The sequence below is a fragment of the Porites lutea genome, chromosome 12, assembly GCF_958299795.1.
Source record: "Porites lutea chromosome 12, jaPorLute2.1, whole genome shotgun sequence".
In the NCBI taxonomy this organism is placed as follows: Eukaryota; Metazoa; Cnidaria; class Anthozoa; order Scleractinia; family Poritidae; genus Porites; species Porites lutea.
Window position 1 is genome coordinate 18,111,212 of NC_133212.1, and position 51,197 is coordinate 18,162,408.

Below are 51,197 nucleotides of genomic sequence, written 5' to 3' on the forward strand. Positions count from 1 at the left end.
GCTTTCGTCGAGGAAACTGGGCACTAAATTCAGTGTTCCTGCTAAGAACTATAAACAAGCCAACTTAACGTGAAATTAAATAGAATATGATACAACTCTACCATGCCAATAAAAAATACCTTAACATGTTTTACAAAAGATAATGATTACAAAAAACACGATCATACAAAGAGATCATAGACATATTCCGAGTTGCTTCAAACCTCTTTTTAAAACAAGAGTGAGTACGGTGGAACAGTTTCGCACTTGACCTCAGTTGGAAAGCGAGGGTTCTGGAAACCACAAGGACATGGCCCATTCAAAATGCTTTACATTTATCGTGTAACTCATTTTACAATTTAAACTCGGATATCCACACATGATTTCTCCAGTTTCATCTCCAAACATTTCACAAGGAATTAGTCGAGAGAATTTGACAAAAGATCAAAGAATATTTCTTAAGATGATTATAGTTAAATTCTCGTAACCTTTCTTTTAATGATGTGTGAATATTGTGAGGAGAAAATTGATTTTGATCCTTTTTAAGACTTAGAGGGTTAACGCTTATTATTCATAAGAGAAATTGTGCTAAAACAAATATATACATTACAATAATTCTGGGCTACGATTCAACTATCTTTACGGGTAAAACACGCGGAGAAACAGGACACTGTCTCTCGCGTGATTCGTGTTAAAAGATGTAATGATCGCAGTCTGCTAAAAAATTCTGGTAAACAATAGAATTGTTCTATTTTAAGTTAAAATAAAGTACACCCTGAATAAGGGTGATCTTTTAATTGCGTTTACAAGAGTTTTAAATAAATATGTTGTGGAAAAATAACCTGGGAGAATTGCTTTTTTCCCCCGGAAAAACGGTTTGGTATTCACAAAAACTATTATTGTACACAAGATATTTTCGATCCTTATTCCATGCAAAACTTTACTATCTTTGGTTTGGTAAATAATTGTTCGTTATAATATTGTTTTAATGGCGTATTACCTACAGAATACGTCTTAAATTTGGCATATTAAATGATGATGTATGCTCAAGTGCTTTCTAGACTCCATAGCAAGCATAAACCTCAACCCCGAAATACACTTGAACACAGGCCAGAGCGTTTTTCCGAGTGATATTGTGCCGACTGGCTTATCTTTAGGTTGGATCTTGGTTGGATTTCACGTTTACGTCCTTTGAGCAGTTATCAAGCGAGAAAACTATTAAATAAGTAGCTATTCTCTCCCTATCTAACGACGGGAGCTGAAAGTTGGTGATAATAAATTGATAGACGATCTTTTGTAAACGATCACGTCAACGATCACGTCAACGATCACGTCACCGCCAGCGATGCGTATGCGTCCAACGCTACAAAGGCTGAGTGGACCTTTCATCTTTGACCGGCATTTTTTTGTACTGTATGCTTCTGTAGAAACTAATGGCTCTCCGCGATAGAATCGCCGGCCCATTCTCGCAAACGCGAACAAGTCTCGGAAAATGGAGGTCTATCCGAAGGGCTTTCTTCCCAACACTCCCGCATCAACCCGAACATCCGAGCGGGGCAATCATCGGGGCAAGAGAGCAATTGCAGACTCCTAATCTGCTCAATGGCTTCTTGATTGGAATACCCGGCATAGGGATGGCAGCCGTAGGTATAAAGTTCCCAGAGGAGGACCCCGTATGACCAGACATCCGTTTGGTGCGTAAAATGCAATGAGTTGAGTGCTTCCGGGGCCATCCATCGCACCGGAAGTAGTGCACTGCTGTGAACCCAAGAGTAATCCCTGGGGTATTTGTAACTCCCGATGCCAAGGTTAGAAATCTTCACGATGTTGTCTTCGGTGACGTAACAGTTCCGGGCGGCGAGATCTCGGTGAACGAACTTATGTTCCACTAAAAAGTCCATTCCAGAAGCGATCTGCAAAGCGAAGTCCAATAGAACATTGTATTCGCTGAGATCGCATGGTATTGTTCCAGACAGCTTGGAGGCGTTATCCAATAAGAAGCGATTAAGATCAATATCAGTATAGTACTCAAAGATCATGAATCGGGGTTCTTCGCCAGTTGACACGCCAATAAGGCACAAGATATTGATATCTTGAAGATTTGCCAGTATAGTAGTCTCCTTTTTAAAGTTCTCGATTGCAGCTGGCGGCACATCGCTTTTGAGCCGCTTAATGGCGATCTCTACACCAGACATTTCAGAGTCCATTTTAATCAAGGAGCCTTTACAGACTTTAGCGAATCCTCCTTCACCAAGAGCCTCAAGAAACATGACTTTTCCATGATTTACCTCGGCGTTATTCTGCAAAAGTTCAACGGAAAATTATTTTAATCGCATCATCCTATGATTTTACGCTTGGTTACTAGTCATTGTTTTAGCAAGTCAGTCCTCACTGCGCCCCTTCGTTCTTATCTCTTCAACTGGCTTCGAGAAAATGACCACCGTTACCTGAAGAGGTTAAGTCACACTATTGCTATCTTTCCAAAAGCTAAATCTTATCTTCGCATCAATTGAGTTCCAAGAAAAGGCCCAGCTTTGTACTTTAAGACTATCATTAGCCATTGAGGATGTTTCTTGTGGTTTGTTGAAAGGCATAGCAAGAAAACAGGCTATTATGGGGAGTGCCCCGGGGGGTTGTTCACTGGAATGGTATCCAGTAGATTGCAAAACAGTCCGTATTTTTGCGCACTCAAGTACGCGCGAGCAGTCACACAAAGGGTCTGGAGGGAGACTGGGGAGAGACACTAAAAATAAATTTCCTCTCGCCTCAAGCGTGAGGATCGCGCGCTTCGCGCGTGTGAGAAAACTCTTAAGCTACACTAAACCGATTTTGAGAAAAGAACCGACTGTTTTGCAGTCTAGGTATCCAGGAAAGGTCTATAACAGAGCAAAAAGGGGACAAACTTTTGAGCCTATAGCTTAAAGAATACATGAGAAAGAAAAAATTAATTTAAAAAATAGGGCAATCTCTTATGTTGGCGCCCAAAATCGTGAGCCTTCATGGAGAAGATGATTTTTTTTTATTTGATTTCATTTTCAGAGTTTGGATACTTTAATTTCTTATATTTCCATTGTAACTAGTAAGTTAATCGGGAGTCAAGTAACTGAAAAAAGACCCTAACCTGATTGAACACACAAGACTTGATTTCAGTGATGCTTTGCTTCAAATCAAAGCTAGGCTGCTGCAATGTACTCTGGGTACTTTTAGAGATAGAACCGGAAGAGGCTTGGTCACCTTGCGGAAGTGCGCCCTTCCTGTGTTGTACCTTGAGGTACACGATGATTGACAGAAAGGCCACAATAAGGACTGCCATGATAGCGGAAATGACGTAGATGGTTCGCGCGACTGGTCGCCCTTGCGGCTGTTGCCTTCCGGTTTTTCCTGGCTCGCCTAAACATAAGAAAATAATCTACCGTTAAAAGCTGGTTCCATTGGAAACACTTAATTTTATGTTCCATAAAATCTTACACAAACCGTTTCGCGAGGGTCCAACCATTGAGTAACTTACTATACAACACGACGAAGATTTTAGGATTTTAGTAGATTCAACATCAAACAAAGTAGCAGTCAACCTTCGCAGCCGAGTATCAGTTTAATATTATCGATATATAAGCCACACTATCCTTAATTCCTTGTTTCGCTCTGTAAGGTTTCGCGCGAAATGTCAGCTTTTCAAATTTCCTTCGTTCCTTTCCTTCCACACTCATAACATGGGCAGAATTATTCGTCTCACTCACCAATCTCCGCGCACTTCTCGATGTCACAAAATTCTTTTTCATCGCCCACTCCAACATAACACCACGGACTAGCGCGGACACCACCCGGGTTACGGCAGTAGTTATGCACTGGTGGGTCCATTTCAGGCCACAGACGGCAGAGTCCCCCAGATGAGCTCACATTCGCCCGCCCAAAGTACATTTCGCCAGTACCGTTGTAGCAAGACTGGTCTAAAGGAAAGAGAGAGATTCAGTTGGTTTAGAGAGAGGCGTTTTCTTAAACCTTTCACCCCCCCCCCCCCCCCCCCCCCCCGCCCCATACTGAACGATGAAGTCTTGTAGGGTGGTCCTAACTTTTGAACCCCTGGACAAAATTCCGCCGTGTGACCATTCAAATGAAACCTCTTCAGCAGTACTTTCACATGGTACTATTTATTTAGTATGAAGTACTAACTTTTGAATCTGTTGATGAAATCCTATGGTATTACCATTCAAATGAAACCTCTTCAGAACAGAAATAAGACGCGAACCATTTATACGAGCTGTTCTCGTCTTAGATAAGACATGCTCGTATAAATAGTACAGTTCGCGTCTTATTTAAGACGCGTCTTGTGTAAGACGCGTCTTATTTTTCCCCGTATAAATGGCCCTAATGTGTGGGGCATGAGGAGTTTATTACCCTGCGAGCAAGTTGACTAGTTGGTTTACGCGACAAGCAAGCCACGCGAACGACTTCGTAAACGTTAAAAGCCATGAAAGAGAAAAACCTCTGTTTGCAGGGTAGGAGTTTATAAGAGAGAAGACTATAAAAGAAGTGTTTATTGGAGTGAGATTGTCTGGGACAACTGTCGGTGATACAATGGATAAAGAGACATGTAACTAGCATGTAATTCAACGATATCAAGGGACACGACAGAAATTCCTACAGAATTCACTATCATTATTTTGCTTCATGGAGGTTTTTTTTGTTGTTTTGAATAGGCTTCGGCCGTGTGAGACCCATGAATCGAAATGATGCTTTTTTTAAGGTAGTACAATGGAAAACACAAGAGCACAAAAGTCTCTAATTTTTACGAATTCGCAGCTGTCTGACACAGCCGCGTCTTTTACAAAAGGCACAAACACAACTTGTACACGTGCTTTCTACTGACCTTTGACTTCTGGGCGCGGAGTTAGAGTATTAGATGGAGAAGATGTCCGTGTCTTTAGTCCTAAAGATTAAACGGAACATGACTCAGAATCAGAAAATTTGACTCCTGGTGTTAACATGGTTAAGTATAAACTCTTGGAAAGCAGACTCTGACCCTTCCAGTGAAATCTGCAGCGCAGTACTTTCTTGGTAAAATATTCCTGGCCACGATAGAGTTCAATAAATGGAGGCTACACCGTATTTAGACTTCTACTTCTGTGAATCTGCAGTGTAAAATAGTCTCCCAGTGCTACTTGGGTCGTATGAACAGATCGTTGGCGAATGTTGCAACAAAAAGACTTACGAGTTAAATGTTAACTGCAGTCCTGGTTTTCAATGTGATAAGACAAAATATACCCAATACCCAACGTCACTTTTGGTTTACAGCATTACATTTGAGGATTCTCCTCAATAAATTTGGACCGGTTTATCGCCGCGTCGGCAGGGCTCAAAATAGGGACTTTCCGAGGAAAGGGGGAAACAAGAACGTCAAAAAACAACAACTTTGCACGTGCATCACGGTTTTTTTCACATTTCGTTGTCGTTTTTTCACGACTACGACATGAAAAAACCTGATTTAACGTTTTATGGGGATCCAAACAACCGACGACGAAATTTTATTTCTCTTTCTGAACTTGGACATGGTTCTTAGGAATTCAACTCCAGGAGGGTTCGCCTACATTTGACAAAGTAAGTGGTTATGAATAGTCGCGATAAAGGCTAAAAGAACGTAAATTCACTCTTTAAGCGACGTTTTCGCTGCTGTCACGTCTTCGGATCTTGAAGTCCCTTCGGCAGCTCAACGGACAATTTGCCACTTAAGAAACATGAGGAAACTGGGTCGAGTTAACTTTCGCAAAGACTTCTGGGCCTGTTATTATTGTTACTCACGAAAAAATTGTTGTGAGAACTAATAAAGATATCAGCTCATGAAAAATGCTTTGATCTTCAAAGAAATTCTCACACCTAATTCTTTAAGGAAATGTATTAATATGGGTCTGGAGAATTTGTATTTGGATACAAAGATTACCTACCTGGGATGCCAATCGATTTACAGTAGGAATGATCTTTGCTACCATTCTTGGGCAGAGCTGAACAGTCGGGTAAAACTTTATTAAAAGTTGGGTCAAATGCTGCAAACTGTAGCTCAACCAAGCAAACGTCCTTGAACAATGCATTGCAGTCTTCGCGACATAACCGCGGTTTAGCATCCCGCGTCAGTGGATCACAGGTGGGGAAGATGTGAAAACACATCCCAGGTATGCCATATTTCGTACAGCTGTAAATTAATACGGAAATAATTGAAAGCTTAAAGGAGCTGTGTCACGAAATTCAGCCAAATTAGAAAATTACAAAATGCCCATTAAATTAAGAGAAACATAAAAATAACCGCTTAAAACTTTAAAGGAAGGTTAAAATAAGATAACAGAAACAACAGATGCCACGGATGGGCAAAACTGAAGAAGATTGAAAGGGATTGAAATTATGGTTTTTCAAAAACTGTTCAGCCTAACAGTTTTTCAAAGTTGATCCCTGCTGCTTGCAACTTCAAAAATAATGCTCAGGAAACATATTTTTTTGTCACGGATCTCTGATTTTGTCATTTACATGTAATTTCTTTGCTTACCTTAAGTTCCATAGCGATTGAGGGCGAGTAATTGGCAAAATTAAACAAAATGAACTGGACTGCCGTGACACAGTCCCTTTAATAAACCACGACGACAGTTTGTCAAAATTCACTTGAGTTGTTTTTAACGTTGGGTAGAAGGTTTGTTAATTATAATGCTTGGAAGACACATCTGTTTGACTCGAAGCTGTGGTTTTGTCATTCACAAGTATTATTTCGTAAGTTTCATAGCGAATAAGGACGTGTAGCTGGCATTATTATTCATTCAAAATATTTCTCCGTTTCTGATTGGCTAAAATCACACGCATAATTCAACATAACCAGCTACTCTTGATCACACTTGGAAGAATTTTGCAACATCGAACTGATGACGTCAATCGTGCAGCAAAATTGCCAGATTATTGGACTGTTAACCGAGAAGACTTGGGGACGAGGTTGAGTTGTTTTCGTGGTGAGTACAAAAACGGTGCAACATTTCACTTGTTTCACGAGCACGAGATGGGCGAACTATGGGCTAAAAACATAACAAGAACAGCAGGAAGACAACTCGACGGATGACATCTGCTACTTGGAGAATATTTGCGGGGCTGAACAACCCTAAACTTGCCGATTAACAAGCACTATCAAAGACGAACTTAACATCGATGAAGGTAAGCATGTTTTAGCTTGTTTTTAAACTAGGAATTATTTTAAATGAATAAGAAAAAAATATTGAATTTTGCTTTCGTATCATCTGCAGAATTATGAAGATCTCGGAGGGTGTTTTCGGCCGAGGCGGATAACACCCTCCGAGATCTCCATAATTCTTGAGATGAGACTCAGCCTCATTCAATAATTGTTTTAACAATAACTAAAAGTATTAACCGCAAAATGACCTACAATGGAGGACACAAATCCTTGGAACGGTTATGGAAAACCTTCCTTCCACATCCTTAACTTATCAAATATTCAGATGTAGCATAATGTACACTTCTCTAACCACTTGGATGCCGCGACTGGCCCTCCCCTCCCCCCTTAAACAATGTTGGGATGAAGAAACACTTTTAGGACAGGGTAAAGTGTACAGGGGTGCACAAACTACAACATTGCTTAGGGGAGAGGGGCAAAGGGGGAAAAATTAAGGCAGATCGTGTTAATTGTCCTAAGAATTTTGTCCTCCATTGTAGACAGCCGTGACGCAACCTCTTAAACACACGATATAAAACTTTTCATTCTGTTAACCCTTTTACTGGACTTTCAGAGTGAATGATGTAGTCTTGCAAGGTGGTTCTCACTTTTGGGTGTGTGGGCGAAAATCCTATGGTGTTACCATTGAAATGAAACCTCTTCAGCCGTACTCTCACATGGTGCTATTCATTTAGTATGTAGTCTTCAACTTTTGAGCCTGTTAACAAAACCTCATGGTTTTACCATTTTAAGTGAAACCTCTCTGTAAAGCCCATACAGGTTTCTAACTTTTGAGTCCTCCAAGGAGAAATCCACCCTTTGTTGAGGAGGTCCACTTTGTAGTGGACCCCGTGTCCTAACGTTGAGCTTCCTTGAATGTACTTCGTACATGCTTATCAATACACAAATATATAAAATATATGGCGCGGCCACGTAAAATGGTATTATTATTGGGTTTTTTTTTTCATGAATTTGAATTTGACCTCTTGAAATAAAAAGAAAACATCTTTGGAGATAGACTTTCTAGAAGTCTTTTACTTTTTTTCCAGTTTGGTTATGCCATTTGACCGCGCGACGCTGCGCGACCTCATGAAAACTCGCTTCACTCGCTTTTAAGAACTTATTATGAGAGGTCAGGTTGTAGCAAGTCTAGTTAGGGGAAGGAAAAACTGTAACATACTTCTCAGAGAACTGATCGGCCGGTTTTATGAAGCTTAGAGCCTCTCCCAGTTTCCTTTCTATGAGCTGCTGTTGTCCGGGGAACTCAACCCAAACGCTTTCGTTGCCAATGAACTCTGCGCATGCGTTGCCTCGGTAGGGTTCGCACAAGCCATACGAAGAAAGTGTTCTATAACAAAGGAACAGATATAAATTGCAACGTTTCGAAACGTTTCTGATTTCTCTGATTTTGTATAAATTGAAGAGAACTAGCCTGCGAACGGCAGACGTTTCTCCTTGCTCATAGCCGCTGAAGGACGTTTCGCGAGGAGAAACGTCTGCTACTCAGCGACAGAAATTCCATACTGATGACGCAAAATCTGTCCGGAATCCGGTCAGAAGCGCTGATTGGTCGACTGAGTAGTTTCATTGTTTTAGTTATTGTTTATTAATGACAGACAAAAGACAAAAGGCCGCAAAGGTCAAATGTAAACGCGATGAATCTCTAACAAAACAATCAATATTTGTGGAATATAGTCTCCTCTAAAAGAAGCATTTGAGTTTTGTTGGAGCTCGTTCGCAGATCAACACAACACTTTACCAAAATCGACCAGGAGAAACGTAAAATTGAACAAATTTGCATTTGGAACCCCATGACTACCGGATTTGTTATGTAAACATTCATTTACGTCATCAGCATGGAATTTCTGTCGATGAGTCGCAGACGTTCCTTCTCGTGAAACGTCCCTCAGCGGCGATGGGCGAGGAGAGACGTCTGCCGTTCGCAGGCTAGAAGAGAACCTCAGGAAAATATTGCTACATCGTTGATGTACTGTAGGGACAATGTTGGGATAGCGCTAATACCGTATTGAGACATTGTCAAGACAGTATTGTTAAGACAGTATTGAGACGATATCGAGACAGTATTGTGACAATTTTAAGACAGTATGGAAACAACTGAGCTGAGACAGTGTTAAGACAAGGACGAAACAATATTGCGACGATATCACGGTGTTGAGTGTTGACAATGTTGAGACAGTGTGGAGACAATGTTGACACTAAGACTCCATTCAAATCAGTGCAGTGTTACATACTACCGCTCAGTAGCTTTTCCTGGTAGTTGTCTTCTGTTTAAAGTACAGTGACGTCGTAAGAGGTTCGAATCCAAAACCCGAATTATAAGTACTTTAGGTGTAATAACAATATTAAGGTGAAAACTTACCCTGTAGTTTCTTTAATAACAGGTGTAACTGTAACGACATAAAAAAAAAGATCGCATTTCATTACCCTAGCAGTTAAAAGGTGTTTCACACGTAATGTAACGTTTTCAGGCTCTACAAGGCTAATGGATGAACCCCGTAGCGTGACAATAGGAACTAAGAAAAACTTTCCCTGGTACTGTTTAATATGCTGTACACGGCGATTCTAACTTCTGTTCTGGGTTTGTTGATGAAATCCTATGATCTGACTAATCACGATGTGAATAGCCTGTGACTATTTTAGCTGAAATCGTTTTAACGTTTGCATGACCAGCACCTTACCACTATTGATCGCTTCGGCTTCACCGAAGCCAAACCGCAAAACGGAATCCTTACCTTCTGTGGTCGATTCGCTGATTTTTGCTAAAGAAAATAAAGAAAACATAATAATTAGTAATTATTGGATAAGGTTGAGCATGATCTACAGTGACAGGCGGTCCTTCTTCCCTAAAACGCCTGATCGCAGGTTACATCTACAAATATTAATAAATTTCGCCAAAATGTTTCCCAGATTTAAGATAGACCAGGGTTAGTACAAATTTTGAACTCAGATATGAGAGCTTAAAAAGCCAATTCAGTTGAATTCTCTTTGCCTACAATTTGATGATTGGATATGCTAAAAAAATAGAGAAAATTATCTGAGAGAGTGCTTTTGGTAAAAAGAAAAAGAAACCCGGGTTAAAATTTAACCCCGGGTTAGCGCTAAGCCGCATTTGAACAACTTGGCCCAGATTATTTTCGATTTTCATATTGACTTATTAAGTGAATTTCTTCTAAAGCCGACGTCAATTTCGTAGTAAATGAGGCGATTTAAACATTGTCGGGAGAAAAAAATTAAAACCTTACTTGTGGTAGTCTGAGTGCGCTCAGGTGGGTCCAACTTATTTATTTTCAACTGCGCCTGCGCGGTAACCATTCCTCCAGGACCTTCCACTTCACACCGATAAACCCCAGCATCCCCTACCCTGGCTCTTCGGATCTTCAGCCTTGATCCCCAACGGAAATTTGATATCTTGAAATTCTTATGGTCTCGAATACGTTGCTGGTCTTTGTACCACGTGATGTTGGTCTTCAAATTTTTGGAGCTGAGTCTACATTTAAAGATGACAGGTTTCGTTTCGAACATGGTGATATCATCCAAGGATACTTTAAATTTTGGTCGCTTTTCTGCAAACAAACGAACAAAGAAATGTGATACGCTATAGAGTGCTAAAGTGATGACGTCATAAAAATGAAATTTCTGAAATTATGGGATTTGTCAGGATATTCTGAAAGAACAATGTCCAAGAGGCCTACTTACCAAAAATGAGCATTTCGGGGCAAATTGTCTCGGAGATCATAGCCCAGTTATGCTTGGAAAACTCCATACAAACCCTTCTAAACTTTTTTTGGGTCGACCCAAAAAACAATTAGAAGGGTTTGTATGGAGTTTTCCGAGTATAATCGGGCTACGATCTCAAGAGACAATTTGCCCCGAAATGTTCATTTTTGGCAAGTAGGCCTCTTGGACATTGTTCTTTCAGAATATCCTGACAAATCCCATAATTTCAGAAATTTCATTTTTATGACGTCACACTTTAGTACTCTATTCTCGGTTTGCAACAACGTGATATGGCGGCCACGTTGATGGTCAATACAACAAAAATTATTTGAAAAAATTTAAATGAAAATGGAGTTTACTTCCCAGATGACACTACAGAAACGATTTTGTTCTTGACCACCGAAATGGCTGCTAAGACGTTACGTGCAAACCAGCAATAAGCTTCTTTTTCAAAGTGCACAACCATCCGTTTTAAAATGTGCTTACTTTGACCCTTTCTCCCCTACTGGACCCCCCCTTTCCCCCCGGAAAAAATGTCAAAGAATGACCAAAGAACTTAAGCTACAGTAAAACGGGCAACAAGAAACTTGCAACTTGTTTTGCAACTCTGCTGCGACACGAGCTGAATAGAGATTTCCCCATAAGAAACAGAGATTTTCCCACAAGAACTAGACTTCACCATAAGGAATAGAGATTTCCCCATAAGAAACAGAGATTCCTTAACACCCAAAACCGCGTTCTCTGTCCTCTACCCTTGTCGAATTCCCTACTTCAGAAGCTACAAGGGGAATGGGTTTAAGCTTTTGCGCAACGATTTCTGGGATTGTTTGGGTGGACAGGCGTGAGTTTTGATTGGTTGGTGGTATTTTATCTCCCCTTCGAATTAACAATTAGTTCATGCTTCAGCTGTGCGTATGTCGACATGTTGAGCACGCGGGAAGTTTGGAGAGCACGAAGGAGGCGTAAGAGTTGCTCGACGCGCACCCCTTTAAATGAAAATTCCAGGGTGGGGGGGCCCTAAAGCAAAATTGCCCTCCTTTTGGGTGGAAGAGGGGGGGGTATGGATATTTTCTGGAACTACACATCAAAACCCAGTAAATACAAAACGTGCACTGCCATATCTTGTTTCAGAGCGCTTTTTCTTTTTCGGTTACAATCCCTCCTCGAATATACGCGTACGCCCCTTCGTTTATAAGCCTTCCAAAACCCCCTTATGAAGATGAATAAGACCAGGGTATTAACCGGGTGGTTTACCGTATTCACAGTCTACATACCTGGCGGAACAACTCGGATACACGTGTTATAACCAGGGGCCCCCTCGGATGGCATGCTAGAACAATCTGGCAGAAGATGTTGAATTTTTTCGAAGTTTCTCGCTCGTTCAAACTCTACTCGACAGAAATTATTCTGTAGAATCATACAATCATCTCGACAAAACCTCCTCGGCTTTGGGGCAGTGTAGGGAAGATCACAAGGCGGAAATACGTAGTTGCACAATGTAGGAAGCACGTAGTCTTTGCATTCGGGTGACACAAACTTTTTCAACAGCCCATACTGAAGCTCCACTTTTCCAGACAGGCTTGCTTGGCTTCCGCGTTCTAAATTGACATATATCTGCTGACCTTTGAGATAAGGTTCGCATAGTTCTCCAGCAGAGTACGGCTTACAGAATCTGGAAACGAGAAATGAAAGAATCAAAGAGATGGGAAAGCGTTTTATGCAATACATCAAAAACTAGAGTATTCGCAATTTGCACATCCCCATAATACACCTTCTTTGCATCCCAAAACTTTGCCTAACCTTTGTTTATGGTTTCCTCTGGGTGTTACAGTGGTCCCAAGAGAAATTGAAGACAATGCTTATGCAAACTTTTGGGGGAACCCAAGATGTATCGCGGGAGTTGTACAAATGGCGAATTGCAAAACAAGTGAAAGCAACTTTTTTTGTGTTATATATGAAACGCCAGTTATTAGTGGGCTTACGCAAAGGAAGGCTAAACATTTGTGTGTATGATAGGCTATTACTTGCGTAAACTACAAGGTTTGCCGTCCTCTTTCTTCTGCCGTTCCCTTGTGCAAGTTCACTTATTACCGTAAAATTCCGAAAATAAGCCCAGGGGCTTATATTTTTCAAAGGCCCTTTTTGAGGGGCTTATTTTTGGAGGGGCTTATGTACGGAGGGAAATTTGCGTTTCAAAATCGATTGAACTAGCTTGTAGTGGGAAGAAGATTTCCCATTTTTTGCTTTGTTTTACTTTGTATTCGAGGGCAAATTCCAATTGCAAGCCCCCCCCCCCCGGGGGGGGGGGGCTTATATTCGGAGGGGCGACTTAACGGAGGGTTTTTGCGTTACGAGCTTGGGGGGCTTATATTTGGAGGGGCTTATACATGGGGGTGCTTATTTTCTGAATTTTACGGTATAACATATCAAACCTAGCAAGGGGACCCCTTTTTTCGATGGTAGGATCACCTTCCTAGCCGGGGCACCTTCCCTCCAAATAAACACTTTGGGTCGCCCAGCAGGGTCAACACGGTCAAGGCGACACGGTTCTCACCTCTTGGCACGGGCAAAGGGGTCAACCTGTTCCCCAATATAAACGTTCGCTAAAGCTGACTCGGATGGAAGGGTCACGCTTTTTTCCACGTCAACTTTTCTCCATATAAATGATGCCTATTAAGTACGCTTAAGTGCAATAATACGATTTGATACTGACAAATCTTTCGACAATGGCAAGACTTTATCAAAAACAGGAGTAAATGTATCTGTTGTAGTTCAATTCTATCCTTGATTGAAATTTTATTTCCCTCTGTTTTAGGGTGCGGTAATCTATGACAATGAATTTAAAACAAAGTGAAATTAAATTTAAACCAAGGATAAAATTAAACCACTACATATCCACCGGGACTTAAGAAGTGGCCATCGTGGTATCGTTGCGTGGAGGGGCTGCTGGTGACCTCATTCTGCATTCTACGTTGCGTTTAGAGTACAAAAACGGGAAAACAAACAACTTATGAAAATGATAATCGTTGATAACTACTGATACAAATAGTAGAGCAAGAATTTAAAAAACTTTAATTTCGAATTATAAATAACTATTTGCATGTTTTATTATGGATTAAAACAAGATAACAAAGAAATATGACGCCGCCTCTCCTAAAGTCACGCGGATTACGTATTCACATTTAAGTTAACAAGATGTAAGATAACGTTTGCGGTGCGACAAAATCTTTATCCGAGTAGCTTCTGGGACGGATTACGTTGTTAAATTGGACACACAAAACACAACACAGGCTTAAGTTGAGGATACACTTAACTTCATAACTTGTTTACAGGTGCTCCAGTGGCCAAATCAGACTAAACAATAATTCTAACAACAACCCCGCCGAAAGAAGATTTGTCGTTTGGAAAACAGAAACATATGAATTTGCTACTAAAAGAAATGTAGATAATCTCAAGAGGCATCCACGAACATCTTAGCTCGAGAAATAACATAAGTGATACACTGGCAGCTACCTCAGCTTGATCGCAAATACTGCCCACTTGGCCGAGACAGAATCTTTCATAGCGCTCGAGCTTTTCAAAATTTTGAAAAACCAATGTTAATCAGTGTTTGTTAAAACATGTTTTGAGGCACAGCAGTATTTTGTTGGAGTTGCACTGATTATTCCAGAATCTTTATCGCTCGGGGTAATCGTCCATAATTATTCAATGCTACAAGGTTGTTAACCCAAGATAACACACTTATTTTCTGCCCAAACGGAAATTAAGTCCATGTTCTTTAGAAATCTAATAACAAAGGCGACAGTTCACCCAAACGGTACAAAAGAAAGTTTCGCAAGTTTATCCCAGATTGGCTGTTAAAGCAAAGAAATTGCGGATACTCTGGAATTTCATACAAGCTGTTCTCTGTTAATTCCGAGACTTCGGTAGATGCTCAAGTCTGTCCCGGCCTGATTAACACAAAGATAAACAAGAAAGAGGAGCTTCACTTCGGGAAGTTCTTGAGGCACGAACCAGCTCTCATAATCTGCTTATGGATGTTGTTTTGGAGCCGCTGTGGAACACTTTTGATAGCATTAAAGCATACAGTGGAACGCCGTTAATGGGACCACCGTTGGGCCATAAAATCCTGGTCGTAATAACGAGGTGGTCGCATTAACGGGGTCTTCAAAATAATAAAATGACTCAATGGTTTTTACGTTTGGGTTGAAAGAATATGGCCGTAATAACGAGGTGGTCTTATAAACGGGGTGGTCGTAAGGCGGGGTTCCACTGTACTACCAAATTCACTGGGAAGTTTTGCATAGCTGTATTCTTCAGAGGGCAAAAAAGACTTCATAATACCAAGTCTGCTTAAAACAAAGATAAACACACAACAGGGGCTTCCCTCCAGGAAGTTCTTGAGGCACGAACCAGCTTATAATCCGTTTATGATTGCTATTTAAGAACCGCTGTAGCATACTTTTGATAGCAATGAGGTATACTCAAAATTTACGGAGACGTTTTGCTTCGCTTTATTCTTCAAAGCAACGAAAGAATTCCCCCATATGACCAAAACAAGAAACATCATGTTGGTGAACAGAAAACGTGGTATTCTCTTCATAAATAGACTGCGAGCAGTATCTCTTTTTCTTCAGATTTAGTAAGGGGAGTGCACGCGCGCGCGAACCATTTTTTTTTTTCATTCGTAAGATTTTCTTGATTTTTAAACATTATCAAAAAATTTTGGTACACAAATAAAAGGATCGCTGGACAGAAATTTCTACAATGTCAGTTTCCTATACATAAACATACAAATAATTTGTTAGTATGAAAGTAAGTGACAAAACTTTCCCGTTCCACGTTCTGTTCCTACAAAACAAGATGGTCAAATCTTACGCCTACGGAATAGAAATCGTTAATAATTTCGTAATACATAAGTGTTTCTTCCCCTTTGTAATACACTGACATGATGGCCTCGTACGTAAGCGTTTGCACCAGATCAAATCAAAGCTACAGGGCGAAGATTTCAAGTGTTTCTTTTTCAGAATTTATAATTCTTCCCAAAGTCAGTGCAAATCTTACAGAAAAATAACAAAATGCCACTTAGAGTTTGCACCGTTACAGACACAGAACCCAAACGTAACAAACAATGCCTTTCGATTTAGTATGAGAAATATGCAGCGTTACTGTGACGTTACATAAAGGCCTGAGTCAAAACCGAGTCTCTGATAACACGCAATGACAATTAAAAATTCTCTTTCCAATTTAGAATATCGTAAACTTCCGATTATAGGTCAAGTCCCTCACCAACTATAACCCCTCCCCCCCTTCCCATCAAAAACTACATCCGGTTATAAGTTCTCCAGATTTAAACCCCCAATCTAGCTTGTATTGAAATGAACTCAACTTTTTAAAACGTTGCGAAGTCTAAGAAAGTGATCAAATTCCAAATGGATTGTGATCAGCACTGTTATATAGCTTGTTTTCGAGAACACTTTTTTTCAGTCCAGTTATGACCTCCCCTCCCCCCGCCCCCTGCGCCGAACACACCCCGCCCCCGGTTATAAGCACTTCTAAAAACCCTTTAGGAAGTTGTATAAGCCTAGAGCTTATAAACGGTACTTCCGTATCCGTCACCTGGCGACTAAAAAATATATTTTGTAATGTCATTAACTGTGGTGACGAACTTTATTTACCTCCAAAGGGTACGTGCTGTTATTTTGCAGGTCATTAACGTTTTTTTTATTGCTTTTAATCGCATCATGTACTCACTCTCAAACTTAAACCACATATCGTCATGTCAAGTTCTTCTTTCCTCCGAAATGAATCACATTCTTGCACGACAAATTCTTCGCTGCGGCTGTTTTTCAAATCAAAGTTTGGGATAGATGAATCCTTTAAGAGAACGTTTAATCTTAAATATTGAGCTTCGAAAGAAAGCCTGATTCAGTTCCTGAATCAGTTGATTTCAAGTCTAAGTGCAAAGTTGTGGAGATGCGTTAACAGATAGAAGTTCTATTCCTCGTACGAAGCAACAACTGCTCACAACCTAACTTACATCTTTTGTGGCTATTTCGTTTACCGGAAGATGGATGCTTCGCGTTGGCGACAGTAAATTTCTTGGCAGCAATTTTAATTTTTACACTGCTCTTTACATCTCACGGCTTCCGGATTAACAAACCTTTAGTTGAAGTTATGAACATAAAAAGGATTATGTCTCTGTTGTTCTGTGGATGGTTAGATAGGATTAAAAGTACATTTGGCCACATGACAGAGCAACATAGTTTCACGATGATAGATCATAACTTTTCACTTTCAAATACTAAAAATAGGAAATGTCGTTTCGAAAGATACAGAGAAGCAGGCGGCACGGCAAAAAAACCTGATGCAAGTGTTGTTATTTCATGTGCCCGCACCTCAAGATTTTACTTACCGACCGAACCAACCTGAACCATGATAAAACAATGCAGAACCATAGAAACTGCTCAGTAGCCTTGATAAGTTTCATTGCAAAACTACTTTATTTCTAGGGATTAAACATTAACACCACTTGGACAATGGTCCTTCGAGAAATCAGGGCAGGTCATGCGAATTCATTACGGATTTAATCTAGAGACTCGAAAGGTTACAGCCCCTTTTCACATTAGAGCGTAATAAACTACACAAGTACGCGAGAGTACTGCTGAATTATCATCCACAATCGCCAGTGTTCGAACATACTACACAACGAAAGAAACTCTCAGTAGCTTTCACCAGGGAGTTAACAGTGTGCACTCGAAAGTTAGAACTATTTTGCACAGCGCAATAAACAGTACTCGTAAAGAAAAGTACATGTACTTTCTTTGTCTTCAAGATAAATATTGTGGAGAAAGTCGAATAACAGCTGTAAATCAAGTCTGAACTAGAAGGCGGTGAAAGCGGAAAGCAAAGCGCGAGAAAGTAGTTGGAAAGGAAAAAAAATCATGGACTGACGATTGCTGCTAATCTCAAAGCAATTTAGTTCCGTACCGAGTGACAATGTGCTCTGCAATTTCTCCTTAGCAGTAATTTGACACCATTCAGAGGAAGTTCATAAGTACCTTTGTTAGCTTAAAAGCTCCTAACATGAATGTGGACACTATGTTCTTTTACGTTTTTCTCTTTTCCGTTCGTTTTAATCGGAGTTGAAGCAAACAGATCTTCCCACGAGAACTGGTCAATGTCTTTACTTGTTTTGTCGCAGTTACGTTAAAATCGCAGGGTTTCATCTTTAAATGCATTAAATCCGTTTCTGTCATGATAACCTTTTCCCCTTTCGTTTGCTCATAAATTCGAAGTCTCTCACTACACAAAACTGTAATGGTACTTCTTACTGTGGTAGTGTTTATTTAGATTTACAAGCGATACAAGATGGTTTTGACTTCTCAGTCTGTCGACGAAGTCCTGATGACCAGGTAACTTGAGGCAAAAATGTACGAAACAGAACGTTCTGTGGCATATTTTAGAAACTTTTCATTACAATGTACAGTCTTGTGACCATTCAGAGAGAATTTACTGAACAGAACTTTCCTGAGGTACTGTTTATAATGCTGTGCAAGGTGGTTCTAATTTTCGTCTGTGGATGAAGTCCTAAATTTTCACCATACAAATGAGGGCGAGCCATTCTTAATGCTAAACAGGAATCAGGGCGCGTATCCGTCAGGACAAACTAAAAAGGCCGCCATTCTCGGGAAAAGGCCTTTGTAAAGAGTTGGTTTGATTGCACTTCATTAATTATTTTCTAGAAACCTTGTACGTGATTTTGCATCGCTACCGCATTTAGCAGCCTTTTGTGGGTTTCGGCCAAGGGCAATTATTTCGTCCCAAAACACATTAAGACAAAATATGATTAATGAAAACTACTGAGCCATGCCTTGATGTAGTGTTGTTTTGATGCACTGTGAAAGTCAAAAAGCGTGGCCACTGAAAATTTTATTGAGGAGGACCTTAGTACACAACAGCGTTGCATCTGCTTCAATTGAAATGAAAGCTACTGAGCAAAAATCGTCATACTGCACAAGAAGGTCATCTTAATGAACTCATTTCCACATCTGTTAACGCGGGAAAGTGAAATCATTTAAAAGAAAGATGAACTTGGCATTTCCTTTTCTTGCGGTAATGTCAGCTTGTCGCTCTTCCTTTTACAAAATAAAAAATACCCTTCAAAAGGAATGACTACCGGCCCCAATATCTTGCGAGTTTGAACGCCCTTCTGCGAATCGTCGTCGCGCGCGTTAATGGTTTCCACGCGGAATACATGCTTTCCTACGTGACTAGGGTGCTTATCGGCGACTTTGTCGTGGTAAATCTTATGGTGTTCTGGCGGAACACTGGGAGAGATGGCTTATTTTCCCTTTGTTGTTTCCCTCCCAAACGATTTATCGCACCCCACATTTCCTGCCAACGACCACTGAAAAACAGGACTTATTTTTGAGTCCGATAGTTGACCCAGGGAGGGGTTTAATTTCTTTAGGGGAAGAACTCTTCATCTGTGGCAGCTGCAGTTATCAAGGGTAACTACCATGGTTCAATTTTATACCTTTGGCGCTTATTACCAGAGGCGGACCCAGGGAAGGGGCCCTGGATCCGCTTTTTTGGAGACCCCCCCCCCCCCCCACCCACACCCTTACTCCCCTTATCCCAAAGTCTGAATCCGGCACTGGTAGAACTTCAAATGGATTGTCAAAATCTCCTCCACAACAGCATACAAATTTTTCCGAATTTCTTTTCTACCATCAGAGGAATTGCTGGAAACTACCATTCCCGTTTTATTGGTTAACTCTTTTAATCCCTAACATCCACATACAAATTCTTAAAACTGACCTCCATACATTTCTTTATAATTTGACAGAATTTATTAAAAGATCAAAGCACTTTTTATTCAGTGATCATTTTTTTGATTCTCATAACCTTTTCTCTTCAAAATATCGTTAGCAGAAAATTGATGATGGTCACTTTTTGTAAATTGGAATGTCACAACTAAACTACATGTATATGCATATGCCTTTCTGTCCACCTCAAAAGGTACTGCTTTAGCACAGATGTATTTTAAAAAAATGTTTTAAGGGTAGAGAAACAAAACTACACTAATTTTGATCATTGTGAACAAGAATTTAGCTTTTTAAGATTGTGTATGTACAAGTTCTAGCCAATGCTGTGCAGAGAAAATCAACATCACCACATGTCCCCCAATCATAAATGTATCTTAAATGGTTCATTACAGAGCGAGCAAACCAACTTGCTTTGATAAAAACGAATTGATCATGTTTAAAACTGTTCTTTAAAGTGCTTCGAAATTTTCAGTGATTTTACATTAGAAAAAAAACAAATACTAAACATAAGTGGGTACAATATAATGTATGGCCAGGACCCTGGTAGAGAGGCACTGAAGGGACAAACCTACCACCCCTTGGAGAAGCACAATACAAAACAGTGCGTAACATAACCCCATTCAAACATCACAGTCCTTTGGTACTTTAATATGCCTGGGGTATGCAGTGGTTTACAATTTACAGGGAGGCAGAAGATCCAAGTAGAAAGATATGTCAGATGTTATAAAGCGAAGAAATAAACGTATTTAATTGCATCATAATTTAAAACAGGAAAAAATTAATTTCGGTTTCGTTCGATTTTTTACAGACTTAACTATACCAGCCTCGATACTGGACTCATGATAATAGAGCCAAGAAATAGACACAACATCAGTGAAAATGGATTTGTTTTTCTTTTTTTTTCCTTATAATAATTTAATTATATTGGCTTTGGGCAAATGAATCAAGGCCGGGATGCCTTAAATATATATGTGTGCATAAGGTAGCAATTACTTTCAGTCGCTGATTAGGGAAAAAGTGATGCATTTCTTAGCTTTTTGGGATAATCTTTATTCCGCTTTGCAGTTTTCCAAGAGGTCTACAAAAGTGGCCATTTTCAAACTTTAAAATAAATTCTAGCTGGTTAGTTTTAAAATGAGATAGAGTAAAACTATTTTAAAAACTTCACAAGAATGAACAAAATAACAATGAGCAAAAATAATTAATCTTAATCAGGAAGTTAAAAATCATTAGTCTTTCTAATGACATGTGTATCTGATTTTTCGGCAGGACGCCTTATAAATGTTTTACAGTTGTTAATCCATAAAGAATTCTTTTATCACACCGCGTTGGTAGATACTGAAAGAACTGACAAAGAAAAAAAAAAGAAAACCATTCAAGTAACGACGTACTTTTGTTGTACCTTGACATTATTATAGATCAAGAAGAAGACAAAGCGTTTTATCTCTTGTTCTGATAAAAATTATCTGGTACAGTTTGTGTGGCGCTTTTTTCATTATACAACATATCAAATAACTTACAGATCCCAACTAAAATTTGAAACAAATTTTTTTCCAAAATTTACCGACCTCAAAAAACGTGGAACATATATTTCCTACGCGATAAGAAGATCATTTCAAAAGCCCTTAGCACACAGGATTTTCAAAAGAAGTAAAAAAGAGGTCATTGTTGAATTTTTTTCTAGTGCTGTGCTGTTTGTACAGCATTAAATCTCCAAGCAGAGCTAAACTCAACAAAATAGATCTTTAAATAACCATTTTAGAAAAGTTTAAACATCTTCGCTCTCAACTCAAAAACAAACAAACGCTTGTTATCGAAACAGACCCAAATGGCATTTTAATATTATTTGCATAGCAAACTGAGTTCTAAAGTGGTTTCTGTCAGTTTGTTTAGGCTGGAATCCTCAATCGATCGATGAAGACAGCAGACAAATACTTGAAAATTTACGGACTTCTCCGAGCGAAACTTAACTTACATTGAAAGATTTTATTTCAGTGCCACTATCAAGTTCTTTTCGTTTCTCGATTGTTCCTCATTTTCACTTAAATGCCATGAAGAGCACATGTTCTGTCCAATATGTGAGATACTTGATTCTTCCGTGTAAGTGACTTTAAGAGCACGTGGAGTGAAAGATTTATGAAGGAATAAATTACAGCACAAGTGAAATAGACATATTTGAAAACACTGCGGCAATGAGTCAATTTCAGAAGCCTCAAACTATATAATTTTCATCAAAAGCGGTATCTTTACAAGTTATCAAACAGACTTTCCCAAAGAAAGGGTAATTACCAAAGTATTTGACCTCATGAGCGGCGAAAAGGCTCCGAAAAATTGCGGAAAAACTACGAAAACATTTGTTAGTTTCTTCTGGAAAATGACCAATTGCTATACAAAAACATGACAGAATATATTCTATAACTGCAGTTGATAAAATCCTGTTGAAATTGAATAAAGATCTGTTCGTTTATTAAATGCTTCTACACGGCGGTAAATCACAATGGAGTGAACAAAAAGCCACAATTAACTATTGTGTAGAAAATTAAATCCACACTTGAGTCAATTGTGATTTTTGCAATGAACTTGATGCACGAGAAAAGATGGATGAAGCGATATGAGTTTCTCGCAAACTGATGGTGGTCCCGCTAAATATAGCCATATCGAGAAAAACAGATAAACACGCAGTTTGACACCAGAAGTCATCGTTTCAATAATTCCAGACAGAAAGCAGCTACGCTCGCCGCATTTTGACCTTGTTTGCATCAAATTGCAATGAAAATGTGTTCATTCGTTTAAGGAAGAAAGCGGCAGTAAAATAATGAGAAAACAATGACGGCGAGAGCGGCGATTTCACAAACAAAGAAAGACTGTGTCAAAAATTTGATAAATAGAGAAAGTTGAATGAAAACCAATCGTGTTTGACACGAAAGAAAGTTTATTGACAGCCAAACAGCGAGGAGGGCATTGATCAGAAAAAATAGGCTTACAAGAACATCTGGAGATGTCCTTTCATAAAACCCCTGCTCCGATCACGACTTGATTACCAGAAAGTAATCCAAAGCACTCCTTGAGATTCATTCATCTTGCAAGTCATGTTGTCTAGAAAGGTTTAGAATTACGCGATATATCAGCCCGCCAGAAGTTGCCGATTAACCGGATAAGTTCAGCTTTGAAACTCACTGCTCTTGAAATACAAAGTGTGCAAGAATAAGTTATTTACCTTCGAGCTTTTCTTCCTCCATGCTTTCTACTCTCCTTCCTTGATTTCTTTCTCGCGGTGGCTGTCAGAGACGAAATGAACATATCATTAATCACCCAGCATATAGCTCTATGAATTCTGTTGCTACTGCTGACGTATGACAAGCTCACTGCTTGTCTCAAACCTCGAAGAGGAATTTGGTACATAAGCTACAAATTTCTCAAAAATGGCGAATTTGAAATAACCAGATATCACACAAATAAACTCCAGAGAGCCATGGATATATTAATCTCCTAAATATATTACAATTCTGGTGCATAGAGAAAAATAGTCTAGAGAGAAATGAAATAATAGTCGCTCAGTTTACAGAGGGTTTAAGTGATCAAAACTGAAATCGCAGCCTTTGGAAAGGAGCTGAGAAAAACCAAAGATGGTAACTTTGGGTATTTGAAGCGAATTGCCTTCTCTTCCATGTTTTGTTATCTAAAACCGTCCCTCTAGTTGTAGGTAAACAACGCAAACAGACAACATGACCGAATAAATCCGTACGGGGACAACATGGTTGATATTTCGCCTACCTGGTGCGTAATGTAACTCTGCAGCCAGAAACACACACAGCAAGATCACCGCTAACTTCATCGAATCTCCTGGACGAACCTGGGAGAAAACAGATTCGCAGTTATTTCAGCATTAGTGAACAATCGTTTTCCATTTCTGACAATAGTGTTGTTCGGCCTGATCATTCACAGAAAAGATCTCTTGGCAGCATGCGTGACGTCACGAGATGCTCTCTCCCGGACTCTTGTGTGATTACAATTGGTCAACAAATAATTGAATTAGATCGTATTTCATGGATTACAGGGCTGGAATCTAGACTATGCAGAAAGCATACGGTTTCAATTTAAGGCTCGAGAAAAAAAACGATGCATCAAAGCTCATAAAGCCTTGTAATTTCAATAAATTCGAGTGGAAAATACAATGTGTTACTGTAGGAGTTTTTTTTGAGCCGGGGTTGATTGAAGTTCTGCGTTATACAAACACTCGTGTAATTGAAGCACCGTACCTAAGCGACTATCTCTTACACCCCAAAACTCATTAAGATAAGAGAATGCTCAAAGTTGATTATTCTTAAATATTAAACAGAAATGGCCAAACTCACTTTCAAAGTGACTCCAAGAGATAAAAGTTCACTAGAATTCCTCTTTCAAGTCAAAGCGTGTTTCTTAGACTGGTAACCTTTCAGTAAGGGCCAGTAATAAAACGATATCTTCTCCGGGATTAACACGCCAAAAGTGACAGTTCACCACCAGTCTTTCATCGCCTCAGTGCTTAATTGTTTTAATTGTCGTTTATTCGCAAACCAACTCGTACCTAAAATCAGTTTAGTGGTGGGGATCCTTGAAAAACTGATTTAGCATTTTATAGACCTTAAGATGTCAGAGTGCCAAAACGTATCTCAGAGCCTCATTTTAGTCAACTCGTTCTTCCTTCAGATACACAGCTCTTTAATGCGAAAAACGTTCAGCATCCCTAGCCAATTTAAGGACCATAGCTAAAAAAAATGTCACAAATGCCAGAACCTACTGAACACACCCCATAGTTGTCTACAGGAAACAAATAACGATTGAAATTTCATCCCATTCCTAGTTTCTTTCACCACAAAAGTGGCTGGAGCCTCCTTTTATATATTTTTAATCGAAAAATCATCCACACAAAAGGAAAACATTTGCACTGGGTTAATTGTGTTTTGAGTTTGGCCAATAGTGTAGTTGTTTTAACGTTGGCATGGTCTAAAGTGCGCTAAATTAGACTGAGAGATTTTAGAGTAGACTCTTTGCTTGGGTTTTCTAAAGAAGACGTGGGATGAGCTTTATTATAGCAACAGATGTTATCGTGGGCCGGATTTACGCAAGGGAATGCAATTTGATTTTTTTTATTTAGCCTGAGGAGTTACGCAGTTTTTGGCGTAGCGTCCTATCTTAATGCGACAAGTTTACAAACAAACAATATAAGTGCTTATGGAGTTGTCAAGTGACTAACGCACCCGATATAAGCTTAAATGGCATTTGTGTCACAAATCAATAAGAATACTGACCAACGTCGACAAAATTCAAGACGTAAAGTATACACTAAAACCGTAGGTTTATGCTGCTAATGTGCCAACCAAATAGTCGACCTTTCTTGTATTTGTAACCTCAAGCATAGTTTTTGTAGAGGTCACCATGTATTAAACTTTAGAATCTCATTCTTTGCGTGGCTACATTAGAAAAATGTGTGAGTGCGACTATTTTATGAAATCCAAAGCAGTGATTCAGTGCTTGTCAGTTGTCCAGCATAGTAATATTCTTAATATTGGAGGTGGGTTTTTTTTTTTTTTTTGCTTTTCTGAAGGAGAGAATCATGGAATTCACTAAAAAGATCTAAAAAGTTGACTGAAGTGGCGATTTAAAAAAAACAGGGGCACCCATCGAGAATATAGTACAAAACCACTTAAACATAGCATTGTTAAATGTATTTTAGTATTTAAAAGGCAGATATAGGCATATTTTTATCCACTAAAAATTTTTCATCTGTTCGGAGAGGGAGTCCTAGCTGAAAGTCTAGTGATCCGAAAATTATAGGGATCAAAACTTACCGCATATCAAAAATTTCAGCCAGAAAAAGGCTCCCGAAAATTCTAGGTGACCTTCTTAGGGTAAAAATCCGTTAATCCGTTTTTTAGATGTTCGAAAAGCCTAGGAGAGGCAGGCAAGCAAGATATTTTACAAAAAATGTTCCGAAAATTCTAGATCTCAAATCATCTTCCCAACAGATATTTTCTGAAAATTGACGTTGGGTGCCCCTGATAAAAGCCAGTATAGACCAAAACTCGAGTTATTTATTCCTAGTGGTACCACTTCCTGGTTTATAATTGTTTTGTGGGTGGAATGCTAGAATTTCAAGATCATCTTACAATAGCTCCATCAATTAGTTTAGAGTAGCTAGTCTACTAAGATTATTCTGTCAGAGAAGCAAGGTCTTTCACTTTATAGAGAGGTTAACCATCACGTTTACGTCAAACGGCAAACGCGAATTTGTTCCACGTGACCAAGTTTTCTCTTTACTTCTCGTTTACTGTTCATTACCTTCTACACCTAAATTAGTATTTTCAAGCATTTTTTTTTTATCCATAAGAAATGTTTAGAGCCGCTCCTTTCTATTTTGAGAAATTCTCAACTTGAATATGACGTTTGCCGTTTGCCGTATACGTGAAACTTTTAACTCTCTTATCTCTGTCATACATCAATAGACAAGGGAAGAGTGAAAAAACAATTGCTTTTTCAAATGAGTTTACAATCATTTCTCCTCCCCCGTGAGTAAAAAGGGATAGGTAGTGAACGAATGCACTGGCTGATAGGGGAATGCGGAGCATGGTCCATGCAGCCTACTATTTTGAAACCACCGAAAGCATACTAGCCGAGTGCCTGCTGGCTTAGGAAGACATCCCCTGGTGAGACTAATTAACGAGCTGTGAATTGTCACTTTGCTGCAAGCAATCGCTGCTCGCGATCACCCTACGTACGGAGAAGAAAAACGTCCCTCTCGAAGTTTCGAAGGGCGCCGTCGCAATCTCAGGCTATTTCAAGCGTTTGCCGAAAGTGTTTGTTACTTGTATTGGCGATGACTGCAAGCATCAATCAATCAATCCAGTCTGGCAAGGAAAGATTCTGATAGCGTGCTAGGTTTATAAGCATATTCATTATTAATATTTATTTATATATATTATTATTATTGTTATTATTAATATTATTAATATTATTATCATTATCATTATTATTATTATTATTATTATTATTATTATTATTATTATTAGTGCGTAAGAAGGAAAAATATCTGAACTTGGTCAACAAAATGAGTATAAATTACAGATGTGTGAGATTTGTAAATCTCTCCATAAGTTCCCTTGGCGTTTTCTCTGATGAATGCTCCACGTTCTTAGACATGGTGAATGACATTGGCATTGACAAAAAGCAGCAACTTTATACAATCAAGAAAATGATAAATATAGCCATTAGAGCAACATATTACATCTTTTGTTGTGGAAATAGGAACTGGGATAGCCCAGACTTAATGCAATTTTGATTTCTCTTTTTTTTCTTTTTTTTTTTTTGACTTTGTTTTTGTTTTTGTTTTTTTTTTTTTGAATAACCCAATCTCAAGCAGCATTTGTAAATTGCCTATACGTAGCGAGATTTACAATTGTACATTCAAAAACACAAATAAAGTTTCCATCATCATTATTAAATCATTAGTGCTGTTATTTCTAACCATCATGTTGCATTTTTAAGCAAACTACTTCAGCTTTTAGTGAGGGAGTTTTCATGAAAAACAAATTTCTCACTTGATTTAAGTTCCCTCCGAGTAGAGCTTTCTTTCTGGTATGGCTTTAAGCATTTACAAATTCGTTCGCGTGGCTTGTCAGTCGCGTAGTTGGAAAACTAACTGGCGACTGACAGCGACGCAAAAAACTTCGTAAATACTGAAAGCCATGCCAGAAAGAAACTTCTGCCTTGAGAGTAAACGTCATAAACGTTTACACGATATACCAACGATATCCAATATATCAACTACGTGCTCAGACAGCATATAAACAGTTCTTAAGACACCAGGAAGACTTTCTTAAGCCTATGTGATCCTTGCTAATTATCCTTTTTATAGCCGTGCTGGAGACAGTATATAGCGTAAAGATTGTCTTTCAATTTTCTTATTAGTTTGTTTAACTTAATGCCTTCACATCCTTAAGAATTATAACAATGTAGCATATGTAATAATCGAATGAATTAGGATAAAAACATTGAGCAAAAAACCCTGTATGACGACAAAATTGTATAAACAGAATAAAATAACACCAAAAAACTCTTCGCGAGTGGAAAAGTGTGAGAAAAAAATAAGCAATGAAGCATGAAGGAAAATAATTAGGGTTAACAAAGGTTTCAGGAGTTTAAAAGCATTGTAACAATTTTAGGATGATAAACATGTTTACACTAAAGATTGATCGGACTTACACGCATTTTATTTTTTAAGGATCAGTTTAGCAATTACGGAATTTTAATGAAAACATTGTTCTAGAAGCTTATTCAGTGACTGTTTATGTTGAGTCTGCAGATGGACTAAGCCAATGTTCCCTCAATTTTTTTTTAAGCTGCAGTTAATTTTTTTTATTACGAATGTAACAAGGTCATGGGTCCATGTTTAAGTCACTGCATTGAACCTTGTTGAAAACAGAAAATGAGAAAACTGAAAATGAAGATAGGTTTATCCAGGTAAACGTGAGTAATTGGTGACTCCCTTAAACAAATCAGTTTTTTAAACTTCAATTGGCTTGACTCTCGTTTTAAAGTTTAGGGGGCGTATTTCAGAAGAGTGTCAATTTAAGACAGGGCCCTTAAAACCACTTGTGATCGAAAAACAATAACTGGAGAGAATACAATGCAAAAGCGGCCTTTTTAAAACAAGGCTGCTTAAGATTATGTTGTCGAATAGAAAAGCCCTTTGCTTGGGTATATTATGTTAGAAACATTTCACCTAATAAACACCATAATTGTCCACTTAATTTAAAAAAATCAATATTTGTTTGGTGTAAACAGCTACAAATAGATTTGCTAACAACATTTTTGAGACGTTTTGGGGTGACGATCTGAGCTGGTGTTTTTTCAAGCAAGACAGGGACAAGAGATTTGTTCAGTATTGAAAAGTGTGTCTCATTGTTCGTTTTTCGCTTGTTTTAGTTTTTCTCTTATGAATTATTGCTTTGACGAAGAAAAAGGAGATCTTCCGAATTTCCATCGAAAGTACAGATTTTGGAATCGCTGGCAAGGGACTTTAATAGAGCAGTACAAGCTGGTATCGATTTGAAATCCTACAATTGTATATGTTACCTTCATTTTAAGAGAGTGATACCAGTTACTATGAAAAGTACTCTCCCTAGTGGCCCTCTAAAAACAAAATTAATAATAAGAAATTACAACGATTATGATAAAAAGCCTATGTACAAATAGTGATTGCAATAAAAGATCTTAAAAATTCTAAAGATTTAAAAAATTGAGAGATGTTAAAAACGAATATTGGTAAAAAAGGGAATCCATTTACAATGGTATTAAAAAAAACACGGACATTTTAAAAATAAGAATAACTTTTTAACTTTAATATTGTCCACCGTATATTTTGAGGCGGCCTTATTAGTCAGTGTAGTCTTCATCAAGCTAAAGGAGGTGGTTGGTTCTAAGTTAAGATCATTTATTCTTTGATGGGGGGATAGAAGAATGTTCTCCTCATTGCTTCGGTTCTAGGCATTGGTAAGCAGTTTAATGTTTAATTTGTTCTTATAGAATGCTTGTGCTCAAACCGAACTTTTTTTGTACCGTATTAAACGAGTAATGTAAGACCTTTTTTCCTGAGGGACAAAGCAAAGTGTCTCTTATAATAAGTTGTTCGTATTAAGCGGGTATCAATAAAGTGGGAAATTGGGGGATGACTCATTCGCTCATTGAGCACTTACAACTAAGCATGGCGATTAATTCTGTAAAACATGATAGCTATATTTTGAGTTGGATCGATTACGCTGAAGTATCTATATTAGTGCAACATACCGACCTCAGAAAGATACGCCTATCCAATACAACCCTTAACTGAAGATCACTATGTCCGTAGAGAGCTGTTCAAACAATTTTGTCGCGACACATGCAAAGAACTGGATAAAGACGGGCATCAAATCTGTTTTGCTCATAGTGTTCCAAACATTGATGGGTCAGGACAGAAACAGTGCAATTCCGCGGATAATCCGGGGCAATCCCGGTCGAGGTGATTCACGGATGTTTCCAAGGCGAGCACCCGGGGGGGGGGAGGGGCGGGCGCTACTTAGCAACGTTTTAAAAGGGGACGTTCCGCGCCGAGGTCCAACCACTTACCCCTTTATGTACCACTTTGGACAAAAAAAGGGAGAAGAAAGGTACACCTTTTCGTATAACTTCATTGAAAAATGGTGTTCCTTTCACATACTTGCTAAAAGCAAGTCTTCTTTTCATTATATCTCAGGTAGCAATCAATAAATTGAAATATATAATTAAAGGCCGTTGAAATACCTAAATGACAGATTTCTCAATTTCAACCCTGTCTAAAAGAGACTCGGGTGGGGCTTTACCATGTAGGCCATAAAGATCTACCTCCCCCCCCCCCCCTCTCGGGCGCGCCCACAACAGAATAGAGAATTAATTGAGCCCGATTACAATTGTAAGTCAGACATAAAATCAAGAAATTTTCTACTAATGAAGAAAATTAAAAGACATGCAATACGTTCTGTCCTCTTGTATTTCGACAACTCGTGTGAAGGATAATTTATCAAATCCTAAAACGGATATCCAACACAAAATAGCAAGACTCATAATTTGCTTCTGACGTCTTACATGGATCTGTCACCGATTATCGATATTAACAACAACAACAATAATTTATCAAGGTATCTCCATTTACATACGTGGCATTACCTACTCTAATTCATTTTTGAAATTACATGATTGTGTCTTTGATTCATTATTTCAAAAACAAAAACAGCAACTGATTTACAAACAAATGGATCAATATTGTTAAATAGGAACAAAATGTTCGATCTTTCATCTAAGTCTTTAAAAAAGTTATATTTTTCAGTGATTTCATTAAATAATTTGTCGCGAAGCTTGTCATAGAGAATGCGATAAAACATAGCATGACATTCATTTTCAACTACGTTAGCTTGACATAGAGAACAAATTCTTAAATGTTTGGAAGTCTTAAGGACAGTGTATCTCACTGTTTCATTACGAAGTTGGTGATTAGCCAGACGGAATTTATTAAGAGCAATGATCTGTGCATCTAGAAATTCCATGTGCGGCTAAAAGTAGAATTTAATAAGGAAACAGACTTTACAACACGATAAGGCTTCGCGCTTGCGCACTAAAATTATGCTAATGATCAACTAAATAACTTAATGGCACTATCAGCAGTTCAGGCGAAATTTTTATGTACAAAGAAATAAGTTTTATTTGACCATGCCATTACAGAGACCTCTTTAATTTCTTTTCTGTCATTTAATAGTAATTTACTTTTCTATTTTTGTCTGTTTTGCCTGTTTGTTTTTACTGTAAATTCGATTTGGATCATGTCTGGGTAAATATTGGCTTAATTAAATTTTTTTTACATATTCATTCTCGCGAGTTCCTTAAGATGTTTGGGATCCATTTCTTAATTCACTGAACTCGTTTTTCGTTTTTAAAAAGCATTTGAATAACAACTTGTAACAGCCACTGAATAAGTGATTAGTTTTTTGGAAGACAATATATCAAGACAAAGTTTTTTGACTAAAGCGAAGGTTGCGGTAGACGTGGAACAGTTACCATGAGTTGTTCTGAAACATGAAACGTGCCGGATTAAACGCGCGTGCAAGATTTTGTTGTGCCATTTGTTCAACAAATGTTCAGCAATTAAAGGAGCTGTGTCACGAAATTCAGCCAAATTAGGAAATTACAAAATGCCCGTTAAATTAAGAGAAACATAAAAATAACCGCTTAAAACTTTAAAGGAAGGTTAAAATAACATAAGAGAAACAACAGATGCCACGGATGGGCAAAACTGAAGAAGATTGAAACGGACTGAAATTAGGGTTTTTGAAAATTCAAAAATAATGCTCAGGAGACATATTTGTTTGTCTCGGATCTCTGATTTTGTCATTTACATGTAATTTCTTTGCTTACTTTAAGTTCCATAGCGCGTGAGGGCGAGTAATTGGCAAAATTAAACAAAATGAACTGGACTGCGTGACACAGCCCCTTCAATCACTTTCAAATTGCTCATTTAACAAACTGCATCATTATGGGCAACATGGGAGTCGCAAATGCCTAGGAGAAGTTGGGAGGGGGCGGGGGGGGGGGGGGGGGCGTAAACTGGAAGGCGTATTGTAAGGTTCTTGAATGTTGAAGACCATTCAACATGTCAAAATTGAAGTGTCTCTTAATGACCGACAACATCAACAATATGTTTTCATGATAACTGTAGAAACTCAAGGGTTTTGAACTGCTTTGACATTTTGATACGGCGATTGAAAGGGATGCCAAGAGGCGTAATTATATGGTTTTCTTGAGAGGATAATTTCACAGGCGGCAAAATTTTGGACGTGTCATAAAAAGGTGACAAAAAAATTACTAGTGTAATAGTCAGTACAGATAACCTTATGTAAAACCTTCGCAGTGATCTGGTTATGAAAAAGATAAAGAAACTGGAAATGGTTTAAGTTTCACTCAGTACACATGTGTTAATTATTTTACACTTTGACCGTCTCAAACGATAGAAGGCTAAAAATTGAGGCAGTACACCGTAGCGGATCTTAATAATTTCTCACAAGGATGGTGCTAGTCTCCTTGGCAGCCGCCTCTCCGTGTCTCCCTCTCGCGCGCCCGTTCTTTCTTCACCTAAATACTTCCTGCTAAGTAGGCTACCGCTCTGGCCAGAGTCACGCAATGTCCCCCGGGTACTCCGACCCGAGCGGCTGCGATGGAGACTAGGATTGTCCGTTGAGAGTATTTTAGCAACAGTCCAAGTCATTATTGTTGAAACACTTCGGAAAACACAAAATACCTTAAGTCAACTTGAGTGCACCTTAGATCTCTTCCCCCTGGCTTCCCCCAATGTTCGTTTTACGAGTTTAGTAGGACATGAACATCAACATGACATCATGGCTTCGAAATCAACATTGAAGAAGAAGGGGCAAAAAAAAAATTTAAAAAAATGAACACACACGCAAACGCTTTTACAGTCACGCCCTGGAATGTAGGTAACAGTTTCTTCACCTCTTCGCCTTCGACAAGTTTTCCTGTAAACCTCACTTGGGATCATTAAACAATCCCGTTATTAAATAACGAGTCAGTGAAGTGTGACGTCCTAAAAAATTAAATTTGTAGAATTATGGGATTTTTCGGGGTATCATAAAAGAACAACATCCAAAAGGCCTACCTGCCAAAAATGAGCATTCCAGGGAAAAATTGTCTTTGAGATATTAGCCCAGGAACACTTTGATGACTCCATACAAATCCTTCTAGAACGGAGTCAAATTTAGTACGATTTGTATGGAGTCAATAGAGCAAAACGAGACTAGTATCTCCGAGACAATTTGCCCCACAGTTGTAGTTTTTGGCAAGTAGGCCTTTCAGATGTTGTTCTTTCAAAATATCCCAACAAATCCCATGATTTACAAAATTAAACTTTTATGACGTCATCACCTTAGAACCATATAGCCACAGCCTCTAAAAAGCAATCCGAGATCCCACGGACGTTTTTAGGGGGATCGGGACACAAACCCCTGCTTGCTGGACCTCCTACAAAGTATGCCACTATGGCCACTACAGTTACACTTAAGACTAAGTAGAGAAAGAAATACTTGGAGTGGCTGCACATTTTTGAGTGTTTGAAATTGCATGCTAATTGTGCCTCGTGGTCATCCCAAGTTTCATTTAAATCTCATTGAATTTTTAAAGTAACTCCTGGTAGGTGTAGTAAGAAGGCGCGAACTGAGAATCATTCCAGTAAAACCATGCCAAACTCTCGCGATATATAGGTATATGAGCATGTAACGTCATATTCCCTAATCTTTAGCAGTATAAATGCATTACGATTTTTCCCAGACTGGCGTTCTCCTAGAAAACAAGATTACTTTTTGTCGGCCGAAAGGAATTCAGTTATGATGTGATTTATAATTTGCTTTAGACTAAGATCATAATTCAGAAAGAAAAGACAACATCATTATCGAAACGCCAATACTGTAGAAGTCTATTGCTGGCAGAGTATTATCCCCATACTGTAAGTATCATGGCAAACCTATGTTACGGCGTTTTCATAGACATATACTTTTCGACATATTTTAGAGTTCTCTGGCGTAGCGTTGCGTGATTTATTTTCCCTAGTTGCGTGACGTGACAAAAAAAGCTGGGTAAGAGACTACCCCCTCCAATAAGGACAGCCCTTCCCTCTGTCTCACCGTCTTTATGGAGTCGTTCGATAATCCTCCACACATTACCTCAAAGAATTTGTTAAGACAATTTTTAAAAATGATCAGAGCATTTTTCCCTTTGGAGATCATTTTGTTAATTCTCGTATCCTTTTCTCTTTATTATGGTTAATACTGGCAGGAAAAATTTGATGTCAATCGCTCTTGGAACTCGAAGGATTGATCCTTTCAATCCCAGACCATGGTACTTAAGTATGGTAAGATTACTTTTCACTCTAACTTCTTAATCAGAGGACAAAAACCTACGGTGTCCTCGTTTGGCAAATTCGGGAAAAAAAACTGCATTTTGTTTCAAAGTCTTATGAAAGCAATTAATGCTTCTCTAAACTGCTTTGTTTTCTATTTTGTTTTGTTTTTATTTATCTTTGACATTTTTCGTGTTTACTGAAATGCACTTAACTAGACATTTGATAAATACCAGCACTTATGCAAATAAAAACAACGGACACACCAGATTTTCAGTTTCAGCAATAACCAAGGAACAAACTTTACAAATTTCTTTACTCCTAGATTTTTAACAAGTGTATAGTCCAAAAAAGTTAATTTATCAAAAACCGAGATGGAGAAGAGTTCGGAATGCCATTCTGAAAAACGAAAAACGTATTATCTTAAACCACTTGGTTTTACCGCAAAATTTGACAGCTATAACCAAAAGGAATGCTTTCTGTATTTATAAAGGGAAAAAAAGTAAAAATAACTTATTGATAACTAGAACCAGAGACACTTCCGGATAAAGGAACAAACGTAACTAGTAAGGAATGGTTTCCACAAACGAACTGAAATAAAAGACAACAGATTCCTTTAGGAATAATTTATCATCTGCAAACGCCCTAGAAAAGTTTCGACCACAAGTGGAAACAAAGAGGAAACGTCGTTTGCTGTGAGTAATTAAAGATGAATGTTACTAAGTGAAAGGAAATTGAATTATGATTGTCTTGGGCTATCAAAAACAAAATTTACGATTTTCAAGCTACCGGTCAGTCTTAGTGCATAGTTTTGCAAATAAGCTTATGTTAAGTCTTCTTGGAATTATACAAAAGAAAAAAAAATTTTAAACAAGTCGGTTATTTGTTTAAAACCCTAAGGTCTGACCATTCAACTGAAAGCTCGTTTGCGCCTCGTCCTTTCGACAATCTTTGTTTTCCCGCTGTTAACGAAATATGGCAAAAGAGAGAATTTATCCGACGACCCAGCTAAGCAGATTAACAACCCTATTTGCGAAGCGTGCCCACAATACAGTCCATACCCCTTGTGCAGGGCAATTCATGGGTTGATAAGCTGTTTATGTTACAGATAAGCATTCTATACATTGGATACCACAATAAACCAGCCAATCGTTTCAATGCAAAGAAAGGATGTAGTCCATGTTGCTTACTAAAATCCCTTTACGGGATGCTGTGGCTATGTTCGTATTCCCAGCCCTGGCGTGTTACTAAGTAGGTAACCACATCCCGCCCTGGTGCCATAAAACCGAACCGAGAGAGAAACCTTTTTAAAGGAACTGATAAAACAAACAAAATAATGGACAACGTCTCCTCGGAGCAAGCTGAGTTTTTGTGAAGTACCTAATCAATGGCAGACTTTAAAATGGTTTGAGCTCGGGGGCAGACGAGTCCAAGCTCCATTCTACCAAAGATGAAGTTTACCATGCTACAAGTCCTCTACACTCCACCGTGATAATATTTGAACAATTTTAGTTACGTAGTTTTCTTATGAATCATCGCACCCGTCGAAAGCATAACTCCAAAGCTATTATTCGATAGTTCTTCTCCATGATGTAATTTACACGCTGAAACCTTATCGCCACAAAAATAAGGAAAACCTTGTATAACATAGTTAAGAGTCCAACTAGTTCTGGCTGCTTGGTCCTTTCCCTTTCGAATTGTTACACTTTTTTATAATTGGACTCCAAACCCAAAGGACAAAGCCATTAATAAATTACATTACACTATACAAGATTTATAAGACTCACCCAGGAAATAAAGTGTCTGAACAAAGAAAATCACGTTATCCGTCAGATGACCAGTTCCGTCAAAAATGAAACTTGATTTATACACGAAAGGGACTTAACGTCGCAAGGTCACAAGAGAGTCATAATTTAAAACTCTTGAGGCTATTGTTGCTGTGGTGTATTTTTTTCTTTTCATTTCTTTCTTTCTTTGACATTTGTCTGCTGTTTGTACATTTTTGAAGCCATTAGGATAAAGAGAGCTTTCTTTCTTTCTTAATTTTTTTTCTCATCTTCTTTTTCAGAACAACACTGAGTAATTTCAGTTATCTCTGTCTCTTGACATTCCTGCCGTAGGGCACTAAAACTTCAAAAGTGTTAATAATTGAGCTCCTTTCGTGAAATGAACTGCAAAACCACATGTAATAAAAAGGTCATTCGTCCGAATACGGAAAACTATACTACCGAATGCAAAATGGCACGCTTTCGTTTTAAAAATGGGTAAGACTAATCAAGGGTCATTCAATATTTGCCACAAGTCGAGAATGTCCTTGACTTTTTCTGAGCTTTGTGTTTCGACTTGTTATTCTTTTTCAGTATAGGGTTTTGCACATTGGAAATTGCCAATATTATTTAAATGAAACCAAAACCGAAGACAGTACGGCTATGAGCCGAAGCGAAGTCTGCAAAATCTCCGAAGAATCCAGCAAACATATTTGTCATTTCTCAACTCTGTCGCGGCCCGATTATCTATCGAGCGTCACAGGATTTGTTTATTTGTTTGCGTATCTATTATCTCGATTATCCAATTTTAAGATAGTATCTCCTATAAGTATCTTCGATCCTTTAAACTTGAATTAAGCAAGCTCAGTTTGTTTATCGGAGAAGCAGGACTCCCCTTGAAAATCGCGCGGTATAGCTTTGAACAATTCGATAGAGAGATAAAAGGAGATTTAAAAAAGACTGAACGACCTGAATGTTTCTTTGCTGCCGGAACTGTATGCCGACAAGCGAAATCACTGGCCTATAATATACCCATAACGCGAAGACACTTACAAGGCCGAGCAAATTAAGCGTGTTCACGCGATTTCAATGCATGTAATAAACGTTCTTTCGTAAAAGACTATTGTAACCTTAAATTCTTTCCTTTGATTCTCTTAAGTGTGTAAACGATGCACGCAAAGTTAAAGCTTAGCTTTAAGTGTCACATGCATTTTTCTGGTTGATATGACTGCATTAAACACTTACCAATACGATATAAAAAATCCTTCTGTGCTTCAGGACAATTATCAGCTCAGAATTTGAGCGCAGTGTTGACCAAAGGACCTCGCTGCTGTGAAGCCAAAGAGTGACTGTCTGCGTAAAGGAATTGAATACCCTAGTTATTATACAGCAGGAATTTAACGTCAATCTGTCAGCGTTCGAGTCTGCAGTCTGTTATAATTACAGAATTGTGGATATGTTTATATAATTATATCCTCTGGATTTCCTTTTCATACAGACACCCGCTTGTCCACATTTCCTCGGTATATTGCCTGTAAGCCTATGTAACAAACACCTGTCAATCAAATCGAGCTAAGCCAATCAAGTGTCGAAAAACAAAGCTAAATACGCTTGGGTGCCTGGCCTGAAGCGAACTGAAAAAAACAACTTGTTTACGGTTTTGCTTCGCTTCTCTGCTGAAAGCACGCACTGTTCGCGGTTCAATAGTTGAAAAATGATTATAGTCACCAAAAGATCTGGAGACTGTTGCAAAATTAGAAGCACCAAGTGATGGTGTCTCTCAAAAGCTCTCTTCATACTTTACAGGATTTGGTAGTGGGTAAGAAAATCGAGTTTACTCATGAGAACTGAAACGGTGAATGGTCAACACTGTGAGAGGAAAACAGATTTGCTAGGATAAAATTGACATTTGAACTTACCATGCTGTGAATTTTTAAAAACACGTAACAAACGACACTGCGTTTCCTTAGTTTGATAAATAGCACAGCAGATCAAATATGACAAAGCTAAGAAATCTGTAACCGCAAACAGCTTGAATGTGCTCTTGAGAGAGAAACCCAAGGAGAAACGGATTTAAGAAAAAAGACCATACTCTTAAAGTTAAGATCTTTTAGGAAAGCTTTATCCTCTTTGCGACATTTCATTAGGCTGAAAATAAAGCACTTTTGATTCAGTTTCTTTATATTCCTTACTTTTAACAATTATTTCTCTAGAACGCACCGTTTCCATCACTAGCACTGAAGTACTTGAGATCAGGCCGACGAAAGATGCACACTGAAATGATCATTCTGGTAAAAGCATTCCGGGATCGTAGTCTATCAAATTTACCTGCACATGGCCGGCAAACAATTTGGGACAAATGCCAGAGGTTGAAAATGCATGCCCTTCACTAAAATGAATGAAATATAATTTTAACCCCCTTGCGACTTGCATTGACAAACGTCTTAAACAAATTGGACTTGCTTGAGGGGTAATGAAAATGGCAATTTTGTTTAAAAAATCTTTTTTTTTTTTAATCAAATAAATCCGCACTTATTTATCAACTCAAATGATACTAGCCGTGTTAGCTTTACCACAAGCTAATCCCAGCACGAAATCAGTGCTGTTTTTCGCTCTACACTGTTCAGGCGCTGCTGTTCCGTCACTTGTGGTTTTCATTTTTTTACGATCCAAAGGTTGCACCCCGGGAAAAGTGGCGCTGAGTAGCTTGATCTCACAATAGCTAAACCGATATATAGAACACTATTGAATCAGAATTTAGTGGATTAACCAAGTACCTGGAAGCCCAGGATTTCGACTCAATTAAACCTCCATAGTGCAAGAGCTTGTTGACCCTAAGCTGGAGTTGGTGGTCTCGTAAGAATTTAAACTTTGCTTTTGCTCATTGAGTGAGTGGCCTGATCAGGAATGAACTAGCTTGCATTACTGGCGTAGTTTTTGGGTGAGCTAAAACTGCCTGTTTGTTCGTGATGGTATGGCCGTCATATTTGATTTTCTTTCCGAGGAAGACTTAGGAAAGTAGAAATCCTTCGGTTACGCGAGAAGGACACAAGGAGTGTAGCTAGGGGAGAATTAATTCTTCTTTCTTCCCCCGCTCCTTTCCCCGCCTCATCCCCCCGACTTTTTTCAAAATTCAGCATTGCGGTTACGCATACATTAAGATTCGCTCACTGAGGAGGAAAGTCCTGCATTACGGGTTACGAATTGAATGTTTTAACCCTTTTAAGTCCCAATGGTGACCAACGTCAATTTTCTCCTAACAATATCCACATGTTGCCAAGACAAATGGTTATGAGAGTTAATAAAATGATCACTAAAGATGAACTGCTTTGATCTGTTAAAAAACTCTCAACTAATTAGGAAATGTATGAAGATCAGTATGGAGGATTTATATGCCGATATTGGGGCTTAATTAGGGCTATTGACGAGGATATTGCTGTTTTCGGTCAACTCTCTGCTTAGGTTATTACTTGCATCCTTTACCCCGACAGAAAATGCTCCTGTGAGTTAAGAACAAGATATCAATCAAATTTCATCAGGTTGCTCTAACCGGAATAGTTTTTCTTAGTGATTTTTGCAGGCGTAGCATTAAAACTTCAAAACTTCATTACATGTCCATCCTTACCATCCGTAACAGACGACAGGAAACAATTTTTAATATACCTATTGTAAATATAGTTTAAATAACAAAACGGAGCCATTTTTTATTGATACGAAAAAAAGTTTGTCGCCTTTTCTTGTTTTACTGAGCTCAGAATGTATCCAAGCCTGACTCAGTGCTATCTACAATAATGTCCTTTTACGGATTTTTACATATTTTGTACGTTCTTACATGTGGTTTTTATTTTGTAAATCGTCTTGTTTTGAATTCGTCAGTACAAAATCCTCATTTTTATCAGTTTTCTCCATATAACTCTATACCTTTAAAGCTGAAACGGAAAGACTGCTCAAGTGGCTTTTATACTACAAAAGTTTGGATGTCGAGAGATCATATCTCTTGGCATGTAGATTTACAATCTTGCACGGCACGTTCAAGTCTGCTTTGGCGCGAAGAAGCACTATGACGTCGTCTGAAAACAGTCTTTTTGTGAGCCCGCGGGAAAGAGCATACCTACCAAACCCATATACTTTCGGTTCTCGTTTCTAAATTGCGGCTTTTGAAATCGTGCTTCAATCTGTCGGGGTGTTTCAACATGAGGAACATAGAGAGGAAGACGAAGACGGCCGGCTGATAAGGGCCCATTGGAAAGATGATCCTCCTTCATTTAATAAAAATTAGGGACCTTACGAAACTACGACGGAGACGGCAACCGTGGAACGTCAAAAAAGCAATAGATTTAATCAGCAAAACAACAACTTTGTACGTGCACCACGCTTTTCTTTAAATTTCTTTGCCCTCCCTGCACAACTACGACCCGACCTGAAATGACCAAATTTTAAGTTTATTTGAGAATGGGAACGGAAAGGCGATAAATTCTACCATTTCTGGCTGAACTCGGGCGCGGTCCCTTCTCTTCAGTTCCAACCTAGTTTCCCTTCTTTTGAACTGGGCGACTTGGGACACTATCGCGAAAAAAAGTGAAAGGATGTGAAGTCTATTTTTCAGCGACGTTTTCATGGACGTCGCCGTGGTGCCTATTACGATTTGTTCGTTCGGTCGATCGGTCATTGATGTTTATAGGCTCTCGCAGCAGTAACACTTTTTTTAGGCGAATTAGAGTTGCATGCCAATCAAGTGAGTACAGTGTTATGTAATGGACTAGGCTTTCCGACTACTAAAGTCGTTGTAACCTGCTGCGATCAGGCCTCGCCTCTCAAACAGAAAGGGAAGAAGGACCGTCTGATCGCAGCAAAAGGTAAAGCAAAAGTCAAATCATCAACAACGTCATTTATGCAAGGTAATACGTACCTTTAAATCTGGCAACAGCAACAAAAAGGTCCTTCTTTTTGTACAGAAATAAGATCTTTGCCTGAAGAGGAGTTCTCAAGATGAAGACAGCGGAGAAGGTGGTTTGTGCGTGTTGACAACTGATGCTGGGAAATGGCTGCGATTCTAAACTAGTAATTACGTAATAACACGAACAGTTTTGTGATTACTGGGCTTAGGAATCAATATTTCAAGATTAGCTTTGTTTTCTCTGAGTACCTCTCTACATAAGTACGCCCTTTGCTGAAAAATGAAGGTCGTTACTTTGAGGGTGTGTCCTTTTTTAACATAAGAATAGGTCATAAATGTTGTTTACAAGTTATATTTTTCTTTATCGGTATACTAAAATTTAAAGCAATAAAGAGAAAGACTGAGTGACAGCAGCTGTTATGCTAATACATTTTGCAGAGATCATTCTTAAAGACAGGCCTTGTTTGATAGAGTGTCGTAAGTCGAAAATCAACTTAACCATGGCAACCAGGAAGCCCATTCAGTCATTTTATCACAGAATAGAGTCATCCAATCCAATCGCTAAAATAAGATATGGTGGCAAACGCCTGTGCTGTCGGCTTCCAATGCACGAGAACGCGGCGTGCCATTCAGCCACGATTGGATTAAAGTTGCTTAAGGGACGGGATCAGACCGTGCAGCCGACCAAAAAGTGCAACAGTGCAAGACTAAGTTAATCACGATACTAATTTCCACACTCAATTGAAAATACACTGCATGAGGTCGTTTCCAGCTTGCGGTTTCTACAGTGGCTAAATCTTACAAACAACATACTTGAGCCACTTAAGAATTCGAAGAAACCGCCTTGAATTTTCTTTCTCCTAGGGCATTTTTTGCTCAATTTAGCGTGCAGTAGTACGTTTCCGCTACCCCCCACCGTCATATTATCATTTTATGTTAAATCTCAGTTAGTTGCCTGCCAAGGCTATCTATATTTAGACGAAATTAGATTTAAATAACAAAAACCTAGCCGATAATTTCGTTATGGTATCACGGCCGATTAAATTTGTCTATTAAAAAGCGCCTCAAAAAAAAATATGAAAAGTTTAACCCACTGGTTGCAAAATAAATTCAATTAAAAAGGGCAGTGTCTCTAAGATTTAATACCACTAATCAAACAATCGAATCTGTGCAGAAATCCAAAACTGTTCGTGATTTTTTCTTTCATAAAAGTTACTATACTCGGAAAAACGTCTCGGCCCCAAAACCCATTATGTTTGCTTACAGTAGAAATTCGTTTCAAAAGAATAGTTGTTCCATAATGCTGAATCTTTTTCGATTTAATGGACAAAACTTTCTGGGATAAAATTATTACTAGATCTGGGGAATGTTCTCAACCAGGGTTCTCAATAATAGCACTGTAAAATGATCATGAAATCCGTAGACTTTCTCCCGTTGTCCTAGGAATTGATTCGTGTTATCGCCAGTTTCTTGTGCTGTTCTCGCAAAACTTGCAGAGCTATTCGGTAATGATAGGTAATAGGTAATGATAGGTAATTCGGTAATGATAAGTGACCTTTTTAGGGTAAAAATCTGTTGAAAATGGGGAATTATACCATTTTTTAGATGTTCGAAAATCTTAGGAGATACAGGCAAGCAAGAAATTTACCAACAAATCTTCCGAAAATTCTAGATCTCAAATCGTCTTCCGAACAGATATTTTCCGAAAATTGACGTTGGGTGCCCCTGAGTTTGACACGTTACAGTCGAAGCTTGCTTTACGGACACTCTCTTAATACGGACAATTTTCTTTGTTTTTGGAGAAAGAAAGCCTGGCATATTTTCTCTTAATTCAACCCGCTTAATACGGACAGTTACTATGGCCCCCTCAGTGTCCGTATTAACGGCGTTTGACAGTACTATCTGTTTGGGCGTTTGGCCTTCAGTCCAATTCCCCCGCTCAATTTTCGGCAAAGAAGACGCGATAATTTCTAGAGAATCTCCGTGAATTGGGTTGGGATCAATTCCCCATATTCAGTGCATCGCACAGAAATCCCCGGACAAAATTACTCGACACTTCTGCATTCGACCTCGGAGGCAACTCAGTCCCATATTGAGTAAATTGCTATGCCGTCTTCAGTTTAACACCAGGAACGTTAGGTTAAGTGATAAAATTAAAGGGAAGACATGACGTACCATTTATCTTATTTTCTCCTTAAGAATTGAAACCTCATCTTCAAATTCAGGCGGTGGAAAAAATTTGATATAGACTAGGACAGAAGAGATAAATTGAAACAGCTTTGAAATGATATAAAAGAACGGCGAAATTTGACGTTTTCTGACGTTGTTATCGTGGTGTCTTCAAACTCCCTTCGCACTGCACCACGCCCGTGGCTATGTGGTCTTAAATATATTGAACGATCACACTTCGCCGAGAATAAAACCAAGCCATAGCAATTAACCCATTACATTCGTACACGATGTGAAAATTTAGGCGCGGATCTAGAATAAATACTGACCGATTTCCTATTCTAGGGAGGTCTGGGGGAATGCTCCCCCGGGTAATATTTTGGATTTTAACCCCCCAAAGTCCCCTTTCCTGGGTTTCTGAGTCTTTCAGACAGGATATTTACTGACTCTCCAAACCATTTTCCAGATTTCAACTTGGAAGGTTTAAAGTTTTTACCAAAAATATATCTATTATGAAATATCTGACCGATTTCCGTAAAACTCTAAAACGGTGGAAACCGGTATGGATCCGCGCCCGAAATTCTATCTAAACCTCCGGAAACCTCTTGGGTGGAATGAAACTATTGAATGAAAGTTTTATTCGTGAATTTTCCATTCCTGGCCCTTTAGCTGTAAAAGTAGATGCCTCTACTTTTTAAGGCGAATACGTTAATTACATTAAAAAGTTTTCTTCTCAAATTTTTATTTTCCGAGTTCACTGAAAAGCCTCTATTTCATTTCTTATTCATTCAACCGTTAACATGATTTGGCAATTAAATACTCTTTTAAAACCCTTGTTCCCTGGCAAGATAGTTCTGGCATATTGCGAACACCCAGGTAGAAATGTTCGTTCACAAAAATCTACAGGATTCATCTTGAGCGGATCTCAAGACGTTGCTCTCGCAACATGAAATGAAACGTCCATTCACTAACTTCTCGTACGAGGTTCTTATTAGTGACCACTGTGTTGCTCGGTTTGTTGCCCACGGAGCTCGGGTCTATTTCATTTATGTTTATCAGTTTCCCCAAAGAAAAGTAAAAAATACAAACAAATATAAATAAACATTTAACATAACTAAATCTAGAAATTGTCGGTTTTGAAGAATATTTCTATATAATATAAATAATGTCTCAACAGCTGAATCTTCGTTCTATCAGATATAAAAAGTCTAAGAAGTGTAAAATACAAGAAAATCACCTACAGTACATGTTCAACAAAGGATCGAATAATATGACGAACGAACACGCGGAGGTCTCTAGGTTTGAAGAAGCGAATCCTAAATGAAAGCTACTAACTCGACCTGCACCAAACGATACTTTTCAGGCTGTCTGGGAAGTCAGCTTTTTAACTCTTTTGTCAATCTATAAAATCCTTATAGTGAAAGCTAGTGAACAGTACAGTACTTTGGAGTATTTTTGGAAAAGAAATTCGGAAACGAGATAGAATATCTTCTTCCCGGATCAAACGAGGTCGAACCAACATCATGTTCAAACCGTTTTTATAATAGTTGTCCTGTAAGCTTACTTGCAAAAGCCTTTCAGTTTTAAAATAAGGAGAAAAAAAATAGAATCGTTTCCCTACGTACCTTCTAACACTCGAGAGGCTAAAGGCCAAGTTACGTCGCCGTGCACAAGATATATTTGCTTGAAAGCAGTGGTGGTACGACTTTCACAACTCTTCGTGACTGTAATGACTCGGTTTTGTGAACTTTGGGCAGTTTTATTATATTGTCTTTATCCAATCAAAATAATTTAGCCTCGAGCCAAGTGTGTTAACATGTAATTTGGCTTAATCATGTCAGAGAAGAAATCTTAACCTCGCCCACATGTACAAAAATTTGCCTTTGCGTAATTTAAGCACCCAGCGCAGAATATTGTTTAACAAACTTTTTTGTTTCTGCAAACAAATCATACCACGAGTTATATTGCCTTGCTTTGCACCAATATCGGGCTACACGAAATATTAACTTAGTTTTTATATTTGCAAGAACGAAAAAAAATCTATATCTACATGTTTCCACAATATTCTTCTGCCCTTGGACAAAACTTCCTCATGATGTCATTCAAAAGATTCTTTTCGGCAGTACCTTCCTTCAAAAAAATTTTAAAATTTGTCAATTTCTATGAAAACACTTAAAAGGTTAGGGCTTATAAGAATTTTGATACCGAGTAACACTTGGCTTATAATTCCAAACTGAAAAGCTAAATTACTTAGTCGTAATACTTAGTCGTAATTCTTAGTCGTATATTTATAGTATCAAGTGCTACACAATCACCTTTAAAATACAACAGTTCTTTTTCAAATCAATTTGAACTTAACAACGAATTCAGTTACAGATTAAACGTTATGTTATACTGACTTCCGGGTTATTTCTGTCGTGACCTTTTAGATTTCCTATTGCGATGAACAGGGAAGACCTATTGAAACTTTTGGCTCGCGATCGCAACACAGCTGGCTATTCTTGGTTGGGCCGATACTGATTTGAGTAAGCATTGTCGGGCCTCATTACAAGTTCCTTTTATCTATCGGAAATTTCGCGATAATTACATTTTCACAAACTCTACGTTTTCGGGCGCACAGTTAATCACGGTGAATTAAAAGAAAAAAAAGAGTCTACTAAAAATACTAACATACGAGAATCTCACAACTCGCATTATAAAAATAATGAATATTTATGTATTGAGTGATATTTCTAAATAAAAATAGCCCGACGTGGTATGATATTATCAGTGTTATTCGGCATACAATTCAACGAAGCCAAACATCATAGTTTGTGGGTGTTCAAGAAGAGGCTTATATCAACATTATCACTGGTCATTAAACGATATTCAATGATGTTGTATACAGGAAACAAATAGCTTAGATACAATAGCGCAGCTTACCGCATGGCGCCCTGTCTATATACAGCTATTTCGAGAAAGGTTGTCGGAAAAATGTGCATGCGACAATCCCGAAAGGTAATATGGGATATGATCGATACACTGTTTCTGACGACTTTAGCTGTCGAACCTACTTTTGTTGCTTTCCTTTAACACTCAAAAACACATTTTCATGGCCTTTCGTGCCAATTCTTTCAAATTTCTTTGAAGAACAGTGAACTCAAAACCACCCACAATGCCTTTCGGGATTGTCGCGTGCACTTTTTCCGACAACCTTTCTCGAAATAGCTGTATGTCTTAGTTTTCCATGCGGGTGAGAGTACAAACTCGACAAATTTTTCAAAAATTTTGAAAATATTGAATCTGTGCTAAGGGCACCCCGCAAAAATGTGTTGCACAATGGTTTTCACTTGAATGGTCATACTTAAAGTTTTTGTCCATGTATCAAACAAAAAGCAAGTAGAAACAGAGGCAATCTTATGCAATCTAACCAATATCACAAACTAAACGTAACTAAGGTGTATTTGGCAGACCCCTAGCTTAATTTCAAAAACCCCAATTTGCGATTTCAATCTGCTCAAAAGCCAGAGATGTGGTCTTGTTCAACAGGATGAATAGAACCACAGGAACTAACCTACTAATAAGCAGTTTTCTGGAGGGTCACACTCAATGAGTTCACACACGTACACAAAAGACAGATCTACTTTTAATAGTGTGATAAACAACTTAGTAGGAACTATCTCTGCTTCACCAAATCTTCAATTTTTCTTTCGTTCAGATCGCATTTCAGTAGGTTTCGTCTATCTAGCGCTGAAACCACTTTTACAACATAAGCATTACTAGAGAAAATTTCATCCATAGACTCAAAAGTTTAGCAACCACCTCAACTTGTACAACATGACAAACAGTACCACCGAAACGTAATACATGCATGCACAGTAGCTTGCATTTGAATGTTCACAATTAAGGATTTCAACCCCAGACTCAAAAGTTACAACCACCTTGTACAGAATAATCTATACAGTGCCCGACAGGAAAGTACTGCTCAGGAGCTTTCATTTGACGTAGGATTTCATTTACAAACTCAAGAACCAGCTGTACCAGCACCATAATAAACAAAACAATAGGAAAGAGCTGCCAAGAAACTTTCCTTTGAAAGCCCGTTTTCAGTAATTGCACTAACAGACTACAATTTCCGAATCCGCACAGCGTATATGTAATAAAGGCACGGCATGCAGCTCCATGGCTTTCGTTTAAATTAGACAGCCAGGCCTGGAAGCCACCTTATACAGCATGCCAAACCGAAATGTTGCTTAATGATAACTTCGTAAATTCAATGTAAGTTGTCACACCCTAAGATTTCACCCAGACTCCCGCTCCAGCCAAATCATGAACCACAATGATTATCGGCATCAACTCAGATAAAGACCAAGAGTTAGTCTTTGTTATCAAGATTATTAACTTTCTAATCATTTATAAAGCAAACTTTTATTGATTTCATTGTTCAGTTGTGGTTACCAATGGACAGTAATCGAAGAAAGAGGATATATCGGCAATTCTTTAATTTCAACTAAGACGCAACATCTTTTCCGGCATTTTTTATTAGTGATCGTCTGAAGATAATAACAATGCTGCAATATATTTTATTCACTTCTGGTAATCCAGTTCTTCGTAAAAAATAAACCCCTGTTGATGGTACGATCGTTTAGCGTTCTACCAACTTTTATTCCACATCTATAACAAGTTACCCCTCAAACTGCCCTCTTTCTCGACGCTCTCTCTCAATGCACATGCATGTACTCAGCAAGCGAAGCAGTATATCCTCGCGTTTATAGCTGGAATTTTACCCAAGCGAAAAGGTTGGAATAAACGTGCCTAACAAAACCAGCCCCAAATTGGATCGCGTAACCGAGTGGCTTTTCCACCGAAAGACAGACAATCATTTGTCTGATGCCTTGAGGTTATCGACGATCACAAAGAACTCCGCTCTCATAGGTGAAGTTATGAGCCAAGGACATTTATTGTAGTTTTAATTTTGAGTCTAGCCGAAAAGCGAAATGATCATTCAACTGTAGCCTCTTTGGCCACAGTTATTTTAAAAAGATTTTACAAGATATGTTTCGTGAAAGCTTTTCTGTTCTCCTCGATGTGAGTGTTAATCATGCGTGGTCGGGAGCTTAAACCGCGGCGTAAAGTGATTAAAGACTTTGGGGCAAAGGACAAAAAGAACCGATATATAGCTTAACCCAATCGCAATATATGCTCTGACGGTTCACGACTTTTTTGCCAGAAATATCGCCTATTTATTAACGAACTCGTTCGCTGTTTCCGGAATTTTCGACGCATCCCGATTGTAACTAGAATTGACAGGGACCGATCATTGTAAGAAAATTGATGTTTTAATTAATTTTGCCACATTGAAGTGAACGTAATATATTCACTTTGCCTGTTTATGGTTGTTGTAAGTCTTTAAGATCTCAATTTTTAACTTATAAACAACACTATATTTACGTTTCCCTTAAAGGCAGAAGCTATAGCGATATGTTTCGACATCAACATCTTTTGCGTCCCGATTTAAAGTGTTTCAAAGACCCCCTGCCCTTCAGCGAATTAATACCTCCTTTGTATAGCAGAACCTTCTGTTCTCAGCATTTTCCAGTTTTTTAATTTTTTCTTTTCGTAGCGCAAAATGGTGTTTGAAAATTGTGTCAAAATGCTGGAAAATGGTCAAACCACGGCACTGAAATGCAGAATTTTTCTTATGTTCTAGATAACCATTATCTTAGCAAGATTATCTGCTCTGTTCACGCTCACATTAACCAGGCTAGTACAGCTGAAAATTTTAAAACATTTTAGTTTTTTACTTAACTCTCCAACTGACCGAGATCTCCAACACCTACCTCGGGATTGTAGCTTGCTTCGGAAAGATGAAGAAACGGAGCTGTCTTGAAAAGGACGAGGAGTGCTTTCGTACACACTTGTCAGCGTTCGCAACAGCGTGTTGTTTGTGCGACTTAAAAGCTATGAAGCGCATAAACAGATGCAATCAGTTGTATATAAAGAATCTCTATCTTTTCAATCTCTCATATCATTTTGCGGGTTTAATTAGCCGTTGACATGTTATCTATGCATTTATCTAAAGAGGCAAACAACATTTTGCTAATCCGAAATCTATCCGTTGCCCTTATTTATCCACAAAATCTTAATTGTTTTATAAAGGGTGTAAGGTTATTCCGCGTTGATTGCCAGCTTGAAAGTTATGAGACCATTCCATGACTCCAGAAAGAAAAAATAGGAGAAATATCAAATAATATCCTAAATTTTAATTTGTTTTCTTAAAAGAGAAAGATTATTCTAGTTAACTACAACAGAAAAGCCTCGATTTAAACGATCACGTTATTGAATTTAATTCACAGAAGTTATGTTGGAATTATAACAAGGCACGACCCAAGGCGAACTTAGAGAGCAATGGAGCCGAACGCTACTGAGATAGATCAATTTGATTTCGTGGCGTTTGCATAATCATCCCTGATTAGAAAATTTATTTGTCGGAGGGGAAGGGTACAAATCCACTCAATTACTCACGAGCACTTTTTCGTAAGAATACAGCCTTTTTTATTCCCTCAACGTTTTTGGGCTTTCAAATTGCAAAGTTTTCCTCAGAAAAACACCTGTTTTATTTTTATCAGTAAAGTTCAAGTTTTCAATCGAAGGTAATTAAGACAGCTTATCGTTCCCAAAATTTTTTCAACTACTTTTAAGTTTAATGACATTCCAAGTAATTAGTAAGTTAGCGACAAGGGAAGCCCTTTTTAGAATAGCTGGGTGGAAAGCAATTAAGGAAAAAATTTCAGTCATTCGCTTATATTTGGAAAAACAGACCAGAGATTTGATGGGTTATTTTTGAAAGGTTGTAGACTATCTACGAGGAATCGAAAGAGTAACGTCAAGAATTCTTCAAATCCGGCATTGCACGCAGAGCCTTTAGTTTCTGGGATATGATGTACCATTAGCAAATTAGTTTTCCTGATTTTGCCATTTTTGTCAATCTTGTTTTAATATGGGATATGAATGATGATGAAAGAAGCATATGAAAACATACTCCACGTTTTTTCAAGCGACGTTTCCGGCCGGAAAAGAATTGTTTCAGTATAACCGATCCCAAATCGCCGTTTAAATGTTTAGCAATAGTCTGCCTCTTTCAGGCTTCAAGTTGAATTGATATGCATTTCCTCATTGTCGCGACAATCAATTCACAAACACATTTACTGGTTAAAAATTTGGCACCTTTAAGTTTTCAGTGTCTTTGAAGTTAATCGATTATCATGCAAATTTATCGCAGAGCACTGAGTGTAACTATTGTAAAACATTTATCTGTGTTAACCTATCAGAAGAGGCTCTGCACGGCTCTTAGGGTCTTCAAAGAAACCTGCAATGACGTCCCCTTCACAGACGGCAAGTTGACTATGAATAGTTCAAAAAAGAGACAAAAGATTCCACTTTTCCATTTTGAAGTGTAGAGGACAAAAACATGACGATACGCAAATTGACTATTTCCCTCTCTGATTTAATTTAATTTTCATGATTATTGCCTTTTTAAATTTTTCGTTCGCCGCCATTCCAACAAACAGGAGACAAAAGTGGCAGACGGAAACTCGTCATTACGGCAAATAAAAGTTAAGATAGACGATTTCGTTTTAACATATTAGGACCTGCCCATAGACATAGTAGACGGAGGAACACCTGCATAAAATACATTGACCAGCTCCTGTCTTCCCAGGCATTCTCGGTCAAAGATTTTCGGTTAAACTACGGCTGGGCAAACCGTACAAACTGGCTCGGACCACGTGACCTGAATCACGGAGCGTATTGGCCGCGCAAAATAGTGGGGCCTGAGTATGAGGCAGCCTCAATACAGATGTTCGGCAGGCCTCTCGGCAGGCGAGTTACAGATCTAGACAATTCACCTTTATGAGCGTCGCGTGTATTGTCACGTGACTTGTGATGTAAACAAACCCCCAAAGTTCGGACATTGGTTTCACCCACGTGTACGAACTTCGAGTCTCTATTTCAAGTTTCCGTTTATATAGCCGGTTTTTCCATGATCTCAATGTCTTTTTGTCTGTCGGAGACACATTGAGATCTGCAAAGCTGATCGCATGCAGGACATCAACACCACACCGACAGAACCCACAACAGCTAGAGCGGGGTTGTTTTAAACGAATCATAGGGCAATAAACTGTTATCG

The 51,197-nt window shown here is 38.5% G+C and overlaps 1 protein-coding gene across 3 annotated transcripts; it reads right to left on the minus strand.

Moving 5' to 3' along the window:
• Positions 1-1,299: 1,299 nt before the first annotated feature.
• Positions 1,300-48,970, minus strand: LOC140953549 (tyrosine-protein kinase transmembrane receptor Ror-like). Of its 3 annotated transcripts, none has more exons than XM_073402955.1 (13): positions 48,850-48,970; positions 23,521-23,599; positions 22,964-23,024; positions 12,190-12,587; positions 10,441-10,761; positions 9,931-9,957; positions 9,558-9,585; positions 8,358-8,525; positions 5,919-6,163; positions 4,847-4,906; positions 3,717-3,926; positions 3,101-3,369; positions 1,300-2,279 (listed from the first exon to the last, which is right to left on the minus strand). In XM_073402955.1, the coding sequence occupies exons 2-13, from the start codon at positions 23,579-23,581 to the stop codon at positions 1,410-1,412; spliced, it is 2,718 nt and encodes a 905-aa protein (XP_073259056.1). In that variant the 5' UTR covers positions 23,582-23,599; positions 48,850-48,970; the 3' UTR covers positions 1,300-1,409. The 3 variants fall into 3 exon arrangements, with proteins under 3 accessions (XP_073259056.1, XP_073259055.1, XP_073259057.1); XM_073402954.1 differs by lacking the exon at positions 48,850-48,970 and adding an exon at positions 37,210-37,441; XM_073402956.1 differs by lacking the exon at positions 48,850-48,970 and adding an exon at positions 24,102-24,427.
• Between the last annotated feature and the right edge of the window lie 2,227 nt (positions 48,971-51,197).

What these genes read in the sequence shown, in the direction of transcription:
- LOC140953549 (XM_073402955.1), bottom strand. Translation starts at nt 23,581, where the DNA reads ATGAAGTTAGCGGTGATCTTGCTGTGTGTGTTTCTGGCTGCAGAGTTA. An exon ending in GCGCACTCAGACTACCACAA is followed by an intron (nt 9,958 to 10,440) that starts GTAAGGTTTTAA and finishes TATTTTCTTTAG; the next exon opens with CAAAAATCAGCGAATCGACC. An exon ending in AGTCTTGTGTGTTCAATCAG is followed by an intron (nt 2,280 to 3,100) that starts GTTAGGGTCTTT and finishes GAACTTTTGCAG; the next exon opens with AATAACGCCGAGGTAAATCA.